This window comes from Talpa europaea, assembly GCF_964194135.1.
Source record: "Talpa europaea genome assembly, chromosome: 3".
NCBI lineage: Eukaryota > Metazoa > Chordata > Mammalia > Eulipotyphla > Talpidae > Talpa > Talpa europaea.
The window spans coordinates 43,385,934-43,458,022 of record NC_140069.1 but is presented as its reverse complement, the minus strand read 5'-3'; positions in this window follow the sequence as shown (position 1 = coordinate 43,458,022).

Sequence of the window (72,089 nt, the reverse complement as noted above, 5' to 3'; positions counted from 1 at the left end):
ATACAATCTTGATTAAGCTAATTCCAAAGGAAAAGAGAACTTCACGTGTAAGATATTTTGAAAAACCAACTCAACATTGTAAATTCAGATAAATGGCTATTCATACATCATTTTGATAACACAAATTATCAGGAACAAGTTTTTTGTGTGCTTTGAAATAGAAGCAACTGCTCTATGTTCTACCTATGGAAAAATACAAAAATCTGAGTTCACTTAATATTTGCCTCATTGCTGACTGAGAGTTCATTCCTGCCCAATCCAAAGGGCCCCAGTTAAGAACTATTCTATCATCTATACATCAGAAAACAAAGTGTCTGTGTCCTGTGTTGATAGTCACTCTAAACAAATATTTATACAGTTGAGATCAGAGATATAAAATGTCAGTTCCAAATCCACCCATGATGGCACATATACCAGACAGATGACAAAATCTGGCTCAGGTTATAAAGGCTTGTGAAATACTTGAATCATATTTTGCAACCCTTGAAAGAATTCAAGTTGGAGATTAGCAGAAACCAGGCTCAGTTCTGTCCATAATCCCCTTTATCTGTCTTCTAGCCAACAAAATGAAAACCATAAAGCCAAACTGACAAATAGAGTGTGAAGGGTCTTCTATTGCATTTAAGAAAAAAAACTGAAACTGCTACACGTAGAAATTTTCATTTTTATTACTGTTATTGTTGCTATTGATTATTATAGACATAATGAAATAAACATCTAAATGATGTTATATGTAACATATTCAATAACTCCTTTCATGTTATATTAGGTATATAAGATGAACACATGTGTGAAGAGTGAAACTCAATCTCTGTAAAGACAAATGTTTCTGTGTCTCAGAAATCAATTGGATCAATTTATGGTATGAACGTGTTTCAGGATAGTTCTCCTAGAAGTAAAACTGTGAGGTGAATATAAAAATTGGAGAGAGGATGCTAGTTAGATGTAAAGTATAGATCACTCTATGCAAATGGACAGGTTGGAATGTTAAAGCTGCAGGTAGGGAAAATAGTACTAGTGAAAAATCCATTAATATTCTCATTGCACAGATACTTCAAGAAAGATGAAGAGTGCATTGACTATAAGACTTAACATTCAAGGGCCTCCCTGGTGGCGCAGCGGTTGAGCGCTGGGTTGCGAAGCTGCCCGCGGCCTCTGTGGCGCCGGTTTGATCCCAGGCTGCTCCCCGGCCACCGGAGTAGGGTCCCACATGGAGCGCAGGCCTCTCCTGCCGCCCGCTGCTCCCCTCAGCAGTGTACTTCGGTCCTTCTGCCTGCTCTGCTCTCCGGTCTGGCTCTGGTGAATACTCTCACCCTCCCGCGCTTCTGACTGTACCCAGTGCATGTATAAACAAAACAAACAAACAAATAAATAAATAAATAAAGCATGCCTCTATTAAAAAAAAAAATTAAAAAAAAAAAGACTTAACATTCAAGTTAATTGTAAAAGAAAAAAGAAAGGATAAGGGAGGACAAAGGGGGAAAAAATAAAGAAAAGAAAAAGGAAAGGATAGGCTGACCTATTGGAACTCCTTCCTCTCAATCTAAACACATAGTCATGGTAACTAAAGGTAACAACATATTAAAAAAAAAAAAAAGTGAGCAAACAATAAATAAGTTTACCAGAAAAAAGAAATGTAGGACAGATCACCAGTTCTAGGATTTAATAGGAAAAATAAATTTAACGTTAGAATAGTGAGGAGCTGAAGCCCAGGAATTCAAGAACAAGAAATATTATGTCCTGCTTTTGAGGTCTGGGTTTATTAATTTATTTTTCATAATTAAATTTATTTACATATTTTCTTATATCATTGCTCATTTTTGTACAGTATTCAATTTCTCCCTGTAGATGTAGTCTCCATAGTTCTCCCACCACCATAATATCTGTGATCTATCGCCTTATTCCCTTGTGCTCTTTCCTCCCCTGTTTTCACCTCTCCTTTCCCCTTCCCTGCTTTATGCCTCAGATTCATGGTCAGCTTGCAAGTAATGCCTTTTTACTGATCTTTTGTTCAGTGTCTCTATAGTCCACATGTAAGTGAAACCATTCAATATTTATCTTTTACCTTCTGACATATTTTGCTTAGCATAATCCCTTCTAGCTCCATCTATGTTGCCGCAAATAGCATGGATTTATCTTTTGGATAGCTGAATAGTATTCCACTCTGTATGTATACCACATCTCTTTAATCCATTTGTCTGCTTTGGGGCATCTAGGTTTTTCTATATCCTAGCTATTGCAAATAGTGCTGACTGGGTTTAAATGTCTGTTGTCTTTTCTAAGAGAAAATAGATGTTGGTAGACAATAGAATATCCTCAAAACATTGAGGACATATAGCTACCCAAATTAAAATTCCATACCTTTAGTTAAAAAAATACACTCAAGAACAAGAAGGAAATAAAAATACAGTCATTTGATAGATGAAGAGAAATTACCATACAAACTCTAACTGAAAAATATGATCAAAGCAGTGGTGGCAGCTATTAAATTATCTGGGAGTATTAAAAATATTCTGATGCTTGATTCCAACAACCCAAGATTTGTTTGCTTAATTTATCAAGGATTGTGCCTGAATTCTTGGATTGTTTAAAGCTATCCACAGGGTTCTCATGTGTTTAATGAAGATTGGAGAGCCTTGTGTAAAGGATGTTCTCTAGTAAGAAAGAAAATAAACGCAAAAATAAGAAGAGTGAAATGATCAAGGATGAGAAAGAAATGAGGAATTTGTGGATGAATTGAAACAACTTTTAAGTATACAAATTAATAATAGTAATAGAGGGTAGGTATAAAGCAGAGCTAAACACTAGATGATATACCAAAGATTACAAATTAGAGTAAATAATTGGAGTGCTCATGAACTATTAGGAAGAAGAAGAGATAATGTTTAAGGATATAAAGTTAAGGATGCATGTTGAAATTATTAGAAATCACTAAAAATGAATACTGCATTTATGAGTCATTAAAAAATAGTCCATGAAAAGAAAATAAAAAATGTGATTAAAGAAGATAATTACATAAAAGGACAAACATGAATAAAGGAAAAATAGGTCAACATATATTAATAACCATAACTCACTTGATTACAGAGAGATTAAGAACATTTAAAAATTTCAATTACAGAAAACATATAAACTATTTTAAGAGAAAATGCCTTATATCAATCAAAACATTAATTATATAGGTGATAAAAATGTTTTTCAAAATCACATATTTGGCATGAGAACATGTAAAAGAATTTTAAACTGTAAGCAATAATGCATTGTTTATGGATCATGTAGCAAAAATATTAAAACATATAAATTCATGCTTCTCTTACCACATGATTCATTGTATTTTACCACTATATTAATAATATTTCACACAATATGGGCATTTGTGCAGGAATTATAATTGTCATGGGTTATACATCAAGCATACCTTACTATTTCCATCCGTATTTCAATTAGAATCTAGAAATTAGAATGGGCTATAATAGTTGAAAAATGAGTCCATTATTTTTACAGAATGTTAGGTATGCAAAGGTTTTCTTTTCCTTAATTATGTTTTAAAATAACAGGCACTTTAAAGACAAAGTCTTTAATTGATGATTATCATATACACAATTGGTTTTAAATTTCTTATTTGTATGTTTTAAATATATTTATCTGAATCAGTAAAATAAGCTTTTTAAAAAATCGTCCAAAAAGAATGTTTTATAACTTTCTACTGAAAATGGCAGTAGTGTTTAGCTTTCCTAAACATGTATAAAACACAAATATTAATAGATTTCTTCCTAATATGAACGTATTCAATATTTGTGAAGTCAATTTTTCCATTAAAATTTAATTCCAAAATAGAATAAAAATAGGAATAGGATTTTGTTTAAAGATTGGAAATTTTAAGGTGCATCCAGGGATACTTATAATCTAGAATCTGAAAATTGAATACAAATCAGCTGTCATTAGTCAGTCCCTTTAATTATTCACCCATTCCATCCTAAGTATGTTGTTCCTAGAGTTTAGGAGGTCCTTTAATACCCCTCTGTTAACTCACAACTCCAGATTTTCCCATTTTATGCCATAACAATGTTTAATTTATTAAACAAATATTTGTTGAGCAATTACTATGGGTAATAGGCATTGGGAATTAAAAATGAATGTGTATTTTTCTTTAAGAGACACAGTCTAGTTGTGAGAGCATGAAATATGCAAAAAGAAACAGTGTTATTTATTCAAAGGAAGAACTCTCCATAAGCAAGCAACCAGGAATATTTCATTGTCCATACATGGATTCATGATTAAGAATAAACATTATCCATCAAAGATTATCACTCATTGTAGTTACAAAGACCTCCTGACACAGCACCTAGGGAGAGACACAACACATGAAATTGTCATATTTGTAGGTAAGAAATTGGGACAATGAAAGCAATCAAGAAAGAAAATAAGCACAATAGCTTATTGAAGATTTACTTTAACTGTTCTTACAATTTTTTATCTACTTTGGGTAAGGAATATGCATTATCTTTAGAACTTTTATCCAGAATTTGGAATCAGACATTAAATATTAATATTACAAAATATTAAAAATAAAATGTATTTACAAGTTGATACAAATGGATTGGCACCATAGGCTTATTCATTGGGAATAATGTAAGTAGAAAAATCAAACTCAATTGTCTTTTGTCAACCAAGGTAGAAAGAAGTTTTATTATGTAGAGGTCAATCCTGGACCAGAGGCTATTAAATATTTTCATCAATACCTTGGGTGATAGAAAAGTCTGCAAACTTAGTAATTTACAGTTCTCTTTAGTTGAAAAGACTGATTAACACTTTGAATGTCAAGATCAAAATTCAACATGACCATAATATAACCTTGACAAATTGGAAAAGTGGTTTAAAACAATGCAATTCAATATGACCACAGGTCATATGCCGACTTTAAGGAATATGGAAGGAAATGGAAATTATAATAAGTAGGTAAAACCTGGCAAGTGGGAATGTCTGTGTGCACATGTGGGCACTCATGTGTGCATGTGCTGTGCACAAAAAGAATATAATAAAAGTTGAGTATGACTTCAGTTAGGGTTGTAGCAATAATTTTTTTCTCTTGTTTTGGAATAGTGCTCACTCATTTAAAATGCTTTCATACATATTATCACAATTTACTCAAGTTAACTCCTGTATCCCTGCTGGAAAAAAATTAAATATATTCTAATGTATATGAGAAAAATAAGGGTATAGAGGTATATATATACACATATATATGATTTAATATTTCAAGAATGACCTTTAAAGTGTATCACACATTACAAATATACTATTTATCATTTCATCTTGCTACTAACACCTTCATTTATGTTTATTCATTACTTATTTAAATAGTTTCTTCTATATTCCAGGTACTGCATTATATGCTGATAACACAAAGATGGGAAAAGAAAGCATTTGCCATATTTGGTTAAGAGTCCAATCTATGAATGATTACTAATTATAGTAAATATGGGCAGGGAACCATGTAAGAGGGAGCCTTGTCCTCATTTGGAAGGGTGAGAAACCTAGTGAAATATCTCCTTAACTCATGTATAAAGAGTCATACTCGCAGGTGACTAAGAACAATTAGGGTGTAAGGAAAGCATGTTTAATGGACTTATGCTTACAAAAATGATTGTTGATAAATAGTTTCAGTGAATACAATTGGATTTCTGTTTGTCAATGCATTGCACAAAAATAGAGGAGTGTATTTCTGCCAAAATTAGGGGATATAGTTAGGATTTAAAATGTCCTCTGTGATATCAGGAGATTTAACATTGCAATGGGAGTGAGAGAAAAGATACAGAATCAAAGAGACTATCCCCTGGAGTAACAGCACTAATGTATATTAAGGTGTCTGATGCAGAGAATATAGCACTATAGATATTGAGATTCTGTTGAATGAGAAACGATGACTTCAAAGATTATTTCCAAATTAAAGTTCAGAAAGACAACTGCTGACATGATTTAAATTTGAGTTGCTACTCAGACAGGCAATTTATAAATACTTGCATCACAATGTACTCAAGTTAATACCTGTATCCCTGCTGATAAAATTAAATGTAATTCCAAGACATATTAGAAAAATGAAGGGTCTAAAAGAGTGTGAGTGTGTGTGTGTGTGTGTGTGTGTGTGTATCAATGATTGAATATTTCAGGATAGGCAATGTATTCTTCAGGGTAAATGGAAGCTAGATTGCTTTCTTAATAATATCATTGATCCACATTACTGTTAAATTGGGTTTAATATTTTTATTTTGTAAATCCCTGATTAAAAAAACTCTAAGGAAGAATAAAGGAAATGATAGGACTATCATATTTAGTTCCATTACCTCAAATATTAAACTCAGATTGAGCTGTGTTGTCTCCACTAATACCTCACTAGAAGCATAAACACTGAGTAATGGTAATGGAGGAAATTGGTTCATTCTAATACCAATTAGTGATTTTGTATTTCCATAATTTGGCTATTGTAAATAGTGCTGCCATGAAATAGGAGTGTATGTGTGTGTATATAAATATATATCCCTTTGAATTAGTAATGTTGTAGTCTTTGGGTAGATATCTAGGAGTTGAATTGCTGGATCATATGGTATATCTATTTTCAATATTTTGAGAATTCTCATATGCTTTTTCATAAGGGAGGAACCAGTCTACATGCCCATCAACAGTGTAGAAGAGTTGTCTTTAAACCACACCCTCACCAAAAATTTTTTTTTTTAAATATGGGTTGTTGGTATCTCATTGTAGCTTTGATTTGCATTTCCATAACAAATGATATTGAACCTTTTTTTTCCCTATGCTTATGGCTACCTGTATGTCTTCTTTGAGAAGAATCTATTTAGCATTTCTGGCCATTTTCATTAGGTTTTTGTTTTCTTTTTGTTGTGTTGTATGAGTTCTTTGTATATCCTGGATATTAGCCCCTTGTCAGATATGATGTCTAAATATTTTCTCCTATTTTATAGGGCTGTCTTTTTTATTTTAGTGATAGTTTCTTTAGCTGTGCAGAAGCTTTTTAGTTTGATGTAGTCCTATTTATATTTTATTTATTTTATGGTTTCCAATCCTGCATCCAAGTTCTTAATCCATTTTGAGTTAATTATTGTGTATGATGTGAGAAAGTTCTCCAATTTTATTTTTCTACATGTGGCTGTCCAGTTTTCCCAGCACCATTTGTTGAAGAGACTTGCCTTTTTCCATTCTATACTCTTGACTCCTTTGGTATAGATTAACTGTCTATATAAATGTGGGTTTACTTCAGGCTCTCAATTCTATTCTACTGGTCTGTGTGTCTATTTTTAATCCAATACCATACTGTTTTGAATACTATAGTTTTGCATTAAGTTTGAAGTACTTATTTTTGAACTTTAAGAATTATTTATTCTATATAAAAATGTTTTGCCAGATACTGCTACTGCAAATATATTTCCAATAGTGTGTCTCACCTATTAATTTTCACGAAGTGGACATTTTTAAATGTGATAAATCCTAATCTATCAATATTTTCTGTTATGCTGCATACTTTTTATGTTTCTGTAAGAATTATTTCATTGTCCTAAAATTATATATTTCCATTTATTTGTCCTAGACATGTCATAACTTGGGTATTTATGCTTCGATCTATGATCTAATCAGAATTATTTTCATGGTAAATTCAGATAAAAGATGTGATAATTATACTCTCTATATATGTCCAATTGTCTAGTTCTGTAATTCCATTAAGGTATTTCTACCCATGAAGTATATTATAAAAACCATATAATTTTTTTATTTTATGGTATTCACAATGAATCCATAAGAATAAAGAGGAAAAATAAGTGTAATTCATGTGACTACATATACATGAAATAGTGTTATTTCAACATATAATCAATATAAAAATATTAGGGAGGTTAAGTAAAAGTTCAATAAAAATATACTCAAGTGGCTTTAAGTAGTACCCCACAAAATACAAATTGTTTGTTAATTATTGGAAATAGCAGTTAAACAAGAAGCAAAAGACAAAGTTATGTATGAGGTGTGGCATTTAAGCCTAGAGAGGATGATAATGGCTTTAGAAAACAAAAATAATGTAAGTTACAATCATAAGTCTTATTAATAAATGCATACCAACCAGAATAGGGTAGGTGGCAGGCTACACAGGACTAGACAACATCTAGAATGCTATCTGTACTTATGGAGTTGAGAACTATAAATACGTGTATGAATTCTGCTCTTAGGGATCACTGTCCTTAGAGGCGTGTTTTTAAATTTCTGAAAACATGATTAATGCATTTTGTTTAGTTTTCTAGTTGCTAAAGAAGGAAGAAGTTTTAAAGCAGTTATTTCTTCATGGACACATTTCAGGTAAAGAATTCCAGATTCAGAGTTTGTTATTGTTGTTTTTAGTACTTTAATGATGCCATTTTATATTATTTTGATTTATATTGCTTCTGATAAGTTTACCATAGCTAAAAATTTTGTTTTATATACACAGTGTGCCATTTCCCTTTGACTGCTGTTAAGATTTTCTCTTTAAAAAATACCGGATGGTCTCACTCATAGCAGGAATCTAGAAAACCTAAATAAGGGACCAGGAAAAAGAATAACTATGAGAAAGTAAAAATCAAAATCAACAAACAACTATCAACCAGAGACACTCTATGGGGGGTAGGGGGCAGGAAGGGGAGGGATTGGGGTCAAAATAAGGGGGTCACAATTGTATGGGGAATATAAAAATAAAATTTATAAAAAAAAAGATTTTCTCTTTATCAGTTTTCAACAATTTGATTATGATGTAGTAGTAGAGGCAGTGATATGTATTTCTTGTGATTCATAGAGATCTATCTGCTGGCTTAATAGTTTGCATCAAATATGACATTTTTTAATCACCAAACAAAATATACAGATAGAAAATAAACACTTAAAAAGATGTTTCAACATTGTATGTCATGGAGAATTACAAATTAAAACAACAAAATATCACTGCACACCTATTAGAATGGCCAAAATTCAGAACACTAACATTAACTTTACTGTACGTGACAAGTTATAAACCATAAAGTGACATTTGAGGATGATTAATAATATTTTTCAGGATAAAATTATAGACACATCTTTGCTATATGTACCACTACTCTACAAGTCATCTCAATTTTTCTCTTATTCCCTACCCAGATTATTTTATATGATTATGGCAGAGTTCTATAGGAAAAAAAAATGTTTCTCCCTTATATAAAAGAAATGTTTAGTTAGGTTCATAAAATCCAGAGTTCATACAAACTGATCTCTAGAAAGCTGTTATTTTCTACAATCACTTCACAGTGATTACTAATATTTCCTTTTTAATATGGCCTTTTCTTAATTTAACCCATGTTTATCTCTCCTTGAAACCTAGCTAACCACTCTTTACAGTGGTCTTTCCAGTTGTTTATGTATACACTATGATCATCCTGAACTCTTTTGGTAAACTAGGATTTTGATGACTTTTTTTTTAAGAAGAAGCAACATTTAGATTGTTTGAAAAATGTATTACTATATATATTAAAAATGTCTGGGAAAGGAAATCGATAAGTTACATCAACATAAGCTGCTGTATAGAGATATATAAATAGATAACCTACCTATAATTTGAAAGTAATTAACAGACTAATTTAAAATTCATTTTTGGAAGGATGATAAAATACAGATTGATAGATAAAAAAGAGTTTGTGTAGAATAAGCATTAAAAGTTTCCTTTACCCTAATAAAAGGTTTCATAATCATTTCCTGGGGTTCTTGCCAATGGAGGTGTTTCTTTAAAAATCCTGTAGATCATGTGCAGAATATACTCTTAAATTAAATGATAAGAGTGGTGTGAATTCTAATTTGCTAAAATACTAAAAGTTGATTCTTGGAAGCAAAAGGTTCATTTATAGAATGGCAGCTGATGAATTCAGAGGGAAACTATGTTGGCTTAAAAACAAAACCCACATATGCCTGAGGAATTATTGTTTTCACTAAGTTCTCTCTTCATGTGTTAATTGTAGGGTAGGATGTGATTCATATATCTCTTTTCCTTTCTCTACTTTTTCTTGCCAAATTCCTTTAAGGTCGTTACAGAGACAGGGGAATTGTTTGCATGGGAAGATAGGGAAAGTGAAAGCAGAACAGTTTAGAGTAATAAAATGTCAAGTGCCAAGAGAAATTATTAAAAATTCTTTATGAGTTTTACATCATAGAATCATGATAAACACTAATGTCAATTGAATTGATAAGAGGATTCTGATAACACCTTTTTTTTTTTCTTTTCAGCAGTGACACCCCCATAGGAGAAATCACTTAAGGATATAACTAGGCTATTAGATTATCTGGATTTAACTATTAGATCATCTGAAATTCAGAAAAAAATGTTTATGTTAACAGTTACTTCCTGTTCTTATGCATTGTAGGTGTGGGATGACATTAAAAAAAACTCCCTGTATGATTAAGAAAATTTTCTATGAAGAATTTTTCACTATTGTATTATTATGAAAGATAATATTTAAAAAGTCACTTTTATACAAGCATATTGATGAATCCTTTAGAAAATTATTACTAGACAAAGATTTTGTAATGATTTTATCAGGTCATTTTACTCCACTAACCCAGCTTTTTCTTTTTTTTTTCCCCCTTTAGGGAGAGAAGATACTTAGTCTCTCCAGTAATTCTCTAGTTATAAATAATGTTTGTAAAAGAAATTAAATTGAGCAAAGTGGATAACATACTTAGTTTCTCAAGTCGATTGAGTTTCTGTTTACAGCACAGAGGAACGTAATAGAAAAAGCAGGAGTTGTGGTAACGAGTCCTTAACTTAAATCACACACTGCCATTTCTAGTTGCTGTGTGGTAACAAGTCAACTAAGTCAGTTTAATCAAATGCAAAATGGAGGTAATACCTTCCTCAGTGACTTCAGGTGAAGATTAAGGGAGATTACCTGAAAATACTTGAAATATATTCTCCATAAATGTAGTTCCTTTATCTATATGGGAACTAATTCATTGTACTTAATTACCATTTCTGCCTTCCCCACCCCTAGGCTATGAAGACTATCAGGACAGTAATAGAATACTGGTTGGGCCTGATCAGACTGACTTGTATTCCTTATTATTGACTAAATTTAACAAGGGATGTAGCTGGGTAGCAAAATAGGTCTAAAGTCTAAAGCAGTGCTGTTGCTGAGCTAATCACAAATTAACAGATGTTCACAGTTAGGCGGGGAGCAGGGAAAAGAAGGAAGTCAAGCTATAGTTTTAAAAGAGAGATCAGGGACCATCTCTTTCCACTCCTTGCAACTGTCTCAGATTGTCTGTATATTCTATCCTACTACTTCCACAAAACTAGTCTTTAGCCAGAGCTCATTGGATTAGGGCTTGTACTAGCTACTCAATCTGTATGTGTCCACTTCCAGACTGATAAGCCTGTCCAAAGCAGATCTGGCCAATTTTATTTTATTGGGTCTTTGGAATCAGGTCACCAAATACTGAGTCAGATTTGGTAAATGTAGACAATATATAGGATCCCCAAAGTGGCAGTCTCAGACAAAAGAAAGTTAAAATTGAGAGGTTAGTGACAGAGGAAAGGCAGTGGCAAAATCAATCTCCTCTTTTTTACTGGCTAAAGTCAAAACTTGAATGTGGGTGTTAAGATTAAAGAAAAAGGTTTCTTCTGTAGATAAATTAATAGTTCATGTGGGTGGAGCACTATTTTTCTCAGTGTGTGATTCAAAAAGGAAACTATTCTGAATTATGCAGACACACAGTAAAATGTGGTGAGGGTTTTTAAAAAGCCCTTATTTTGTGTTGAAATTAAATATAGGCACTGGGAAAGCCCTTACTGTGTACACAGACTGGTGAACAGATGGAACTTATTCTATCTTCTGTAAACCACGAGACTTTCTTTCTGCTCCATCCCTCATGCAGCTAGTCAGCAAAAGAGATATGTGTATGTCACTCCACCTTTCAGCACATCTCCCAGCTTTACACTGAAAATTGACAAAGGCCAACAACATGTCAATGGACATGATATAACCAAAAGAACTCAAGGAAATTTAGGAAGGATAGTTTACAAGAAAAGGATTGTATATGCAATGACTGCTGATGGAACCTACTTGCAGTCCTCCATTGGTCCATCATCAAGAGCCCATGAGACTGGAAACATCACGCACCCTTCATTTCTCATTTGTAGCTTGAGGAGAATGTTTCCCATTACAGTCAGTTCATGAGAGTATCAGTAAAGATACATTTCAGGTTTCTATTTGAGATCTTCTTGGCATTTTGCATAAAAAGTGAGTATATTAACATTTATAAAGTTGAAAGATCTGGATAATAATTCTATATTCTTAGTGAAATAGTAAAAAAAAAATCCTGAAAAATATCAACTTTATAAACAGCATTTATATTACTATGTTTTGTTTGTTTTTCTTTTTTTATCAATAACATTGGTTACCTCAATTTATAGTATAGTATATAGAATTAAAATAAATGTTCTAAAAGTATATTGTCTGCAGAGTTAACTATCTCACAAACATTACCTTTAATTTTCTTTTTAAAGGAAGAAACATAAGTAACTTGGAAGGAATAGTGATACCAGATACAACTTTGATTCCTTAAATTAACATGAAACCAGTAATTACTAAAATGTAGTAGACTCTCCACAGAGCTCAATGCTACTTCCCACCCACAAAGCAGTTTCCTTTTTGACTGATTTAGTAAAAAGGCCAAGAATTGCATAGACAAAATCCCTTTGGGGCAGTATTAAGGTAAATCTTTTCAAAAGACCAGCATGTACTTATAGCCCAAATTCATTCTTACAATAACATTCTGACCTCAAAAGTATAGCCTAGATATGTCAATTCAGCATTATTTACCAAATTCACAAAAGCAGTAGGAGAAAGATGGGGACCTAACTCTGAGTTTACCAAAGACTTAACCAAATATTAATAATAGTTCAGTAAAGTATAGAAGTAGGAATAAAATAGTAAGATTCAAATCTCTGCTATTGCAATGAACTAACTTCAATTTCTTATCTTTATGTGGATGTATGACTTTAGCTAAATTAATTTCTTTGTGTTTTCTTTCTCTGTCCAAGAAATTAATAATCATACTTTTGTGATAATTATATGAGATAAGGTATGCAACATTCCCACGTGCTTAGAATTGCAGTGGGCTATAAATTAGACTCCAGCCACACACATCTTTGTTCACTTGAAATGGGACCAGTATGAATAGAGATAAGCAGCATTACATACACAACACATTCAAAGTCATAATACCAACAAGGATACAAAATATGTCATTATTGTATCATGATATTTTGAAATAATAACTTAAATAAACAAATTAAAATATTACTAAAACTATTTTTTTCTGATTTTCCCTTTATAATATGGATACCACCAATTTTAAAAATTGCATAGCTGTTTCTCATTATAATTCTTTTTGGCAATCCCAGAACGTAGTAAGTGCATAATAAGTAGTAAGTAAATTAAAACATGAGTTATATTTATATATTTTGACTCATACTATGTTTTTCAAAAGTAAGGCAAAATTAAGCTCTGTAGAACAGGAAATGGAAAGTCATTTCTTTTTTTAATCTTAAATATTTAAAACAAACAGGCAAGAAAGAGAGAAAATATTAATTTAAAAGTTATCTGTGGCTTGTGCAAGTTTACATAAGAGAAAAAAACACATTCTATTTTGAGACTTTTCAACTATTTAGGCAAATGCTAAAAGCAAAAATATTAATTGACCTGTTCAGTTTTTAAAAGTATTTTTTTTCTGAGTAATGTCTAACTGAATAGGTTTAAACAAAAAAGAGTCCATTTTGCAGAGCAGTTTAGCAAGGGTAGTGGTGCTTCCCCTGAAGGCAGCAGAGGAACATGGGCAGTGGAGTCAGGAGATGAAGAGTAAGAGTATCTTCTGAGAGAAAGATGAGAAAAGACCTACAGATGGGAATAGTGACAAACCCAGCAGGGAAGAGGAGGGTCAATGATTGTCAATGAGTAGAATAGTAACAAATGATGTTCAATTTTAAGTTTCTACCTAGTGTCTGTTCTGAAATTCCAATACACATCTCCATAAGAAATCTGTTTACAGCAGACTATTGCTTTAAGAGAAGAATTGTGTGTAGGGAGTGTCTTGAGAATGAAGATGTTTACAAATATGACTAGAGATTTAAGAAGTAAGAGAATGAGATATCAAAGATCATGAATTCATCAGAAATAGGAAATTAGAGAAATGCCAAGGATAAATATAATCTCTTGGTGAAACGGGGGTACTAAGTGGTCCATATCATACCAGAAATTAAATCACAATCTGCTTAGTGAGCTATTAAAGGAAAATTGACCTCAGATTAATGGAAAACATGGGGGCTTTCAGAGAACCAGAAATTAAATTATATTTACTGATGCATTTGGACCAGGAATTACAGGAATACTATTAGTTAGCATTTGTATATCGAATACTTTATAGTTTACAAAGGTCTTAGTTTGTTGTTTGATCCTTAGGTAGCTATTGGCAGAAATTATTTTTACCTTTTTAAAAAGAGTGAAACTGAGACTTAAGTAGTTGTTAAGTGACGAGGCCAAGATCATTCATCTATTTAGTAAAAATGGACTTACTAATCTTCAGAAAATAAATCTCATGTTCTTTCACATATAAGTGATTTAAATGTGTGAATATCCTTTTTATTTGCCCTTATTACTATAAACCATTCTTTCTCACAGTTTTACTATATTTTTACTCCACAATTTGATTTAATAGTGGTCATCTGATTAGATAGCAGTGGTGACAATTGTTGATAATGATCATCAGTTTCATCAACATCATCACCATAATCACCATGAAAATCATCAATACAGTCTATTTTAATTAACCAGAAAATTTGAAATTCAATATTCCCATTAAAACAGATATTGCTATTCTCAGTAACAGAAATATTAAATGTATGTATGTCAAAAATAAGGAGCCAATATAGCTTCAAATATTAGCATCACATTGTTGATTTTAAAAGCATACATCAAAATGACAATTTTTTGCAAATTTTACCTATTCCAAAATGTGTATGCTAAGCATAGCATATGTGCTTAACAGCAAGGACAGAGTAAATCTGAAAACGTCACAGTCTTGGATCTTGGAAAATGGAGAAAAAGATCTGAGAGTAATTAAAAGGCAATTGAATATATAATATGAAAATGTTTCTCAGTAAATATAGAGTATCATGGTTCTTACTGTCAGAGAAAATAAGTGGAGGTTATTTTGGGTCCTTAGCCTCTATCAGTATTTATGTGAGTAATAACATCTTCTTTGTCAAAGGATAAGATGTAGCAGCTGATATATTTAATAGGCAAATGTTGTCCAAGTGTTAGGTGATGGTTTTTCCCTCCTTCCCTTACTTTTCTCTTGAAAAGAAACAATCATACAACTCATTAGACATCAAACAGGTTGATTCTATGTGTACATTTGACTTTTTTGAATGGCAATGCAATAGCTAATTTCATTTTATTTTTTGTTGGCTAGCTTATTATTTCCTTTTTTGAATGATCTAAGTGAAAAAAAAATCACAAAGCTATTTGCAAAGATAAGGAATAACAAGGAGTTCCCAAATTCACAACATATATATGGGAGTAATTGCTGTTAGGGAGATTACAGAGCAAAGTGAACAGGGAGAATTTGGAATCAATCAAAGTTAAATTTAAATTCTGCCCTACACTAGGCAAGCTAATTTGTCAAATAACTGAACTTCTAGAGACTGTATGTTTCTGAATAAAAAGTGAAGAAAGCAATAATTTTCTAAATGCTGTACTAAGACCTAAATAAGGCCTTTTTAAAGTACCTACTGGTGCACACTAAACATTATATAATAAGTAACATACAAAATAATATAGCATTAGCATTATTCTTTTTTATCACAGAGCAGGTCCTAACAGCTAGATATTCTCCCTGAAGATGGTCGGGATAGCAAAACACTAAGTGTACTTAAACCAATTCAAAATATAAAAATATCCTAATAATTAGAATAAACACTCTAGAAACGAATTTCTTTGTACCTTCTTGACTCCATCATTCTTCTTTACTTGACAGTGAGATATGATCCTATTTCATTATTTTTGCTTTGTTTTGTTTTGTTTTACTCAATCAAGTACTGTGTGTGTCTCTTCTCCATGTAGGGATAAAAACAGTCTTTCTGCAACATGTGTAATTTGTAAGAATGCAATAAATGCCTCCAAAAAACACAATCTGGACCATCACCACAAAATGAAAGCATTATAGCTAACTATGCACAGAACCCACTAAACTAAAAGCAGCCCTTGCAAAACAAACCATTCTTTTCTTAAGCAATCAGTGCAAATTGCAAAAGCAACAAACATTCTAGCCACAGAAGAAGGAGCCACTGACAATCCGCAAAAGCCTCATGTGAAATTTGCCACATATTATAGAACTAGCAGAAGTCATTCAGTGGTGGTAAGTGGTGATTGCACCAGGAGAATACAAGAGATACTTACGACTCTCAATTGCACGAACTCCACCTATCAGAGACCTCAATTTATTGACAAAATAATGTATTCTCCACAGGAAGGGATGTAGAAGCATCTTTACTTAAATTTGAAACATGATTGAGAAGTTGTGTTATTTTAATAAAATAAGGAAGGCTTATTATAAATAAATATAAAAAATATTTCAAGAAATTGATCACAATGTGGTATTTTAAGATATACTTGAAAATATGTGTTTGAGAATCTGGCATGACAATTTTCCCAGTGGACTCTAAGCAATGACATTATCTCTGTTTTTTAAAATAATGCTGAGTGTTAGAGGATCAAAACCAAATTTGCAGGGTATCGTGTAAAAATTTTAGACATCCATGAAAAACATTTGAAGAAATATACATAAATTGTGATGGAAAAAATATTGCAATTTAGAGCAATGCTATTTTTCTTTTAAAGACAACAAAATATTACAAGATATAAATCCATGAGAAAGCTCAAATTAGTATAATTCAGTAAATATACCATATTCTTGTAATGTCAACAGTTTGAAAAAATTGCATGAGGTTACATTCTGAATCCTACCCTCAGTTTTCAATCCTTGCTATATATGGAATTTTATTTTAATATGAAACAAATGGTTGGGTTTTCTTTGATGCTCATACATTGTCTTCACAGAATTCAGAAGTCCTCTAACAATCATCTAGGTTCAGTAGAATTCTCAGCCTCACTCTGGCTTCCTGGCTTCAAACCAACTATCTTTCATTTTCACAGAGGAGAAGAGAAAGAGACAGACTGAAAGACTTACTAAAGGGCTGCCTGAATTTTAGGTACAAAAAAGTAAGTAATACAGAGCAAGATATGAATGAAAAATATGACTGACAAGCACATTGACAGTGGGATGGATAAAACCTGTCATCCGATATATTCAACTCTTCTGTGGAAATAGAAGTTAAATGAACAAGCACTGTGTTTCAAATTAAGAGATACACCACACACACACACACACACACACACACACTTTTTTTTATATCACACAGATCTTGAAGATATCAAGATGATTAGTATTACTACATATTGGTTTTTTTTTTTTCCTCAGATGTAGCATGTGAAATATATTCTCAACTATGAGCTACGGTTTATAGTGAAATTTTGTCTGAGGGTTGCATCCTTAGGGTATTGAGCCAAAAATATTTTATCAAGCTATTCTCAAAGCATTAAAGATCATGGGACATTCTACATATAGGTATTTATTATGTATATATTGCTATATTTAATATTAAGTTGCTTAATAAAAGAATCGAACATCAGTTTGAATATGAATGAGAGTAGAGCTTCGGTGCTAGACGTGATAAGGCGTATACAAATACCAAGTTATGAATCTGTTCTAGCACTTATGTAGTATTGTAAACCAATAATAAAACATTTAATTCTTTTCAATAAAAGAAACAAGCATCAAGATATCTTACTTTCCCTCTGATCATACCTCTTGAAATTTTTAGAATGCTTAATGTACCCCTATTTAAGCATAACCCTAACCTGAATTAGCAATATATACTAGGCACTAAGAAATGAGAGCTTCAAGAAAAACTTATTTTTTATCCAGAAGTGATTTTATAAACCCACATAGTATTTAGTGCCAGCAAACAGGATTATAAGTGTAAGTATTTCCAACACCCTAGTGTACTGCATGACAAGGATGAGTAAGGAAAGATTGAAGGACTTCTAAACTGGTAAGCAAGGTCTTGTATGCCCATGTCTCAGCCAACTGATGATGCCTCTTTCTATCAACTGATTTTTTCATAGGTGAAGAACTTATGTTCCAGAAGAGAAGTATGTATCATCATGGTCATACCCACACCTTACTACTGAATAACAGAGAATGCAATTGTCATCCAATGAGCTTTAACATTCCCATTTTCTGACCAAAAAAATGGAATATTTTGTTAGATGAGTCGAAGTTCTATAGTCTTTGTGTAAGATACTTGCAGTGTTTATTTAGGTAAGCGGCAAAATGACCAGAAAAAAAGAGATCTTTTATTTTCCCTAAGACTGCATGATCAACTTTATCCCAATTTCCCTAACAGTATGCAACATGAGCAAAATAATAAGGCATGAAAAGGAACAATAAATATGCTCACAATTGACTACAGTGACATCTTCATAACCTGTGTATAACTATGACACAGCTTTCAGTGTTGAAATATAGGAGAGAAAGGAGGAGGAGGAAGAAACAGGAGCAGCAGCAGGCGTAGAAGGCAGTATGTCCCAAATCGCACAAACTAGGACAACAGGCAGGATGCTACATGACTGAGACCCTGCAATCCCCAGAGCATACTTGACAAATTGGAGAACAAATCACCCAAATCATAATGCCCTTTCCAGAAAGAGTACATTCCGACTGCAGTAGGCAATCCCCCTGGACTTGATGGAGTGATGTGAATTAAAGGAAAAATCCCCAAGATTTGAAAATGTCATGCTCGTTCTTGGGCCTGAGTTTTGTGATCACTTGCTTTCTTTTGTTTAATGCTTAGTAATTATTGACTAACTTCACTTGTAATAGATGGTTTGTATTATATTTTTCATTAAGTTAGCATGCTAAGTTTACTCATCTGGGCTGTTCTTAGGGAGACTTCAAAGCTATTCTTAATCTTCACAATGCATACCATTCTAAAATAAGTGTATCAAGGTACGTTTTCCAGTAGAGGTTATATGAATGAATTTGCTTTGAAAATTTTATCATGTTTATTTCTGTTTTGATATCTCCATCTCTCTCTTTCTGTGTCTCACTTTTTCTCTTCCCTAGGAGGCCATGCTGTACATCAGGCATTGAAGTGTTAAGAATACAAGACTCAAATGACTCAAAGATTAGACTCCAATTCCAATTTTGAAGAGATAGGCAAACCCTTCATTTTTAAATGATGATGTTCCACAAAAGGAAGTCTAAACTAATTAAAAATACAGCAGGATCCTAAGAATATCCAAATAATAATAAAAATAAACAATATTCATATAATAGAAAGCTATAAAAAAACCTAAATACAATAAATTGGGCAAAAGTATTAGTATTTCAGAGAAAATCTATAAAAATTATAATAAAAGTATGAAAACTAAATCCTAAATATTAGTTTTTAATTTAGTTTAGAGAAATTAAAATTATGACAGTCTCATACATTTTATAGATAAGGTATAAATGACTACATTGTTTTTGGAAGGGAAATTACCATAGCCGTTTGATACAGAAATTTTTTTCTATGAACTTATATATTCTTATATATTTCCATCATGGAAAAGAATGAATTTTGAAGATTTGTTGCTATTATGAGGTTGTTTATGATATAAATGCACTAGGAGTAATCTAAATGCCCAAACAGGTTAGATAAATTATGGCATACTCATATGGTCAGAGTTAGGAAAATATTAGATTTATGTACTTTTTCTTATGAGCATAGGAATAAAAATAATGTAAGTGAAAATACCACATATTTTGTAGAGTACAAGCAAATTTCTTACTATAAGCCTGAAAGAACACATTAAAATATATGCATATAGAATTGAAGGTTTCATAAATAAATGATACAAGCCAAGTTCTTAGTAGCATTATTTCTAGTAAAATGGAACATTCATATATTTTTATATAAATCCATATATATATTCATGATATAAATTATTTAATTCAGTGGACTATTTAAAGAAGCATTTAGTTAAGAACCTTGTGTACACAGTGTTTTGTATTTTGATATAGAAATTAATTCAAGAAAAAGGAAAGGAAGGAATTTGAGTAAAAATGTGCAAACTGTGCAAAAGAAGCATAATTATGGAAGAGAAAGCAAAGACTAGGATTTGTGACCAGTAATGTAAACTGAACCCAGTTAAAATTTCCCTTCTGGATTATTTATGATATTGGCAGATGTTTCACACAATATGTACCAATACATACTGAAATACACTGAAAATAGTAAAAAATTAGGTTCATTAAGCCTTTCAAAATTAATTTTATCTCTGATTATCTGCCATGGTTTTGTTTTCCTTGAAATACTCCCTCAGGGAATTATGGGCAGGTCTTTCTAGGTTACCTACAGCTGGAAAGCAGAATGAATTCAAAAAGAATGAGCTGAAAGAAAGATATGTACTGCTTAACCTGTTGTTATAGAGCTGTGTAGATTTGAACCTAACATCCTATTAAGAATTTATGTCATCCCTGTCAATTTTCAAATTAAATTATCCAAACCAACTATAAAATTACATATTTTTCAAAACATAATTTTTTGATTAGCATAATTGTGAATGCAGCTTAGGAAAGTTAAAAGGAACAGGGTGGTCACTCAGGAAAACCCAATTATCATAAGGTGGTTATTCAAATATTTCGATTTGTTTATGGAACTGTATCATTTAAAAATAGACAGTGGTTAAGTTTTTTGATCATTAAGTATGAAAGAATAATGAAAAGGGGGATATTTAATAGAATTAGTAACACTTGTAGCCTATCAGTCTGCTCTCCTAAGAAATGCAATTTAGCAAAATGAATGTGGTTGGAAACTCAGGCCAGAATAACAACTACTTTCTTTAGATCCACCCAAGACTTATACATTGGCCATTCCAATTAGCATAATAGCTCGTTCCTTGGGAAGTGAGGTCTTTTGTTTGGGATATTTCCTAATTAAAGACGTCTGTTTGAAGTAGGATCTAATTTTAACTTTGTGATGCCAAAATATGACTTGAAGAGTCTGTTTTTATTTCAAGAAATATTGGCGTTGCCTTTTCAAGTTGAGATAGCTGTCATCAAATGTCCACAAAATTCATACTTAAGGCAAAAAAAAAAATGGAATGGCAGAGTAAGAAGTAACTGGCTTTTAACGCTGGTTTTCTTGGTTGATATTATTGAGTTGATCATTTGTCCTATTAACCCTCTTCCCAGTTATAAATGAAGTGCATGTACAAACAGAAATACCCAAAGTTTTCAAAAAATTATATAAAATCAAGAAAGGGGGGGGATCAAGAATTTACTGACAATAAGTTGTTATTAAAAAGTATCTGAATTTCAAATACTAAAGTGACTTGCTGTTTAAAAATGACTGGCAAGACTACTTAGATGATTTCAAAGTACCATGATAAAGTGCTTTTTGTAAGATGTTATTCATAGTCCCACTCTTTGTATCATAAAATTATTGCCTTTTTTTTTTTATAGATTGTAAGAGACAACTATTTAACAACTCTCTAGGTGAGAGTCAGCAATGGAGTCAAGTCCTCTCATTTCCAGACCACAATAAGAGCCATTCTACTCTAATGTTTTTAGGGAATTCATAGCATATCATGAATAATGGCATAATGAAATCCAATGGGCAAAGTCAGATAGTAAAGACCAGCAAGATTAAGAGGGGACAAAAATGAATTTTATTCCTTTGATTATCAAGAATTTTCTAGATATGTAATTCTGGAAGGAAGGTTCCCATGACCATGTTATGGTATCAATGCTGTCCCTAAAAATATTTTAGTCAATTTATGGACTGAAGCTATTTTAGAAAAAAAATTAAAATTAGGAAGATGTTAAGTTAAAAGGTGTCTGATTTTTAAAATAATTCAAATACAATGACAGACAATATTACCTAATAATATTTTAACAAAATCAATACAATAATAAGCATTTATTAATCACTGCATTAAACATTTTTATTCAGTGAGTGATCATAATTCTAGTAATTTAGGATAAGTGTTGTTGCCATCCTAAAGATGAAGAAATTAAAGATGAAGGATATTGCGTGATTTGCTAAAGTCACCAGGTGGACTCTTATTTGATAAATTTGTTGTTAAAGTGCCACTCCCTAACCACAAACTTATAGCTCCTTTCTAGAGAGTAGGAACCTATAATTAGTACCATCTACATTTCAACTTAGTTTATCATAGATTAAATGCATATTGCTGTTACAACTGTAAGATTAATAGCTACCATGCAAGACACTCTAGTGTCACAAGGGTGACATCAAAATGTCTAAGTTTCTTCAGTTTACTTTGGGAATGATTAGAACAGGAAGGGAAATCAAGTACATGTATTAGCAGTTGGTGAATCAATAACATAGTCAACCACTGTAATTACAAAGTAGAGGGCAATCACAAAGAGAATAGTAAGAAAAGTCTTCTGGTATATTGTTGAATTTGAACTAACATTTTAATGGTTGCAAAAATAAGATTCAAAAAAAGAAATAAATATCACAATATAATTTTTAGTTCCTTAGCAGTAGGATATAAGCTTTATCCAGTGACATAAATCAGGCACTGAAGGTAGATTTTTCATAATTTACCTAATCAAATAATGACCTAAAACTTATGGAAAATATTTGAAACTCTAAAATCAATCTTGGCATTAATGTTGTTCTGGAACAAATATAAAGCAATATTTAAGGCAATGCTGGAAGATACATATATTTGTTAATTAAGTCCAGTCTAGAAATGCTGAAGTTCTACCTGAAGAACAATGCCCTTTTGTAAGTGTTACTTTCAGGGTTTCTAGTGAAATTCTCTGAGTTTGAAGATTATAGTCCAAATCCAGAAGAAACCTTTTGGAATGACTGAATGACTGAGGACAGAATATAAACCAAATTGATCCTGTGTGTTAGGAATCTTCAGTTAACAAGGACAGACTTACCCTTCATGGCTTAAGAAATGGTTAAAATCAAACAGCGACCTCTATCATCATTAAAACTACCGAAGCTACCAGCACTCCTTTCTTAGACTGGGTTCTCAGGGAAAAACACTCTGTAACAGAGATTTGTGTTTGGAAACTTTATTAATGAGTGCTATTTGCAGCTACAATGGTTAAGAAATGAGAAAGGCAAGAACAGAGAGGGGGAAGAAGCTGACATTCCTCATAGTACAGTAAAGGACTCAGTGGATCATTTGGAGAATTTGAACGGCTCTTCTGAATTATCTCAAATTGAGCAACGTGCTTCTATAGTCCTTCATCAACCAGGCAAGTGGCATAATGTTAAGCAATATTGTTCTCAGCTTCCCAGGGCAATGATAGGGAAGGATGTACTGAGAGATGACAGCTAAATTTACCCAGTATCTAGTGGAAAGTTGGATAAACCTTTGAAGAGGCCCTGTATATATACACACTCTCTCTCTGAGAACTGATGGTAAATTGAAGAGAAATTTAAAAAAAGGAAAAAGAAATAAAATGGGAAAAAAAATAAGATGCGAGAATTGTGTTCCAGCAGCTGCTTAGTTCTGTAGCTACCAAAAACATTGCCTTGCTCAGAGCTATAGAAACACTGAGCTTAATAATGCATCAAGATTTCACTTTAACTTATTGCAATTCTAACCCCAAATTTGCCCATCCTAGTCTTCCCTTAATTAAGGCAAAATCTTACTTTGCAGGGGCCTCCCTGGTGGCACAAGGGGTTAAATCTCAGCACTATGAAACTATCAGCAGCAGCCATTGCAGCACAAGTTCTATCCCTAGCCAGGAAGCTAACCCACATGGCATAGTGGACCTCTCCTGTCTCACCCACTGTTTCGCTCAACAGTGTATTTCAGTAGATCTACCTGTTCTGCTCCTCACTCTGTCTATGGTGAATCCTTTCCCCCCTGCACCTCTGGTCTACATCCTAGCTCTTGTATGCATAAATAAATCTTTTAAAAAAATCTTACTTTAGACTACAAATACAAGAAGTGCCTGGAGTTTTAAAGTTTTAAAGGTGAAGTGTATAGTGAGAATAACAACAACAAAAATTAATAGCTACATCCATATCCATCTCTGCACATATATATGGCTATTATTTATGAAGTTTTTTCATATTTCTTTTATGCCAGAATAATTGAGTGGCTAAGTATGTGTTTTTGGAAAAATAGCAAGAAGAGATCAATGACATCCAAAGAAATGCATGCACAAAATAATGGAAAAATTTCTAGATTATGCCTTTTTTTTCTTTTTAGGAAAGCTCCAGAAAAATATTTCTTAGATTGATTCTTCTAATAATCATGGTAACAGCAAAAGTAATCTGCATTAATTTTAATGTCTATGATGTAATTTGACATTCAATATAAACCTGTAAAATCTCCTAATTCCATTTTATCTGACTGATGTTTAGGGAAATACACTAGTTTTATATGATCAAACAACTAGATAATGTTGAACATTGATTTAATTCCAAGTCCTGCTATCAAAGAAACCATCTGCCTTACTAATTCTTTGTTATATATAGAATTATGAAAACTTCACAAAAGTGGTGAAGATATTCAACAAGTCAATATTAGGGAGTACAGTATATATTAAATACTAAAAATTAATTTTAAAAAGTATTGCATGAAAAAAACCTGAGACAAAAAAAAAATCAAATTTTGGCCTCATTTAATCCTCCTTCCAAAGTACTCATTTTAATTAGATTTTTGGTCCATCCTTCCACTATTTTCCTATAGTAAAAGATATGCAGACAACATTTCCGCATAATTTGACAACAAAATAAAAACATGGTCCCACCTGTTTATGCCTTGCTATTTTTTAATATTCCAAGATTTTTTGAAATTAATATGTAAGTTTTTCATGTATTGTTTTCTTCATAACTGCATATCATTCAGTTAAATGAGTATACTGTAATGTAGCCAACCAACTCTTATTAATGGACTGTGGGTTGTTTTCAGTCATGTCCAGTTACAAATCATGCTCGTGTGCGTGTGTGTGTGTGTGTGTGTATATATATATATATATATATATATATATATATCTTATCTTGTATGCAAGGAAATCTGGATCATGAATTTATAATTGTGGCATTAAAATGTTAATCATTTAAGATCATTTATCTGTTAAGTAAGTACAAAAGCAAATAAGGCCTAGAAGAATTATTTTTACAGTCTATTTTTGTATTGGACTTTTGACATTCACTAATCTTAAAAGATAATCTCTTTTGAGGTCTATAATCATTTAATCTACACAAGGAATGCTTTAGGACCCGATGTTCAATAGTTCAGGTGGTAATAAAATACACCTTACCATATTTAATTTCCTGTATCTATAGTCCTAAGGACAGTGATCCAGATTCAGAACAGAATAGTTCTGTAATTTGACCAAATACCGTTAGTAAATGCATCTTAAAAGTAACTCTTTTCATTGTTTTTTAAAGAGCAAAGTAAACGTCTGCTTGAAAAAAAAACGAATTGTTGGTCATACATATCCTTTTTGACTGTCAACATGTTTATTTCCATTCATGAATTATTGCAATTGCATAAATCTATAAGGAAGTGTGGTTGGAACATAAGCAATAAACTATCTTCTGATCCACCAATTGAATATTTTCAAAATACTTGAAATTTTTCTCATCACAATTCAACTAATTGAATTACCATTGTAATTCATTTTCCAGTGCATTTTATTTTCTAGTTATCTAGGTAACCAAAACAGGGCAAAGTAAATTTTGTCACCCAGTAATGTCTCAATCTATTCTTTTCTCGAGGTCATTCAGAGAGCAAACTAAATTTAGTATGTCATTTTTTGGAAAGTAAAGTGATACTTTCCTTTCCTGAAAATAGTATGAAACATATATATTTAGAAAGTATTTGTTCAATCATTCAAATTAGTAGTACAAGTGAAAATAGGCAATCAGAAATTAACACATCCAAATATTGAGTAGATAATATTTATGTTATCCCTGCTGTATTTCTCAAAGGAAAATAAGCCATTTTAATATTTATATTTACACGATTCATACATGACAGAATCGAGTCAAGCATAAAACCAAGGTTTTCCCCTTTGGGACCAGTGCTATGAGTAATTGCCAACTTTCAATGTGATGGAAGAGTGTTGATCGACGTAGGGATAAGATCCAATCAAAAGGAATTCTGTCTTATCTGGATTCAATTTTAGAAAATGTTTGGCGATTTCCCACAGTAAGTCAGCCAGCCAAATAAACAGATTCACTAAAAAGAACTTGTGTAATATTGCAAATGATCAGCTTGCCATCTACACATACATAGCTGAGCAGTGTGTCTTCCAAAGCTGTGTGCGTGTTAACATCTACCTCTCTAAAGCGTTTGAACTAACCCTGAAGGCACCCTATTATGCAAGTTCTATAATCTCTTGACAAGTCCTGGCTGAAGGAACCTGGAATAAAATAAGAAACAAAACCAACAAACAATGCCAGATAGACCTCTGTGGAACTCAAAACACATTTTAAACAATTTCTTGTTGGAAGGTAACAGCTGCCCAGCCAGAAGGCCTAGGCACAGCAGCTCTACAAAGAGTCTGAGAATGTCAGTGAAGCAGTCAGAACATTTCTAACTTTAAGAAGGGCAATTTAAGTGCTATGAAAGGACCAAAATCCTGACTGAAATTCATTCTAGATCTGATGACAGTTAAGATATTCCTAGAGCTAATCGGGCTCAACTTTCTTCCACTGCTCTTAGTTAAATTAAAAAATAAGGTGATATAAGTTAGTCATATTGTCCTTTGTGGGCAAATTTTTTTTAAGAAAAGGTGTTACAATTGCAGATTTTAAACATGATGGCAATTTACCAGAAGTCAGAGATTAACTAGAAGGGTTAAACTGAACCAAGAAAACTGAGAACAGCCTTTCACCAGTGAGGAAGGCCAAGGATTAGGGACTGGACGTGGTTGGCTAAAGCTTCAGGATAATATCATTTAAATCCTCAACAGAAAGCAAATTAAACTGAGAGAAATCTTGATTGCCAGATTTATATGGACTAAAGGATACAGAGTAAATTCAAAACTACGAAGAATTCCTATGTGTTCAGAATCAAAAAGTGACATCAGAGTAAATATTAAAATCTCTCAGAATAAGCAATTTCAGAGACTTTAGGGTGACAGATCCAAAACTAATTGAAAGAATTCCAGAAAAGAGGATCAGGCGATCTTAGGATCCAGGGAGACAAGCAAAGCTGCAAAGGATATAACATTTAAAGGGACAACATCACATTTAACATAATAGCATGTATTTTTTCTCACAGCTTACAATAAATTTTACATTCAGATGAAGGGGTTCTCAATTTTCTCTATCCCTTTACATTTGAAACAAAAGACATTTCATCTACTGTTCTATATTTTTCACCTGCACTTCTGAAGAGAAAACACAATAGCTCTGTTTACTTTCATTTGTTTTTGTTCTCCCCATAAATTTCTGGCATCATATATCTATACCATCCAACATTTTGGCACAGCTCAGTTCCACCAGACTACAAAATATCTTAAGGATTGCAAATAATGGTCATTATTTTAAGGCATAGAATTATTAGTGACAGAAAACTGTTTTTTTTTTAAAGGATATCTAGAATATAAGATCTAATCATCACATCTGACATTTATAGGTAGGATATATTTGGTGACCAAAATACTTGACAGATTTTCTTTTAAGTGTGAAATAAAAGCCTGGTGTTCAAAAGAGCCATGAGGACTAATGGAAATCTGACTGATTTTTTTAGACTGGAACAAAAGAGATCTGTGAGGCTGTCACCTTTACCAGCACTTCAAGGGACACAGAAAAGCCAGAACACTCTTAGGACAAGCTTCAGGACAAGCTAAACATATCACCTCAGGTTATCTGAATTTCAGTCAATGCTACAAGTCCCCTTGAAGTTAGGGAGGAAAGTTGTCTTGCCATCCTATGCAGAAATCAAGAGCACTGGCCAACAGGGCAGTGCACACCTGGCTCTAATTAATTAGGACACGGTAACCAGGATAGGCACGTCCATTATCACACACTTACAGAAAAGATGTGGGGATGGAGATTAAAACATCCAAATGGTTTGAACTTACTGCTGCCATCATTCACTTAATGAGGGACCTGGAAAATGCTGGAAGGCAAGGATATGGTGTTGGCCAGGGGACGGCAAAATGACCTCAAGAACTTCTGATTTGAGATTTCTCTGAAAGTGTACAACTTAGCTTAAGGTGATCTGATATAAAACTATTAGTGCACAAATGAGTCTATAAGAGGTTCGTGGCTGCAAGAAATTCGCTTTTTTGTAACATTTACATTTTAAGCTGAAGCCATGTCCGAGGGACTGAGGAATTGTATAGGTGCTACAAAAATTGCCTCATGGAGCAAAACACCAGAACACACATGGGTGTGTGCAAATGCATGTGCACAGAAACACACTCATAACAATCAGATCTGTGCATTTAATATGGACAAAAGAAAAATGAACGTTGTTAAAATACCAATTCCTTTCATCCTGTGAAAAGAACAAGAAGTAAAACAGAATATCTGGCAACTATCCTGCTGCTCCCCTTCTCTCCACCAACACCACTGTCACTCATAGTTTCTAAAATAGTAACAACAGGAATAGTACACAAACCCCCCTCACCCTCCCTCCCAACACACAATATCTAGTCCATATTCAGTTTAAATAACAGATCCCACAGTGAGTCATAGCCCAGGCTAGGGTTAAATAACAATCCCAGCTACCTCCCAAGGGAACACCAACCTCAATGATTCCCGCAAGGGAATCGAAAAGCAGGAGGGTTACAAGTCCTAACACTGTCATACTCCAAAACTATGATCTTCAGAGCCTTGTTATATACATCCGTTCATCATATTGGCAAGGACTTATCAATGATAAAATTGAAACCCAAATTATCTAGAGTTTCTGTCATCTCCCACAGATTTTTGCCACTCATATGCTCTCTGTTTTACTTTCATTGTGTCCTTTAATGTTATTAGTATCTGTTCTCCCTGCCCCTGGGGTATTTCTGTTGATTGTGGTGACATCTACTGGTAGAAACATAGACCTTCCCAAGAAGGCTGCAAGAATCAAACCCAAATTTGATACTGACAAGGAAGTCCTCCCTTATTTTTACTTCTCAGATAATACATAGTACCACATTGGAAGTGACTCATAAGATTTCTTTATAAAGATCCAAGAATTGGTTAATTTTGCACTATTTCTCCTTGTCATTATCATTTTTGCCACAAGAATGGTTACATTCTGAGAAATGTTCTGTCCTCAGTGAAGTCATTGTCATATGAATGAGCTATCATCCGATCCTAATGCCTGAAATGTTTTATTCTTACTTCCATGACATTTGTATTACAGTGACAAAGGCTAAAGCAAGAAAAGGAAATGATACAAATTCCATTCAGGCTTTATCATTTTAAATTCTCATTTTGTGCTTCTTTCATGCCTGCTACTCAAAACCAGTTTTCTTTTTTAAAGAATAAAGAATGGGCAGGGAAGGAAAAGAAAAGGAAAAATAACGAGTTTATGAAACCAAACCTCTGGTGTGCACCTCTTTTAATAGTTTACCTTCACATTTAACACACCAGGATAAATTGCTATGAGAGACGTCAAACCAAGAAAGTGAGTCAGAGTCGTTTTCCCTCTCAAATCTATAGTGGGAACAATGCTTTATTAAAGTTGGGTGAGATGAAGGGCTTAAGTGGCACACCACCACAGAATGTAATACTGAATAAAGCACACCTTGTATCAAATACAATGAGAAAGCCACAAATGGCTCCTATTATAACCATCTCTGACCTACCCCATTTCTATTTCCTCAATATTATTCAATGTAAGACAATATTTCAAATCATTGAAAATTCCAGATGTTCAATTATATTGTCATTATTTTTCACTTCCCAAAAACATTTTTGTAATTCTGGTAAGGTGGAAATAGGCTGAAGCTAAAAAAGAAAAGCCTTAAAATATATGCTCTTTTTTTTAAGCTGAAATGTGTTCAAAGAAAAATTTTAAATAAAATTTAAAGTGATAAAATACTTGTTGCAGATGTATCACACTCATTTGTCAACTTAGATGTGTTATAAATTTGCACTTGTTCTTACAAAAGAAATATTTCACAAAAATTCATAAATGTTTTTACATTAGAACTACATTCCCTTGAGTATTTGCATTATGATATGGCTAACATTTGGAATACACACTTTATTTTAGTTTCTGTGAATTTAAAAAAACATCCTTTGGAGACAGAGAAATACCGAATGAATTAATATGGAGTATAAATACAGTAATCTTTCTTAGGAGTAGAAAATCTAACTATTGGGCTGTTAGTTTGTGAAAATAAAAATCTACAATAAGAGATGTTTGGATAAATTTACATAAATAGGATTTATTAACCGTTAAACTTCCTGCTCAGCATTCTCTTATTAATAACTATTCCATGTAAGTATAACTATTTCCTAAACTTATACAGAAAAATAAAAATTTACAGAATTTCAGAACAAAGGTCACATGATCAATATTATCTGCACTTGAAAGGTTTGCTAGCTTCAGTAATTAAATGAACAGTACGAGATCACTAAATTGCAAAAGTTAGCTTTCTTAAAATGACTTCTCAGAAATTCAAACATGATACTGTAGTGTCAAATTAAGCTGAATGCAATAATGTGAATTCTAATGAAATAAACCAGGATAGATTAACAAAGTCAAAAATTTAAAAAAAAAAAACAAATTAAAGCAGATGTATTTTCCTGTATCTTTAGTGTTTGTGCACAATGTGGGATTTGCTCATACAATGAATTACTGCCCATACGTATCCATAAAATTGTGTATCTCCATCTCAATTCAGTTTGAGCTTAACTTGCAGTTTCTTTTGGCTCTGGAAAACATAACATTTAAGAAGGCAATTTTGTGGGTTTTTGCAGTACACACATCAAGGGGTAAATTATCATAGCATCTCAAATAAAACATTCATATTTTCAGTGTTGTATTTTGATGACTTTTCATTGCTTTTTCTTCCAAAACTATGGTTATGAAATAATTGTTCTTCAATAATCAATCATACTTCTCAAATAACTGTCAAATGTTACCCAGTGAGCCAAAGGTAGAGCAAAAATAACAAGAGATTTTAAGTATATTTAGAAAAATGAAAACAATTTTAAGTACTTGTCCTACTCTATGTTTATTCAACAAAGAAAGTTCTTTTACTTTGCTTCTCTATCATCTATGAAGAGAATTTTATTTTTTATCCTTTTGTGGGTGAATGGACATCAGCATTTTGCATAAATGCAGATTTTACTTTTAAACAAAGTTCTCTTTTTCATATGTAAAGATTTCTCACATCACTTTTTTTATTTTCAGATATCCTAGAGCTCTAATATCAACATATTATCTCTGACAGTAATACTCATTTCCCTAGACCATCATCTTTGATAGAATACACAGTTATTATTTTTTTAATTTTCAAAACCCTGTTGTTGTTCAAATACATGTTTTCTTTTAAGCATTGCTCAGTGCCCTTAATCCATAATCTTGTCCCAGTGTGTGTATATGTTTGTGTGTGTGCACACACGTGAATTTCCTAATGTCAAAACAGCTTTCCATTACACAAACTATATAAATACAGATAGGGAGATAGATCCAGAGATTGATACAAATATAAACTTTTAAGGATAATTACATATGTTAAATTCTCACTAAAAATGACCTAATAGTTGATTTCCATTTTTCACAATTACAAATTAAAAATAAAAAATTCCATGCAAAATGGAACTAATTTGCATTTTTAATTTCTCTCTTTTCATCCCTATGGTTTTCCTTTCTTGGTGACAGGAAAAGGAGATCCCTCTTATTTATGTATACCAACATTTACATATTCACTTATCTCTTTATTGGTTTATTTGATAACTTACTTTAACATGAAAGCAAGCTAGAGGGAGACCAGTGATTACAATAGCACAATGTGCTTCATCATTCAGGGCATCTGCCTCCTCCTAAGCATTATTAACAATCCTAAAGACTGCAAGCCAGAATTTCTGTCATGAGCTTGCAGAAGTTGTGCCCATACTTCCTCAACTGTTGCATGACATTCATCCATACAGTATTTTCAGTACTTGTGGCCTCACAAGACAAGAGCTAACCATTAAAGCTGTGGTAAAGACACTATTGTGTATTGTGCCATCATGCAGTGTAAAATGCGTGGCTTGTTAGTGAAAGCAGGAACAAAGATACACAATAATGTTGCATATTTTTCATAAGCAAGTTTCCTAGGTAATGTTTCTCTGACAGGCATCAAGTATCATTTCATGCTGGAATAAGTTTAGTAAATGTTCTTTAATGAGGGGTTTTTGTATCTTTGTTTCCCTCACACATCCTGAGAAATTCAGAGCACCCATCAATAAAGGTTTCTGGTGTGCACACACAAAACATGTAGACTGGGTTAGGATTTCCCTGAACGACATAGAGAAAAGCAAAAAAAGAAAAAAAAAAGTAAATCAATTCCAATTCCATCAAAGAACAGTCTGAATTTTGTTTCTGAACTTTGTCACTAATAGCATTTCTATCTTCTAAGAGTTTAGTTTCTCAAGTAGTTATAGAAAGATGAAGAGGATACACACTGCTTGTTATAATTTCAAAACAATTGCACAAATCGTGCATTTCTCAAAAACTAAAAAGAATACTTCCAATGCATCGATTGAAGTTCATCAGATAAAAACAATACAATAAAAAATGATGGCTTTCATGCTATTCTCAGTGAAATGATACTTGAAATTATTTTATTATTGCATTGTTGCTATGACTTACTAACTGGATGATAAGATATATAGGGAGAAAATGAGAAAAAAATTGAAAAATCAGGATGGCAAATGTGTAGCACATCAGTGGAATCATAGAGGGAATTAAAAAGTGAAAATGGGGAAGCTGAGAAAGGACCAAATAGGGAGCCAGAAAAGTTTCTGTGTGTGTAGATATATTCCATAAGAGGAAATGCACATAAGAAGCAAAGGAGACAGAGAAGCAACAGAGGAATAAGAAATAATAATTCAAGTAAGAAAAGACCCTGGTGAAGAAAGTCAAGAACTGAGAAGCAAATACCAAAAACAAAAGAGTAGGCATATTAAACTGCTAGGGGAGAAAAGAGCAGAGTCCAGAGTGGCATCGGCCTGGGGGATGCCTAGAGAAAAAGAAACAAAAAAGTATAGTGATAGGGAGAAAACATAGAGACACAAATAAAAGGCAGAGAACAGAAGACAGGGAGATGGTTAAGAATAAATGAGAGCAAAAAAAAAAAAAATAGAACAAAGCAAAGGTTAAGGAGGAAAAAAATCCACAAATTCTACTTACAGCTCATTTGTATGTTCCTGTTTTCTGTGCATAACAGCAAAAGTCCTGAATCCTGTACAACTATATGGAAATCTGTTCTGAGTTCAGATTTGTGATATAAAAGTATAAAACTTCTAAGTTTTTTTGATATTGGTTATATACAGTTCAATAGGAAAGGCTCTTTCTTATTAAAACAGCAGCTTCATAATTCATCAAATGCCATATTTTGTGAATTATAATTTGGAGGAAAATGGAGGTGATATTTTGGTTGTGTCTGCATTTGACTCTATTGTCTTTCCCATGGTAAAATAAGATTATTCAGAACTTAGAATTTTAATGAAATATAAATAAGTGAGCAAGTTCTATATTTCAGATTTGGCAAGCTCTTCAAGGATTAAACAAGTGAAAAGTATACTACAGGAGATAGTTTTCCTTTAATTGAAAGTTGAATCATTTCAAAATGGAAGGTAACATATTGTATATGCATTTATAATGTATATGTGTGTGTGTACACACATAAAGGTATATTATAAATAATTTTTCATTTAAAAATATTTTAAGGGGCCTCCCTGGTGGCACAGGCGGTTAAGAGCCGCACTGTGAAGCTGTCCGCAGCCTCTGCAGCATGGGTTCAATCCCTGCCAGATGGCAAGAATCCCACAAGGCACAGCAGACCTCTCCCGTCTCACCCGCTGCTCCTCTCAGCAGTGTATTTCTTCAGTCTGCCTGTTCTGTTCCCTGCTTTGTCTCTGGTGAATCCTCTCACCCTCCAGCACATCTGGCCTGTACCCCGGTTCTTATATAAATCTTAAAAAAAAATAAAAATATTTTAAGGTTATTTGTTGTCTATATAATCATTCAAATCTTTAATTTCCACTGGAAATTAAAGTTTCTTTTCATGAAATTATAAAGAAATGAATACTTGAACCAGGAATAACTGTACAATTCTGTTATATCTTAACAGAGAAAAATGAAGAGGATGATAATAACTTGGATGGATTTCTAGCTGTATCAAACAATAGGCCCTGATGGATAGGTGGCAATCAGCCTAGAATTGTGTTTCTGCTTCCAGCAGGGAGATGTTACAGCAGAGTACAAAAATGAAATCTCTGGTACATTCATTTTGTATGTACAAATGCAGAAAAGATAATTAACACAACCAGTACTTTAGTTCAGGCTTTCATCATTTCTTATCCAAATTAAAACTATACACTTTTAAAAGGTTTCTCAATCACAAATTCACTCTGTACTCTAAGCTGTGAAAAACATTCTTAAAATCCTTCTAAGTTCACTCACTCCTATAACCTAAAATCCTTCTAAGTTCACTCACTCCTATAGGTCAATATGAACTGTTTAATTTTTAATATTGTCATTAAAATTATCATACTTTATCAACCGCTGGAGTCATCCACCTTTCAATCTCATTTCCTCTAGAACAAGAGACATGTACCCTAAACCATATACATTCTAAACTTCATTTCGTACCTTTGTCCAAGCTCCATCCTCTGCCCATCATGCTCCTACTCTTCCTCAACTTCACACCATCATACTTTTAAGCTGACCACCTTGCACGTTTCACTCATTGTTTACTTTAAGCCTTCACAAAGTCTGAGGCTTGGTGATGTAATATGAATAACTCTGAAAATTACTTATCTTTTTCTGGATCCCTCTTCTTATTTGCATGTGAGTTCCACATGGTGAGACTATGTATTAATTTTCTTTGCAATCTCTATATCCGAAGGTTTACCTGGCATTGGTTGACACATAGTGGGTATTTATATAATATAAAATAGATAGATACAATACTGAAAATAGAATACATGTAAGATATTCTTTAATAGTTAAGTGCACTCATAAAGAATGGGAGAGAAGAGTCTTCAGAAAAATCCATACTAAAAACACTTAAAATCATCAGTTGACAATCAGTTCAAATGGTATCAGAAGAGTAGTTTTGTTTTCAAAATATGACTCTATTCTAAGGTAACCATTATAAATACCCAATGACCAGGATAAGTGATACTTTGTTTTACATTGTACCATTCAGACAACTTCTAAAATATTGAGTTGAGTTATTGACATCACATGGACATGGACAAATTTAAAGCCCCATTTAATACAAGTTATCTGTGATTAACAAATGATTTGCCATATACTTTGAAGAATGCTTGAAAAAAAGGGGATGTTTAAAAGATAAAGGTCTTAAAATATGTTTTATATATCTATAAAAGAGTTTATTCAAAGGGTATAACTAGGACAAATGAATAGTTGCTATAGTTAAAATTCACCAAACAATTTAAAGAAGGAAAAATAACTCATTCAGTGACATACCAGGAAATTTTCACCCACTTGATATCATTTTATCTTCAAACTGCCCTGCAAGTAAATTATTACATTTTTTTTTAGAAAAAGGAGATTTGAACAGATTATCTTTAAAGGCAGTATTTATTTTGTTGTACTATATGTTATAAGGAATTTCAGATTGAAAGCCTAGGAGGATCTATAAAGGGAAAGTAAAAGATTTCTGCAGTACACAGAAAAGAAAAAGCATTGGTTTCTTTTATTTTTTTTTAATGCAAGGGGGTTGTTCAATGAATATATAGCTCCATCATTTTCAATATTAAATAAAAATAACACAAAAATGGGCCTCCCCTGGTGGCACAGCAGTTGAGCACTGGGCTGCGAAGCTGCCCGCAGCCTCTGCAGCGCAGGTTTGTTCCCCCGCCACCAGTGAGGGTCCCACATGGTGCGCAGACCTCTCCTGCCGACCGCTCAGCAGTGTTTAAAAAAAAACACAAAAATACAATTTCCAAAATTAAGAATGGAAATTTAAATGTATGTATGCTTTCATTCAAAAGTTGAAAACAAGAGTCTAAGGAACCTGGGGGGAAGTGGGGAGAAGGAGGGAGAGAGAGAGAGGGAAAGACCAAGAGCAAGATTGGAGACCAGTAAGCTTTATGAATAGAGAGCTGATTTTCTTGTGCACTATGTTGGTTCCAAACTTATGAGTTGTCACATATTTTAGAAACTCAATCAGTATTTGTTAAATAGGTATTGAAAAAGAGGTTGGATAACTACTTGTTAAAGGAAATCAAGCATTATTGGGAGCACTGGAAAAGCTGAAAATGTTACTTAAGATCTTAAAGTTCTTTAGAATACAGCCCCTTTCATTTGAAAAACAAAATTTAAAAAATGATAAATCACTAAATCTGCAAAATAAATAGTTGCAAAATTAAAGTATGTGTGTGCATTTCAAACTGCCTATAAGACGATGTATCAAAGTTTTGGAAGAAATACCAATACATTTTCAAGACACTATTTCTTTTCTGTAATATTTCAGAAAGGCAATGTAGGGATGAACAAAGGTGTTAATTTTCAGGTAGTACAAAAGCATTTAAAGCTGGTTCCTGAGCCACGTTGATTTCACATGTATCATTGTTACCTGTTTTACTTACAAGTCCTCAAAACAGAATAAAATGAAGACAAATCACACATAAATATTTTGAGAATTGAATTTTCTTGAAAAACTCAGCAACTATAAAACATGAAATTTGTCAAAGAAAGTGACTCAACAAAATATGCATAAGCATAATGTTATCTCTTATAAACTCATGCTTTTAAAAAAAAAAAAAAACTTTTTTTTTTTTTTTTTTTACGATTTATATATACAAGCAATGGGTAGTCAGAAGTGTGGGAGGGTGAGAGAATTCACCAGAGCCAGAGCCAGAGCGCAGGGAACACAACAGGCAGACCAACAAAACACACTGCTGAGGGGAGCAGTGGGCACAGCAGGAGAGGTCTGCCCACCATGTGGGACCCTTGCCAGTGGCCGGTGATTGAACTCGCAACCCAGCACTCAACTGCTGCACCACCAGGGGAGGCCCTATTCATGCTTCTTATAAATTCAAATTTTCTATCAAATGAATACCATCACAAAAAAAAAAAAGAGAGAGAGATGATCATATCACAACTGGGTAATTTCTACTGTCAGATTTTAAAAATGAAAGCACACTGAATCATCACCAAGTTCTTACAAAAGACTGGATATAATCCATTGGAGGAAACAATATTTAATTGATTTCTGAAACTACAGTCACCATCTACTAAAACCCCACTAGTTACATTTGAACAATAACAAGAAAAAATCTTGAATATAAAACTTTAGTTTTCACTTTCCTAGCAAATTTATCAAAACTATCCCTATCAATCAGTAGCAAGTAGCAAAATAGAAAAGCAGGTTCCTGTTAATTTCTGTGTTTGAGGTAATATGGTCTCCTGTGAGCAAAGAACATGAATTTCATGTGAAATTATTTTGACCTAAAATTTTTAAGCAGAAACAGGCCTGAAATGCTTTAAAGTGGAAAGGAATTCAAAATGGCAACTCAAAAATAAGTATTGATATTCACGTGTCCTCTAAAATAGTCCCTCTAGGCTATCTCTGTATTACATTAAAATCTAATAAGGCTTTAGTTTTCTACCTTTTAGTGTGAATCAACCTTTTTTTCCTTCAAAATGGGGAGAATAGTTGGAAGTGATTCCTGTTGCCTACTTATTAATTAAGATACATTTACATTTAAATATCCTAATTTAATCCTAATTACCAGCACCATGCAAACACAAACAAGTCTGCCACAAGAGAAACCCAGTATTATAAAAGGCCATAAGATTAGGAGATTTTTTTCAGATGTTCATAGAAGATAAAACCTGTAAGACTCACTTTAAAGGGTTCTGAAAAATGGGGCTCAACATTTGCATAAATGGAATATAAGAAATCATTCTGAGACACACACAGGACCCCTGTAAAGTGATTATCCTTTTTCAAGTTTTATAACAAGTAAACCAATAGTGTGATTCTGCCTCTGCGCTATCAAAACCAAAGTATTCCTAGTTACTTGTTCATCATTATGCTCAGACTCATGAATTAGAAACTAGAGTTGACATGGAGTTAAAAAATTAAATTTTTGTCTATGAAAATATTCTGAATGATTGTCCTGTTTTGGTAGGATTCATTTTTATATCCTAAAAAAGAATAACTTAGAAGATAAACTGATTTGAATAATTGAATTTTAAAAGTAGAGGGATTTTTGATACCTGGAACCCTGTTTTCCCAGTTTAAAGACAGGAAGGAGCAATATTTTATATTTTAGTGACGATTACTGTTGTATGCTTTGGTCATAAATGGAGTTATTTTTCAAGGACCAACTTCTTCCCAGTCTTAGTGTTTTCCTCTGGTTTAAAAAGTGAATTCAGAAAGACCTATTAGCATAAACAGTTGGTTACCACTATCATGAACTAAATCATATTTTTCTACAGCAAAGTCATCCTAATTACATTTCAACATTCTCTTACAAAGGAACTTATTGACTGACCCTAATTGTTTTTTTATGTTACCACAGATTCAACTTCTTTATTTGTTGCTTGTATTCATTCACTCAGTATATTTTTAATGCCCATTGCACAAGAGCCCAAAGATGAAACACAAGTCAAACAATAAACAAAGTATAAACCATAGTCTCAACCCAACACAGCTAATAGTCTAGAATTTTGCAATGGTAGTTATTACCAGATGTGGCTATTTGAATTTAAATTATTTAAAATTAAACAACATTTCAAATTAAGTTCCTCAGTTAATTAGTCATACTTTAGGTGCTCAGTAGTTATAAGTGGATGGCCCTTATCTTATTGGTACAGATTATAGAACTTCATAATCATTGCAGAAAATTGTATTGGACAGTCCTGGTTTAGAAAAGAAGGTAGGTGTGCAAGTAAATAATGAAGGTGAATTCTAATAAATGTCATCTTAGAAACATATTAAAGTGTTACAGTTAACAAAACAGGTCCCAAAAATTTCACTACATGATTTCTGATTTAAACCACATAAGGAATGAAGAATATAAGAAATCCTAGATTGTTATGTTGCATATCATATCATTTTAAGTTAGTATGAACATGTGGAGGATGATTCCTAGCTACATTATAGAAACTTGAATGGTAATGGCAAAAATTAAAAGAGAAAAAGGATGATCTCGACAACATTTATGCCTTTCTGTCTATATGTGGATAAAGTACATGGAAAAAGGAACTAGAATTCTTGAGATCATGATTTTAAAATCTGCTTTACATTTCTTTACTCAAACATCATACATTATGTGAGAATACGGTGAATGCATATGACTGACTGTATGAGAATTTAGATAAGGTAACATAATGGTAAATAGATAAGTATGGGTATAAGAGCTAAACAGGCCTGGATTTCAATGCAATTTTCCTCATTTATTAGATTATAAATTCCTCATTTCTTTTTTATAACAAATCTAGATGATTCATCCTTCCCCTCTTGAATTTGATCACATCAGTTGTAAGCTAGTTGTCATAAAGTCAAATACCTACACAAGTCAAGCAGATGACAAACGAGTGAAATGTTGCCAGTGTGGAGTCTGTGAAAGTACAGATGCGATAATAAGCAGCATTGACACTGGAATACAATGGTGGGGTGCTGGACATGGAAGATATGGTGGCCTGGAGAGAGCCTGCTGTTTGTAAAGAACAGCCATCTTTGAGGTCCAGCTGATGGTTGCTCCGTAGGGAAGCAGGGTTATATTTTGTGAGAGCTCCATTTTCAAAATAAGCTGGAAATCTGGTTTTCCACATACATCTAATTTTATATGTAGGCAAATATTTCAATATTTTAAATAATATCCTTAGGACAACTCTGAAGGTGTGCTTCCAGCAGAGATTTAATTCTCAACCTTCCAATTTGTAAACTCACATCAAGAGTTTCAGGTTATTCTTTACCTGGACAACCTCTATAGAGTTAGGACAAATTTTGATTAAAAGAAAAAGTTAAAATATCAGTTCCTTTTCTGAAATTTACCCAATTTCCTATTCTAGGAAAAAAAAATAAATTTTACTGAAAGTAGGATTAATGATGTTAGGGATGATATCACGTACAAAATGTGCCTAAGTTTTCTCCTGGGAAATGAAAACATGAGACCGTAATATGAAGGGACTATAGATTAAGATTATAGATGACGGGACTATAGATTATGCAATATTTTCTGTACAGGGTATAAGGCAACTACAAAGGCCTATCTTTATCCCAAATTTCTAAGGATCCTTGGATTTCCAGTCTGTACCAAGGGCACATTATGCATTGTTGCTAATATTGTTCCCTCTGATGTAAATAATAGCATGTAACAAAGTATATTACATACAAATACCTCTTATTTAGACAGACTTAATTAGTTCCTCAAAGATTTTAATGTTTGCATTTAAGGATGTTAAATGAGTACGAGTCATACTAATTTTTCATTTTTAACAAATACATCTGAACTTTTTTGAAATTAGAGAAAATCAGTTAAAAATGTGACTGAAAATTACATCATGTCATTCCCCACATTTCTTATCATCTGAAGATTGAAACATTTGATTTTATAAACAATGAGCATGCCATTTTTAACATGCTATTTAATATTTTAGTCATATTTTATTTCCCTGTGGTCTTGGTGTAAGAGCAATACAGCATTTCATGCTGAAAAATCCTATTTCTATTTTCTGTTGCTATTATTTGTCTCCTATTGTTAATATTTATCATTTTTATAGTTGTGATTTCCTTAATAAAAAGGACCACATAAAGTTGATGCCACAGCTATTTGGCCCCTCAGGAAACACAGGAAAGGAGAGTTTTAAATGATTTAATTTTCTCAGAATCCCAGGAAAGGTAGCCTGATAGGTTTTTATGTTTATGGCAGGGAGGTGTTACAGGAAAAGCGATAACTGAAATACTTTTAGTCGTAACTTCGTATGCAGAATATGCACAAGACTTTATACACAGACTCTCACCCCTGGAAATCTAATGAGAAACCTCGGTCATATAGCAAGGTTAGAGAAGAAATGGAACTGAAATGTGCTGGCCTAATGATGAGTATGTGATAGAGTCACAGGTTAAATTTGTTCACTAGTGTAATAAAGAAAGTGAGGGAAGAAGAGTGTGTATGAAGAGAGAGAGAGAGCAGGGGAAAAAAGAGAGTTCCCTGAGCTAATTTTCTAGCCATCAGTCGGCTTATTGTTCCTAGTAAAAGAGATTGAAAGAGAGAAAGTGAGAGTGAGAGTTATTATAATAAATATAAAGTAGCTTTAGCCACGGGAAATTACACTTGGAAGGTCAAGGAAGAGAATCAGGGAGAGGGATGGGGAAGGGGAAGGGTGAGGAGAAAGATACAGGGTCAGAATTTGAAGGAAGACTGAACATCACCCATGTCAACAACTGTAACAAGTGTGTTACATGGTACATTAAAATAGACACTTTCTAAAGAATAATTTGATACGTATTTTAATTTTGACTTCACATTCCAAATAGATATGTAGATATGCATGTTAACGTGTGTCTAGATCTACTGACAATAGATTAACAGTAGCTAATAGGCTTCAAAAGGACAATTTTCCTTCAAAAAAATTATTCCTTTGGAAATGTACCAAGTTTATATGGAAGAGCAGAAAGTTACTATTACTAGATTTGTTCACTATGTATCTTTGCCTGCCACAATTCCTTGACATGGCTATTGGGCAAGAACATACAAGTGAATTATATTTGCCAAAGTCATTGTTTTTATACTTCATATTGATTGCCTACAGAGCATGCAACATCTTGGAACAGAAGCACGACTCTCTTTTGATTTACTAATCTTGTTCATCCAATGAACAAGATTTCAGCAGAAATTATAACCTGGCAGATTAAGTTAGCAAATTAAAAATCAAATAGAATATTAACTAAATAAGCAGGTGCTTAGTGATGTTGACTGGGGAAGACAGAATACATATAGACATTTTAGAAAAAGAAAATATTTCCATAAAAAGATAAAATCTGAAAAAATGTCCTTATAAAATGAAAAGAATTTGAAAACATAAGAATTAGGTAAGCTATCGTTCAATTTATCCAATTTATCTTTTTTTCCTTTGTCATTTTTTTTAATTCCTGGAGCTCTAAAACTTCCCCAAACTTTGGTACAAATCATATTTAACTAAACTTCTGCATTTATTTAAAATCAATTTTTCTTTTTATGGATTTTGCATTGTCCATTTGCAAAAGCATTAAAATCAATAAAAACAATACAATGCAGCAGGTGAAATCATTACCCAACTTTATAAAAAAACACATTATTAGTGTATATTTCCCTAAAATCTACTCCTCATTCTGTTTTGAAATCAACTGCACTAGTTGATTCATCCCTCCTTGGATAGAATATGATCCTTATTATAAGCATTTTCTCAGTGTATATTTTTTAAAAATAGATGTGATTTTAAGTCTATGACAAATAATAAACAATTTAACAGATATTTATTCCATAGTTCCCAACACATCTACATGCAATTTTTAAAATATAATTGCTATACCTGCCATGCATCTTTTTATAAGACTGATGTAGAATCCATACCCTTATTTTTAGATGTCTTCCTTTTCTATCCAAATGCCCAAATTTAATAGTTCCATCATCTTCTACAAGTCTGGTATTTACAACCACTGTGCATTTAGTAGATGTCTAAATTAAATCAATCCTTCAGATTCCAGAAAAATTACCAATCCTTCTATTTTAAAAGAAAATAACATTGATAGATTTGCATACACAAATATCAGTTCTGGATATAATACATATAATTCTGCAAATAAATGTTTTAATAAAATTTTACTCGATTGAGAAGCAATGAATTAAATTAGTAACATAAAATAACAGGTGCGACAAGAAAACTATATTAGTCAGGAAATATTTATTTCATATTAATATGTTTGCATTTATTTGACAATGTAAGGTATAAATTGGTCTGTGAGGACTCCACTAAATTTTAATCACACAAGTGTTTAGTGATCTTGAACTATGTTCTAGGCCCTGTGGTAGGTATTTTTAAGAGTGATAATCATCATACAACTATACAAAAGTTATATAATCAGATATGATTCTAAATGTGTAAGTAACAAATGGCTACCCAGGAAGCATTTTATTCTGTTAAAAAACTAAAGGACAATTTGAAATTAGTCCCTTTATGTTCAATTTCAGAAATCCATCCAATACAGCACCTCTTAAATCTTTCTACCTAGGAATCTTCAGTATGACAATTTCTGAAAATTCATTTTAATACAATATTAGTGTATCACCACTTATTTACATAATGGTATAATTTGGGGAGTAAAACTTCAAATCTCAATGTGCACACACTTCCCTCACCAGCACCTGTACACTATCACATTGTTCCCACCAAACCCTCTACCCTTCACTCTTCTCTGGGAATCCCCTTATTTTTCAAAGGGTCTAAGAGTTATTTTTACTGTATTTTACTGATTTCTTTTCTTTGATCATTTGCATCCCACAAATGAGTGAAACCATTCACTAATTGTTCTTCACTTTCTGATTTATTTACCCCAGCATAATCATCTCAAGAACCACTTTGTCTTGAAAAGCACTATTTCTTCTTTTTTAATAATTGAGTAGTAATCCATTGAGTTTCTTAATTTTTTTAAAGATTTATTTATTTATGCATCCAAGAACTGGGGTACAGGCCAGAGGTATGGGGGGGTGAGAGGATTCACCAGAGACAGAGCGGGGAACAGAACAGGCAGAGTAGCTGAAATACACTGCTGAGGGGAGCAGCGGGAGAGTCAGGAGAGGTCTGCCATGCCATGTGGGTTGCTCCCTGGCTGGGGATCAAACTCGTGCTGCCGCAGTTGCAGTCAGCTTCATAGGTTGCATCTTAACCCCTTTGAGCCACCAGGGAGGTTCTTATCCAGTCATTTGTCAAAGGACATTTAGGTTGATTTCATGTCCTCACTATTGTGAATAGTGCTGCTATGAACATAGGGGTACATGTATTTTTTTGTATTAGTGGTTTATATTCTTCATGGAAATACCTGAAGTAGCATTGCTAGATCATATGGTATTTCCAGTTTTAGTATTTTAAAGATTCTCTATTCCATTTTCCATAGAGTCTGCATCAATTCACATTGCTACCAACAATGAATGGAGTGTTCCTTTTTCTCCACACCCTCACCAACATTTGTTATTTTCCATTCTTTTTTATATGGGCCATTTTCATAAGGTGGTATCTCACTGTGGTTTTAACTTGCATTTCCTTTATAAGTGGTGTTGAGCATTTTTTCATATGCCTATACGCCATTTTTATGTCTTTGTTGAAGTGATTATTTAGGTCATTTGCCCCTCTTTTTTTTAACATCCATTTTTCCCCCACAATATAGAATTTCTCCCCTCAGGTATGATCACCACAGTTATCCCACCACTGAAGTGCCCACAGTCCTCTACCACACTCCTCCCCCTCTCTCCGTCTTCTTCCCCAACCCTCCAGAGTGTCTCAGATCTACCGTCTGCTTTCAAGGCTCAGTCTTACATTTTGTTTTTGTCTGATCCTTTGTTTAGAGCTTCATTAGATTCCACATATAAGTGAAACCATCCAGTATTTATCTTTCTCTTTCTGGCTCACTTCTCTTAGAATAATTACTTCCAGTTCCACCCATGTTACCTCAAATGGCATAAATTTATCTTTTTTGATCACTGAGTAGTATTCTATTGTGTATATATACATCTTCTTGATCCACTAATCTGTTATGGTGCATTTAGGTTGTTTCCATATCTTGGCTATTGTAAATAGTGCTGCGATAAACATAGGAGTTCAGGTTTCCTTTCCAATTAGTGTTTTGTGTTCTTTGGATAAATACCTAGGCGTGGAATTGCTGGTAAATACATATGTAGCTTTTTGAGAAATCTCCCCACTTCATTCCATAGAGGCTGGACTAGTCTACATTCCCACCAAGTATAACAGGGTTCTCCTTTTTCTCTATACCCTTGCCAGCCCTTGTTTGCCCATTTTTTGATTGGGTTCTTTCTTTTTGTTGTTGAGTTGTATGAGTTCATCATATATTTTGGAAATTCACCCCTTATTAGATGTGTGTTGTGTAAATATCTTCTTTCAGTCCATAGATAGTCTGTTTTTGTGGTGCTTTCTTCCACTGATCAGTTGAATTTCAACTTTTCATCTTACTGTCTGTCAAAGGTCTTAAACTGTCAAAACCTAACTATGTTCCTCATGCCTCAGATTAGAATCATGACTTCCTTAGGACCTGAGCCACAGTTTAATGTTCCCCTTCTGTATTCTCTTTGATCTCAACCCACACGCCTTAATTTCTATCTGCTTTCAGTGTTTTGTATCTAAGTTTAATGCTTTTTACTTTAATGACTTGACAGTGTTTAATTGATAGACTCTAGATAGCTACCGAATGAATCGGTGTACCCTAAATTCATTGTTAATAAATTGTTCTTGAACAATGATTATATTTTCTCTGAATTTAAGGGGATTTGATAATATATCATATGATACAGTATCTAATTTCTTAGTGCTTTCATATTTGTTCTATCTGTACATTTTGTTTCTCTCCCCAACTTCCTCAAAGTTAATAAATTTGCTTTTTAGTTTCTGTAACATCACTAGAGAATTAGTGCCCAATAAATATAAATTTATTGGCTTATTGAGTTTGGATTCATCAAAAAATTTAAGTGAAAAATATTAATTTGCCAGAATAGTAGTAACAAATATATTTGAGTTCAAATACTGCATCTATTTTTTTTCACAAACTTTTTCACAAACTTTAACCATTGTAAATCCCACTTCGTAATATGTAATATTAGAAATAATACACATTTCAACACATTGGTAATATGAGTCATGTGATATAATGCTTACAAAAAGTTACTAGCATGAATGTCATAAAATAAATGCTCAATAAACGGTAACTAAGCAATGCATTTATTTTTCCATTCAACATTTTTTGAATGTTCATATTTCAAATCTATTAAGTGTTGAATACCAGAAATTCAAAGGGAGCCTAAAGATATTGGCATATTAATAAGAATAAAAAAAGCTAAAAGGAATATAACAATTATTAGGTACACAAATAATATTCATTTGCATTTCTCTGGATCACAGTTGGAAAGGCAGTAGATCTTTGTCTAATATAATATTAGACCATTGTTTGAGGAGAACTGTAAAGTTTTATTTCCTTGAAAGGTATTAAATTTGAACTCAATCTATGTATCAGCAATGAATGGAGGTAAAGGCTCACTTGAAGGTAGTTACTCAGGAAAAGTAGGCTCCAGGAGAACATTTCAAGCATACAAATTCCATAAGCCTTTATTCCAAAAAATAAGATACCTGATTTTTCATAAACATGCCATTTTCTATAATGCATACTATACACAGATTAATACAATTACATATATTTGCACAATTCTTGAGATTTGCTTTTCTCTTCTGTTCCTTGAACCAAAAATTGATCAGATCATCCTTGTCACATTCCTACCAGAGTAGACACTAAACAGGTAGGTTAAAGTTGTTAGTGAAACATTCAAAACCTTGAAGCAGGGCAATTACCAAATGTGAGACTGATATCAAGCCAACTGAAATAAACAGTTCCAGACTCAGGTCTTTTTGATGACCTATTCCCCTCGAAAGTTTTGTGGTGGTGGTAGCAAATAGCTCTGGTCTTCATTACCATTGTCTCAGCTTACTGCCCTGAAAAGATGAGGGATACAAGAGGTGCTAATCCATGAAGCAAAAATTCCCAATGACTTACACCAGAACTAAAGGAATAGCTTCCCCCACACCCGCCTCCTTCCTACTAGATTCTCTGTTAGTAATTTCCTTGATAAAGTACAGTCCAGATGTAGACTGTGAAATATGCTAGGTAGATCTAGGCAGTCCTACAAATTTTCTCTTAGTATAGTTGGGTAATATTAATGAAGAAAAAGAAAATCTGCTTCTATTTATTTGTTCATTTGTTCACATAGAGATTAGTGTTTGAATGATGCCATGGAAGGCAGGTATGTGAATAAATGATACCGCCATTATTACATAACCCAAATATCATTAATAGGAAAGTTAATCTTCATGGAATTTTACATGTAAACAATCCTTGATTTCAAAGAGAAAGTTAGAAGAAAAAGTTATACCACTCCCTAGTAATATCCACAATCACCGAAATATTAAATAGGACTTTATATCCTAATTTGAAAAGTGTTGACCAACAAACATTCTTTCTCAACCACCTTAACTGTCATTCACACCCTTCCCCTCATGACAAAAAATGACAATTTGGAATCTTTTGTCTACTTTGATGAAAATGACGCAAAATCTGGGATGGTGTCTCTGGGAAACAGTGAAACAGTGTAATAGTGAAAACAGTGTAACAGTGTTGATAGGTTCCTTGCAGTTGCTGTTTCGCACACATTTTGTTTTTCTGTACAACAGTGCAACCTAGTGGATGAAAATAAGAGTCCTGTCCTACTTGGCCAATTAAGGCAGGGAAGGAGATTTCTTTGACACACTTTGTTAATTGAAAGTCAGTTTCAAATTCTTCTGGTGCTTTTCATTTCTTAAGGTGGTGAAAAAGAGATAAAACAAAAATAAGTTGCCATTTTCTATGTGTTAACATGGGAATACAACTGATTCCATGAACTATTTAGGAAAATGTTTTTAAGGTTAGTAACTGGTATATTCAAATTGTATACTTTGGAAGTATACTCTCCGAGATCTTTAAAATATTGAATAAACTATTCATAAAATAAAAATAAGTACAATTTATATATCATTTACTTAATTACATTTATATTAAGCAGTCTATTTTAGTTTAGTAGTTACTGTATGAGAGTATATTTGTGGGTATATGTGTCCAGTACATTCTATCTTCCCTAAACACAGTGTAAATATAAATGTATGTATATTTCCACATATACATTCACTGCTACATTAGCTAGATCAATTGATATTACCATCTCTTTTTATTTCCATATCTATATCTACAAATAAAGGGAGAAATAGATGTTATATATATATAACACATATATACAGATACAATATTGTAATTCATTAATTAAGTGGCAATTGAGAGCAGATAGCTTATCTTAGTGCCTACACATGTTAAAATAATTGTCCCTGAATAAAAAGTCAGTTTTCATGGAGCTTACTTACTTTAAACATTCAGTATTTCATTTCAGGATAATTCCTAAAAGCTAAATACTTTTGCGTTGATTTGCTTACTTTTATTGCTTCTGTTAAACCTTTATATAAGCTCTTTTTATCACTACAGTTTTTTTAATCCACTAAGTTTTAAGTGGGCTTTAAAATACATATTTAAAATTAAAACATGTAAGTGTGGCGGTCTGAACTATATAGAGAAAGGGAAAATTACCTTCTGAGAAGCGGTGCATAAAAATTTAACAATTTTCCTTTGAAAGAACATGGTGGAGGAAACATCATTCACTCCTCTTGTTTATAGGATATGCTAGGGTAAGAGTTAAATGTAATTTAGTGAGACAATAAAATCTTCTCAACTACTGTGCTGTTGTGTTAGAGATAGATTTGGGGATGATTAAATGAGTAAATCACACAGATCTGAAACATTTTTTCTCCTTTCTTTCCTTCCTTTTTTTTACACCTCCTTAGATGGCATCTTGATCTTGCATGCACTGTGAACACAAAAGGCCTATAGGTCAGACCTGAAATTATAGCTAAACCTCAACTCCTGAGGTACACAGGCTGTTTATATCGATGAAAATTTATGATCTCTATACCCTAAATCCCCGGCCTCTCTTTTACATTGACTTCTTTACTATTTGCTGCTTTATTTTATGGTGATCCCTTGCCCTCTATAAATATATCACGGTTACTTAACCCCAGATCCCACCCCCAGTCTTCAGGACTTCAGAAAGGATCTATTTGTTACTTATTCTGCTACTGGGTGTTTCATAATCCTTCATATTAGCAGCTATTATTTTATAGCAGTTAACATTTTCCAAATTTTCATCATCTTTTGACCGTTAGTCCTCTAACTGCTTAATAGCAACCCATTTTAGAACTGTTGTTTAGAGATTATGTGGAAGTAGAATTATTTTCCTTAAGCTCAGACAATGATTGAAGTATTTTCTATTAAATATTTATCTGTAGAAAAGTGAATAAATTTAACTGTAAAAAAACACATTTAGGCAAGTTTAATTGCCTGTTACTTTATATGAAATTTATAAAAACCTGACCTAATCTTAAAAACATGCCACTGAGCAATTAAAGTTTTCTTTGGGTTAGATTCTAATAATTATCTTGTTTTGACTAAACTCCTTATTAGAGTCCAAAAAATAAAGCTAGAAAATAATAAGGGATTATAAATTTGCCAAAGCTATTGTCTGATGTTAAAATTGTTAAGAAAATATGAGTCAGTATTATGCAAATTCTGACCTAATCCCAGCAGCATTCTGGTAGGTAATTGTATTTTTTCTTTAAAGGAGGACAGACCCTACAATAATTATGCCTTGTTAGTGTCCACATTGCTACATTTTTGATTTATGTATTTTTCTGGGAGCTGACAGATAAGCAAGAAAAATTGACATATTATAAACTAATAAAAATAAATAATATCAGAATCTGCCTAGCAGCAGTCTACATTGGAAAGTTAAATCAATGCATTAATCAAACACATTTTTGAGCAAAACATAGTTTGTACAAAGAAATTTTAAAGACATATCAAATAGAAATAAATATTTAAATTGCTATGTATGTGTGTGTGTGATTTCTAAGGTAAACCATTATACACACTATATCAGAGTCATTTCATTTCCTCCTCTGATACTCTTAAGAAGTCAAGACATTTGTAATGTCTCCCTACAATTGCAATATGCAATATTCCTGTGAGACTTAGCATTTCTAGTTTTTCTCCAAAGAATACTCTTTAATGGAAAATTTGATAGGTATAATATTTTCAGTATTTTGTTAAAATTCTTATAACTTAAAATGCTGCCATTTCATACTTTATGTTGTCTCCTATTAAAAACTAGCAATTGGGGCACTAGTGCTGAGAGTTAGGCACTACTGTGTTAGCTAGACATATTCACTAAAGATATATTGCACTCATGAGCCTGTAGTTTGGTACAATCTAACAATGGACACAGTATAGCACAAATGGTAGATACTAATGAATTGTGGATGTTTTTTCCTTCAAGTTTATACTTTTTATTATCTTATGTTTTGCTGGCATACCCACTTTCCTTTCTATATAACCTGAGTTGGAAAACAAATGCTTTAGGAACAATCAATCTAATAGCATTTGTTGGTTAATTGATTATTGCTGTTTCTTTGCTATTCTAATTAACCATTCTTGATTTGATGTTAAACTTCAATATTTTTCTACTGCAGAATTCAGCGAGGTTCATAATCAAGGTAGGTAATCACTTCTGAGAAATATAGTTAAGGGAGGTCAACTTAGCTATCATTTATATGGATATGAGTAATATAATGGCAGAAAACAATACTTCTTTCAATAGGGGATGGAAAAGATTCATTCACTATTCCTCAGCAACATGTTTATCAACCAGGAAAAATGAATCCCCTCAAAAATGTATAAATCAGCCAAACTTGTGTTTAACAGACTCTGTAAACAAGTATAGTTGATTAGGGCCTTATAGATTTCTGTCCTCTTAAAAATTTTATACAGTCATGGCTGATGCAACAGCTACCCATGTTAGACCTTCATCTCAATGGGGTATATACATATGATTGACTTATCCTCAAAAAATTAGCTTTTTATACTTTAAGTGTGTAATCAAATCTTTTCTGAAACATGAAAGAAATAATCAACAGAATAAGCAAAGCAAGGTAGACCATTTAAACATTAATTATGTTTTTTTTAAGAATCACATGGTAATTTAGCACCAGGGTTATAGTAACCTGATTCAGAGACTTACACTGGAACCTCAGAAAGTCTGCCACTCATCTTGTATCTAACCTAAAGTCTATGCCAAACCAAGTAAAAGGAATGACTAAGGAATCCACTACAAACTTTTAAACACACAAAGCTGTGCCAATGTTGCAAACAACTCCTTCCAGAAACTTCTAAAGAAGAACTGCATACATATATGTTTGTGTGCATATAGATACAGCTGTAGATATAGATATGTATGAAGGATAGGTGAAATGTACATGCATACACATACATATATATTTTGTGATAGGTGTGACTATAGAAAACTTACAATAAGTATATAATAAGTTTCGTGTGTGTGTTTTAATATATTACATATACATATATAATCTACCATAGGGTCATAAATATTGTTTTTATTATGAACAGCTAGTTCTGGCTGAAGAAATTTTTGTTCATGTATACCCAAGCCTGTGATTCTAGTATTTGATTGAGAAAAGAGGTACATTATATACTAACCTTGGAACACCCTCCCTCCAGTGCTACAGAATTGTATATGATTATGGATTTGAGAGTATAGGTGCTTGTGTATGCATGTATATAATGATGTAAGAAATGAACACACTGAAATTTAGCATTAGGTGATAATTTATATATGTATAATTACCATATCTGAACCTCTGCTCTGAATCAAGCACTTTATATCATTATTTAATTTGATAGTTCCAACTTTCAAATAGGTGTTAATATCCCCATTTCATCTGGGACAAAAACTGATTATCAAGAAATTAAATAAAAATAACTTCCTTATAAATGAAGTATTTCAATCCATTTCTATTAACTTAAATAGTATATCAATTTGGGTTCTTTAGATTAAAAAGCCCCTAGATAGTGTCTCTGTTAAAATGAGCCAAAGGTGGTTTTAAAAAAGAAAGAAAATGCTCTTATAATTAACAAACCTAGTCACATCAGGAAAAAGAGCTTTGGAAACAAGAACTGACACAGCCATATAGATGGAACAGGAGAGTTCATGTGCCACTGCTCAGAAGGAGCCCTAGCTTTCAGTTTCTAATTCTTTCTGATCAACTTTCAAGTTCCAAGAAGGAAATATCCAATTGATTAACCCTATCTTTCCTATCTATACCTTATGATGCCCATAATTATAGAATGACCACAAGATGTTGAAATGGAAAAAAACTAGTTGCAATAATAGGAAATGGACTGACAGAATAAAAATGGAATAGAATGGAAATGAGCATGAGCTATGAAGGACTGAAATGGAAAATAAAAACAGTAACCAATACAAGAAAAGACAAAGGAAAGAAATATCTATAATCTATGAAAACAGACTTGTCTCGGGAAGATGGCCCCATTTTCTGCAATCCAAGAATGCAGTCACATGCTGGTTACAAGTGATTTCAAACTAACATCAGAAGGCATTCCACTCAAAATAAAACAGACAAATGATAATTTCCATCATTTTTTCATTTGTTTTAAAATATTTGTTGAATGAATAATGAGTAGGAGCAACAACCAAGAAGAAAGTATGAAAAAAGAATGTGGGAGGGCTTCCCCAGTGGTGCAGCAGGTTGACTGCAGTGGTGTCAAGCTGTCTGCAGTCTCTGCAGTGCGGGTTCAATTCCCGGACGGCCAGGGAGATACCCACTTGGCGCGGCAGACCTCTCCTGTCTTGCCCGCTGCTCCCTTCAGCAGTGCTTTTGGTCCATCTGCCTGTTCTGATCCCCACTCTGTCTGTGGTGAATCCTCTCGCCCTCCCATGCCTCTGGCCTGTACCCCTGCTCTTGTATAAATAAAATAAATCTTTAAAAAAAAAAAAAAGAATGTGGGATATAGAGGTAAAATATAGGGAGATGTGCCTCTGGATTATAATTTTAAAAAATAACAAAGAACAGATCTAACACATTAAAGAGTTTATTTACCTGAAGACAGCAGAATTAAGGAGGCTGGGTCATTTGCATATTTGGTTTATGTATATGTATATGTTTGTAAGTACATACATATATATTTAAAAAGAAATGGTTCATTTTGTTACTTGAGTAGATTCTCTCCTGTTTACTTGTCCCTCCAGGTCCACTCTCTACCATCTCCAACTTTCTCTCTGGTTCCCAAATACATCCCATCAGAGTTTTATTTCATCTTATTTAAAATCCTGAAATACTCTATTTAAAATTAGCAACTTTTATTTTATATGGGATTTATTTTCCATGAAGACTCAGTAGTAGCTGTATTTCACATTCTATATTAAGCTCCAGAAACAGAAATGTCTACTTCTGAATACATTCTTCTATTTGTTGCAAGTTTGTTATGGCGTAAGCCTTTTAGAAATGTACTAACTTTTTGCTTAAATGCAATTTTATAAGAGAATCCACAATATCACAAAGACTTTCTTGGGTTGACATTCATTGTTGACAATGAAATCCTCTTAATACACCTGCTCAAATATCCCATGCTGAATACTAGTCCCTTTCTCTTATTAGATTTTTACTACGAAGTGAAAATGAATTTTCACAATATTTCATCATCAGGATTTGTCTCTTCACTTAAAGATGAGAAGAACCATATAAATAAGAAATTTCAACTACCATGAAAATACTGAAAACAACGAAATCAAGCAGAGCCTAAGTGGACAAAATTTTGCATTATAAGAAAAATCACAAATCTTAAAAAAAAAAGAACATGAGTAGACAGACTTTCATCTTTAATAGAGCCTCAGAAAAGTTTCCACAGTCAAAGGATTAATTTCAATTATCTGCTATGTGGGCTTTAAAATGCAACAAATCAGTAGTTAATAAAAGCTATGGAATAGGAAAGTATTTTCAGTTTTGCCTATTTTGTGAATGAAACTAACTTTTAAAAATCCTGTTTTAATAGAAAAATTGTAGAAAAAGCACAGTTTAGCTTAAAAAATATTTACCTGACTGTCCAAATGTCAATTCCTAACTTCATTTTAAAATCACAGTAATAAAAGATATGGTTGGATTAAATTACGATGGATTTCAAGTTTCCTTTTCATCACTTAATTGACTATGTGAAGTCACACTTCCTAAATCATAATCTTCTCATTTGCAAGAGGAGATTAATGATAGTGACCTCACAGGATGGTTGTGAAAGTTAAATAACTTAACTGAAAATACCAGACCAGCACTATGCACCAGAGTAAACACTAACCACGTGAGCTGTTGAGCACTTGAAATATGGCTGGTCTGAACTGAAATGTGCTGTCAGTATAAAATACTGAAATACATTGGATTTCAAAAACAGTTAAAAAATGTGAAATATCTCATTAATAAACAGATGCTAAAATAATATATTAGAAATATATTATTAAAATTAAGTTTGCTCTAAATTTATACATAGATCACATTATAGTTGTAATGGACAGTACCAATCGAAGTCAGTGGCAGGAACATATTAAATGTTTAAAAGAGTTTAATTTTAGCAGTTGTGATACATCCTTTTAACATTCTGAGTTCTTTCATATCTTCTGAAATCCAGTGAGGATGTACCATAGATTGGCACTAAAATCTGCATCTCAGCAAAAGAACTCTATTTTGAAAATTTGTAGGGATTAAAAAAAGAAAAAAATAAAATTAAGATGTAAGTTATCTACTAAATTTTAAAATCAACGACTTATCTGAAGTTAACATGTAATTTTTATTTTGTAGATTTACTAGAATAATGAATGAGGGCCTGCCCGGTGGTACAGCGGTTGAGCACTGGGCTGCAAAGCTGCCAGCAGCCTCTGCAGCGCCGATTCGATCCTCAGCCACTGGCGGGGTCCCACATGGTGCGCAGACCTTGCCTGCTGCGCCTGCTGCTCCCCTCAGCAGTGTACTTCGTCAGTCTGTCTGTTCTGCTCCCTGCTCTGTCTCTGGTGAATTCTCTCACCCTCCTGCGCTTCTGACTGCACCCAGTACTTGTATGAATAAATATTTAAAAATAATAATAATGAATGAGAAAACTGGTGATCACTAAGTTATTTTGAAATATAACAACCCTTATGGAGTATACCCTTGTATATTCTAAAAAAAGGGGAAAAAATGATTTGAGTAGTTAAAAGATCTATAGTATTGGCTAATAATAAAATGGGTAAATGTGGCTCAAAATTCAAGTCGCGAGTATTGATGGATTACGAATCAAACACAAAAGACCTTCATGTGTCTTTAAGGTAAATATACCACACTGTTTTTTTGTTTTTATAATTTATTATTTCCTACAGAATTGATTGAACAATTTATTTATTCATGGTTAACATCCTTTGCTGGGATAGCCTGGCATTTTAGTAAGATACACTCAGATTACACCCGTGACTCTAAACTCTTTCAGATAAGGACTGTTGTTCATGGCCTCTTGTATCTGCTATTTAACTTAGTAACAGAACCCTAGGAACTACAAATATTCACAAACACAAAAACAATGTTACATATGTTCATGAATTATGTTTATGCCAATATAAAATAATTTTTCCTCCTCAAGATTCTATTATTAATAATCCCAGGTTGGAAAACTTATAATAAAATTCTAAGTTATATTGATCAAGATTTATCAATATCGACCAAATATAAAATTCCAAAAAGGACTAGTTAACTTGATGGTAGAATCAACAAAAAGTATAATTACTATTCAAGCTCAAATTATGCTTTGTTTTGTTTCCTTTTCCATTCCCTCACCTCTCAAAGAAGTTGACCTTTGCATCATTTAGAATTGTAAGGTCTTTTTCTATTATAACTCAACTGAGCTTTCCATTTCCAGGACATCCTTACATATTGCCTAGTCCTCCAAAGAGATTTCATTAGGTTATATTTTTGATGTGCATTGTGCAAGCACAGTATTTGTACGGTAGTCTTCATTTTAAAATACATATTCACGTGACAGCCCATAATATCCTTGAAACAGCCATTACAGTCTGTCAAATAAATAATGCGCATTTTAAAGATGGTCTTTATGTGAGATGACTCTCCTGCATTTTCATGAGGCAGATTTTTCTTTTATTCTTTAAGAAAGAAAAGCTCACAAAGGAAATGAACATGCAGGAAAATATGTTAAGGTAAAAGTGACACAAACCAGAAAATTCAAGCATCCTTTAGTCTTGCTCTTTCCACTGCTCCACCATTTCTACCATAACATTTTACAGAAAGAAGAAAAAAAGACTTACAGAGATTGCATCACCTTCTGCAATCTTCTGCTTATGGACATGTGGAAATAAATATGTCTAATTTTTTGTATTTTATAATATGAATTGTATTTTTGACTTAAAGGACTATTGTATTCCTTCAACATCATAATTTACTTGGCATATGTCCCTATTCAAAGAACTGATATGTCAGAGTTAGTAAGTTGTATTCTTATTTATAAAAGGTAGATTACTGTGGCCAGTACAATGAATGTACAATGATTTTCCAAGGACATTACCTCAGTTCACAGAGAAAAAAATATTTAACCTTCTTTCATTTTTTGATCTATTACTGGTAGAAATAATGGATTATGGGAAAAAGAAAAGTGGTAAAAAAATATTAAAGGCATGAGGTTATAATTTTTTATATATTCTCCTATTTAATTTTCAATAGCTTTCAGCTAAGTGGGTATAATTGTTACGAACATATGGGAAAATAAATAATAACTTTTTTTAAGATTTCTTTCTTTATGCATACAAGAGCTGAGTCACAGGCCCGAGATGCGGGGTGTGAGAGGATCCACCAGAGACAGAGTGGGGAACGGAACAGGCAGACTGCCTGAAATACAATGCTGAGGGGAGCAGCGGGCAAGACAGAAGTCTGCCTCACCATGCGGGTTTCTGCCTGGTCGGCCGGGGATCGAACTCATGCTGCAGAGGCTGTGGAATGCTTCATAGTGCGGTGCTTAACCCCTTGTGCCACCAGGGAGGCCTTAATAATTACTTTTGAAAAGGAAAAAGTGGAAGTTTGACTCCATAGTCCAAATTCTGTTGAAACAAATCAAGAATACCATGCTTACTACTGCTAACTGGTGTCAATTGCATTTGTTATGACTTTTGCATATAAGGTGAAGCATTATTTCCATTTATATAATTTATAACACTTTAGAATATCATTATTTTCTCATAAATTATTTTTACTTTATCATATTACAATTATCCTTTGCTATTCAAAATTCCCTATTGATATTGTTATTCATTATTATGTAAGAAAATAGTTGATGAAAGCAGGAAATATTGACTTAGGTCTGTATATGACACTTAAAGACCTTTAAAATTGATGAGTTAGCTTCCTTCCTATAATCCAACATCTCCCAAATCAATACCAAAAAAAATACAAAGAATTATCAATTAATGGCTGAAGTTTCACACTGAATTTTATAATATCAAAGATTTATATTTGGAAAGAAATTTATTGTGTAAAACCTCCAGTCTTTATGAGAGAGGTAGAATAGTGGAATGCTTTGTAAAAGCCACTTCTCCTCTATGTCTCACCACCAAAAAAAGCTGAAAGATTTAGACTAAAATCAAGATTGTTCACAATCAGAACATTATGACAACTGTAAGTTCTAATAACTGACCCACAGTCTATTAGAAATCATTAACTTTCCTTTACAATTAAAATGGCTGTGTCCAAAATGGTGCCCATTTGTCACATACCGCCACTTGTATTTAAATTAGAATAAAAAATAAATAAATCTGGGCCTCTCCTGGTGGTGCAAGAGGTTGAGCACTGCACTATGAGTCAATCCACAGCCTCTGTAGCATGAGTTCAATCCCCAGCCGGCCAGAGAGCAGCCCACACGATGCAGCAGACCTCTCCTGACTCACCCACTGCTCCCCTCATCAGTGTGTTTCAGTCTGCTGGTTCTGTTCCCCACTCTGTCTCTGGTGAATCCTCTCACCCCCACCCCCACATCTCTGACTTGTACCCCAGCTCTTGTATGCATAAATAAATAAATCTTTAAAAAAAATTAAGTAAATCTTATAAATCTGTTCCTCAGCCACACTGGCCATATTGAAAGTATTCAAGATTCATATATGGCTATGGGACAGTACAAGTTATTGACATTTCCATCATCATAGAAACTTCTATTGAAATGGTGTTCTAGTTCATTAACAAAGCCAATGATAAATCCTTTAGGTTTCCATTAGCATAGTCCATGAGCTTTTGTTTTTGTTTTTGTTTTAAAGATTGATTGATTGATTGATTGATTTATACATACTAGCACTGGGTACAGTCAGAAGCACAGGAGGGTGAGAGAATTCACCAGAGCCAGAGCAGGGAGCAGAGCAGGCAGAAGGACCAAAGTACACTGCTGAGGGGAGCAGCGGGTGGCAGGAGAGGTCTGCGCGCCATGTGGGACCCTCCTCCCATGGCCGGGGAGCAGCCGGGGATCGAACCAGCGCTGCAGAGGCTGCGGGCAGCTTTGCAACCCAGCGCTCAACCGCTGCACCACTGAGAGGCCCCAGCATAGTCCATGAGTTTTATTACAGTGATGCACTTTCTTTAAAAGCATGTATTAGGTTTTTACTTCATAAAAGGAACGAACTACTCGAAATTTGACAACTTATTTTAAAATTTGAATTTGGGAATATGTACACAATTGCACCAATAACAACCCTCTAATATTTTTATCCGATATGATCCTCGTGATTAATAATGTTAAAGAAGAAATTTTAATGATTTTTTTTTCAATTCAAATTTGGTTATATCTTTGGTCAGTTGTTTATGTTTCCCATGTGAAATACTGCATATTTATATGTAATGGCTGAATAGAAATAAAAGAATCAGATTAAAGAATATCAACCAATAAAAATTTAATAAGCTGTCTTTCTGCATATTATTTTCTTAAGTTTTTGTTAACATTTGTAAGATTGAAAAACTCTGATATTCACCTAAGGCAGATAATATTATTTCCTATCCCAGTTTCAGTGGAAGCAGCTGGAGCCAGTAATCTTTTAGAAGAGATTAAGATAGTAGCTTTAATAAAGAAATGTGATATTCATAATATAGCTAGAAAAATAGTAATTGCAGATTTATTAGATAGGAATTTACCTGAGGCAAGATACTATAGTAATTCATTGATTAACTCATTTATCCATCCATTTATTTAAGTCAAAAATTTTTGAGTACCAAAGATGTACCTGCCATGGCTATGCTAGGCAGTGTAAATAGAGCAATAAAGAAAGTACAATGCCTTTATGTAAAAGACCTCATATCTCAGTAGAAAGCAAAGATAATAAGCAAAAAATAATGCCAGAAATTGGTAAGTGTCACAAGATAGAGTGGGCAGGGAAGGTGATATTAGAAGCAATAATTAGATAATTACTCCTTCAGGAGAAGAAATTTGAGCAGATACCAGAGGATAAGGGTCAGTGGAATAAGTGTGATCCTACAGAGGGAAATAACAAGTAAAAAGGCCATGACAGAAAAGACCAAGGAAGAAACGGACTTGACAAATTTGAAAAAATGAGGTCAACGTTAACAGTAGTATGGAAACAAAAGAGTAGTGGTAAGTGGTATTTTCTTATCTTTTTTTATTTGTAAAGCCTAAAACAGTGCAAATCAAGGAACTGAACCACCAGTGTGCATTTTGATGTTGTGTAAATATACACAAATACATAAGCCCTCTAAAAATTTAAGATTTTCATTTTAAAATAAAGTATGATCTAAGAGTTATATCAGAATGATGAATATCTTAAGGCTTTTTATGCTATATAAAACTAAAGAGGAAGAGGAAGAAATGAGTATTCCCAATATATTTAAAATCTATTTTAAAATGAACTCCCTTTCTTTTCCAGTATCTGATTGGGCGGTGCTGACTAGGAACTACTGAAAGATATTAGTCCTGTGAACAATGGTTCAACAACGTCAGACAAAGGTTAAAATGGTATCCTTATCTTTTCATCATAGGATATTCTGATGAGGAATGAATGCTCCCATAAAATGAAAGCATGCATTGTTTTATTATGTACTTGGTTACATTAACCAGAATCATTATTTTAATGACATAGTGGAATAAAATTAATAGATACTCTAATAACACATTTGCAAAAGGTTGACTACTGGATTAATGGACTTCCTGTATAAATCTTTCATGTCTTCATGACAAAATGGAAATATTAGAATTGACTTGCTAAAACATATAAAGATCCTAACTAGGTCTACTTAATACCCATCATTGTCTTCTACAAGCCACTGGTTCATAATTTACTTTTAATATGAAAGTCATATGCAACATACAGGATCACCCCATTTTTATGCAGCAGTGGTAAAACTAGCAAGCATCAATACTAATGCTATTTGTTGGAGGGAAGATATTATGTGCAATATTAAGGCACACACATTTAGATCTTATTCATCTTGTATTTTTTTTAGAAAATTAATAGCAATGTAGGTTTTGTGTTATAAAAGCTTAGAATTAGAAAGTGGTAAAATGTTAGAAAGCTGAAAACTATGACTTTAAATCAATTGGGAAAGTAAGTTTTTTAGGTGTTGGGGAAATGTATGCCAATTTTTAGAAAATATTACCTAAAGCTATTTCCTTATATAATTTTTAAATGTGCAAAACCAAAAGGTAGACAAAATGCATGGAGAAATCCTAAACAGTGTTTATCTACAGTCACCTCTATCTAAAAGCTATCAAAATTTATAATCCATGGCTTCAGTTTGAGAGGATATTTTCATATATCTATAAAAGGGCTCTCACTTAAAATGTGTTATCATATAATTATATTAAATTAGTTCAGAAAAGAAAGCATGATACTCTCTGTAAACAAGAAATCAGAAATTGAGATCCATGATCAGGAGGATGCTTCTTTATACAACATTGAAATGCTAACTGCCTTGTTATGTCATATGAATGTCTTTTGCAATTCATAGTCTGGCTCCTGTTAAGTTTATAGCAGCCCAAAAGGAGTTAACCAGTAAATTAATATAATAGAATTATGTGTGGTCAGAAGTTTGCTCTGCATGTGTGTGACTGGCATCATTTTTCTCAGAATAGATTTTAATTCTAAAAAGTGATGCATTGTTTTGGCCCTAAGACTTTATTTTCTGGACAGGAAAAAAAGGATTTTTTTAAATTCAACTACTACAATTGATTTTAAATTAATAGTGACTTTCTCAAGCATCTCCAAGAGATAAACATGATACACTATTAAGTAATAATCAATTTGGTAATAAATAAAAAAATCTCTTATTAAATTAACCTATTAAATTAACCTATAGCAGCATTTAAATGATATAATAAAATAAGCTCTTCAAATTAGTTTATCTTTCATACATGACTAATATGTTTCCAATTCTGCAACTAATTATTACATGTATAATGTATAACATGAGATTTTAATGACCAAATATCATATTTTATTAAGATCAATAGTATTTACTGATGAGTAAGCAAACAATATTATATGTCAGTGGATTAAACATTTACACTCCAACAAATATAGTCTGGGTTTGGATTCTAGATATTTACTTTGAAAATATACTGTCAATAAATGTTTTTCTTTGTAAAGAATATTGAACTTGAATCAGGAATCCTTGGTTGTAATTTTTGGCTCTGTCACTAGTAACTCTGAGCTTGAGGAATTAAGTTCAATTCAATTCAATATAACTTCATTAAATATTTATGGAACAACCTCTTTTGTGCAAGGATAGGGAGACCAAAACATATTTGAAGGCAGAGGGAAAGAATCCAGTAGAGAACAAAAGACTAAAGATACTAGCAAGGAGAATAATTGATGCAATAAGAGTCTGCAACAGGGAAGATAAGATAAAGAGCACAAATCTAGGGGTTAGCCTCTGTAAAGAAAAGGAACAGGTCTTCCTAAGAGATAAGAACTAAAAAGGAAATGTAAACTAAAGATAAAGAGAGATTTTCAAGGTAGAGAGAAGGCAAAGTAAGGAATCTCACATCTGATTGATTTTTGTCTCAGTAAAGAAGGTGCTGATGTCATCTGCTGAGGTCAAATGCCATTGGGGATATTGAGGTAGTAAAGGAGGTTTAGGTTGGTTATAGTACAGAATGTAACGAGGGAAATAAAGTATCAAAAATTACCAAGAAGCATTATGTTGTGTTCAACATTAATTAAGTAATATGATTTTGACTTGGTCACAATCAATAGTGGCTTCATGGCTTCTCCATCAAAGCTAAAGTCAAAACCGGTGTGCAAAGCTTGGGACATTCAGAAATTCCCATTTCTAAATACTGAAGGTAAAAAATGAGAAAAGGTCAAAAGAATACATGACTATTGTTGGTTAGGTAGTAAGTTGTAGATACTTCAATTAGTAGTGGAGTCATTTAAATGACAAATTATGACATTAAAGATACAGAAAAGGACAAATTTGAACTGGAAAATGGACTGAAAGAATAAGAATTATGGAAGTATGTTTTCTTAAAAAAAATAAAATAAAACAGTAGATGAGAGTCAGTACAAGTTCAAAATCCAGAGTTTGATCACAATAAAATCCAAAATGAAGTTTTATGAACAGAAGTATTTGATCTAGAACAATGGTTCTTAAACTTAATGCCCAAATCATTTCTCCAGCTTCACAAAAAATTGATTCCTTGACCCTACCACAAATTTATTAAGTCAGAATTACTGGCAGAAATTGAACATCCTTGTGGTTAAAGATGACACAAGAAGTTCTGATGCATCACCAAATTGAATATTGCTGATCTAGATGAATTCTAGTTCTAGAATTCTTTAAGTTTATAGTTTAATAAAAAGGAAAAGCACCCTACCTTTCACAGTGTTACAGTGAATAGGAACTAAAATTGGTCAAACCACATTCTGGAGGACTCACTTAAGTTGAAATCTGAACTAGGCATGATTGAAAGTCAGGAAGTTTAAAAATGGTGGTTCAGTTTTCCTTTTCCATACAACTTCTCATTAACAATGCCACCAGCCTCAATTTATTTACTCAACTTATATCCAGGACTTTTTATTTGTGTTACAATTAACAGAAGTTAATAGTATCTGTATTTGATTAATGTCTAGAATAAAATGTAGTTGAAAGTTGGCGAAAAAAGGCAGGACAAGAATGCACTCCAATTCTCATATGAACTCTATTTAGTGTGTTCTGTGTTTATATTTCTTTTTATACATCAACTTTATCTGTTGCCCAGTCAATGGGAAGATACATGGTTGCTAAGAGCTCCTAACTTATATGTTACAGGTTCAGCTATTTGGAGAAAATAGCCAAATTTTTAAAAATAAGCTTTAACTTTTAGAGTAGTTTTAGATTATAGCAAAACTGAGAGCAGGTTCATATCTTCTGTATATCCCCAGAATAACCAATATTTTATGATTCTTAATTACAGATGTCTTCCCAAGTTTAGCCATTTATGCTTTGCTGGTTTCATGGGAAGATCACATACAAAACGAACACCAGATACTCTATTTTGAATAACAGTAGTTTGGGATTGCTAACATGCTTTGGGCAGTGTCCCATAAAGAGTCTTTGACAGAATTAAAGGTACTACAGACAGCTCTACAATATGATAAACAAATATAATTATAGTCTAATTGAAGAGCTAGTCCTGTGATATTTGTACCTCGGCACATTATTTCCGTGTAGTTTTATGTGTACTATCAGTTATATCAAAAATAATATATGTATTCATACTTATACTATTTTACTTAGTATTAACTGTGTAAAACATACACCAATCAGAGGTCAGGAAGCAGTTGAAAGAAAAAAGTAGCAGTCACAAAGATAACACATTACCTTGTATATTAAAAGAAAATGATCCCTTGGCTTAATTACTTTTAATTTATTTTTCTTTTAGATACAATTCTAATAGAGTCTCCCAACTCAGAGCAGAATTAGTTATCGGGTTTGATTTTGCCTACCACAACCAGAACCATAGCAATAGTAAGACACAACAGAGGTTGATAGAAGGATAAAGAAGCAATACTGAATATAAACAAAAGATTTCCCAATTTTCAATAGTACCCAAGTATATCACAGCTACAGCAGAATATAATTAGACATCATGTACTATGTCTGGTATGTATTCTAAACATTTTAATTGTATTAGCCCAAGTAATCCTACTTTATATTGTAGGCACTAACATTAGTTCTACCTTAGAGTTAATAAAAACAGAGAGAGTCTAAGTTATACCTAACAAAGTTTGCGTCAAGGTGGGAACCCACAAGATTAGAAACCTGAATTTACCCTGAACTTTTTGACAACTACGTTAAAGATATTTATACTGATGATCTGAATTTATCAAAAATATATTATGTTTATAAAAATAGATTTAAATGTAAAATTCAAAACTAACACTATTATAGAATAATATACAAGAATATCTAGGAGACCTTGGATTTGGCAATGACTTTTTAGATATAACACAAAGCCAAACTAAGAAAGATAGGCTTATTAAGTTGAACTTCATTAAATAAAATATTTCTTCTATGTTAAAAAAATTATTGAAAGGATAAAAATACAAATCACAAACTGGGAAAAGAATTTTGCAAAATTCTAATCAGATAAGGCATAAAATATAAAGAACTGTTAAAACCTAAAAATAAGAAAACAACTTAGTAAAAAGTGGACCTAAGATACAAACCACTCAATATCTTAAACTGACAAAATCAAAGACTGATGAGAATATGTAGCAAAGAATTTTCATTCATTACTGGTCAGCATGCAAATGAAGTGCCACTATGGAAACTGTGACAATTTCTTACAAAGCTAAGTATATCCATACCATGAAATCCAGCAGTTGTTTACCTTGGCATTACCCAAATAAGTTGAAAACTTTCATCTACTCAAAATCCTGCCCATGAATGTTGATAGCAGCTTTGTTCATAATTTCTAAAATATGAAAGTAACTATGATATCTTTCAATTCTAAGTAAAAGGAATAGATGTGGCCACTCTTTAGTAGAATAGTATATAGCAACAGAAAAAAATGAGCTGTCAAATCATGTAGTATCTTAAATTCATATTACAATGTAAAGTTAATCAGGAAAGGCTACATACTGATTCCAGCCATGTGACATTCTGGAAAAGGCAAAACCATGGAGACAGCAAAAAGATTAGTAGTTTCTCCAGATTTGGAGGAAGAGGATGTAGGATGAACAGGTAGAGAACAGGGAGTTTTTATGGAAAATGAAACTATTACCTGTGATATTGGTATGGTGTGTATATGACATTATATGTTGTCATATACAAATGTATGGGATTTTCCAAAAGTGTGAAGCTTAATATAAACCATGATTAGTTCATCAGTTCTAACTGAGGCATCTCACCAATGCAAGGGTGGACATGAAAAGGACCTACCTGTACTTCTACTCAAATTCCTATAAACCCAATCCTGTTCTAAAAGACTGTTTTTTAAAAAAAAAAATCTATTTGGTATTCTCATTGGTTAAGTTGCTACCTACAATGTAGGTTTGGGAATCAATATAGTAGTTAATAATGTTCTAAATTCTAAAATCAAGCCTACAATTTTATAACAGAGTAGGTTGACAGGAAGTTATTTTAAAATATCTTTGATACTCTAATCTGTGTAATGGAAATAACAGCACCTCTCATGTCTAATTCACTGCTTTTTGTGAGATTTGAATACTAATAACTCTCTATTTAAATATATTACATACATGCATATACACGTACATATATGCAAATATATACATGCATATACATACATGAGAAACTACTTTGAAAATCAACTTGTGGTAAGTGTATATAACAACTTTAAAGTAGAAATGCTTGTATTTATTTTACTTATATGCATATATATTAGTATTATTTACATAATTTGTATAGTGTTAAAACTGAAAAAGGAGCAAACTATAATTATAGGCTTGAAACTCAACCTCAATTACACAGTGAGAGTTGAGAAGGGCCTTTTTTGTTAAAAAAAAAAAAAGTACCATTCCATATTTTAAAAGGCTGTCCAGAAAAAAAAGGAGTTCAAAAGCTGATCATCTTTTAGCTGAAAAGAGCATTCACAAAAGAAATATTTGCTTTTTCATCCTGTGACATATGGAAGGTTCACCTTTTGAGCAGATGTCACTATCAAACTAAATAGTCTGGATGTCCTTACTGAATTTGATGAACTTTGTGTTACATATTCTTCTGCCATAGCAGGTGGGATTGGCATCAGATAGGAGTTGTTAACAGGGATCTGTACTAAGCCATCAAGATGGAGCAGAGGGCAGGGCAGGAGGGATCACTACACTGATCAGGGTCAAATGCACAGTGTTGAACTTGAAATGACTTTGAAGAACAGACTAGGGAATGGGCAGGAATGAGAGGTGAGGTGGGTTTGGATGAAAGGCTGTTGATACCCTGGAGGGGTACTTGGTTGAACATTGCCATCATTAACTTTTGGCCTCAGACTATTAAAGTCTTCCACAAGAACAGTCTCAGATTCCCTCTAGCTGCTCTATCTCCTGATAAAAACATGAATATAAGAGGTTAACATCTAAAAGCAGCTCCTTCTCACCTCCTCCCAGTCCTCCTTTTCTCCCCTACTTCCTCCTTGTCAACTCTCTCTTTCTTCCCTCTTCCTTCTTTCTTCATTCCTCTTTTCTGTCATTCTTCCTTTTTTATTTAAAACTAAGTCATTCATTGAATGTTTACATTGTGACAGTGCTACTACGTACTGAGTACTGAGATTTAAGCAGACACACAAAGAAACACTAGTGGTAACCAATAAATATATAGAGAGAGACAGAGAGATTATGGAGCACATGGCCATATATATTTATATATGTAAGATATAATATAAACATATAAAAGTATATATTTATATAAATATATAAAAGTACATATTTATATAAGTATATATTTATATAGTTAAATATCTAGTTATTTATTTTTTTTTTTTTTTTTTTTAATATCTAGTTATTTATAAATATTTATGCATGCATATATACATTTATAAATAAATGTATGTATTTTTATATAAATATATATTTATACATTACAGTTTTTTTTCACTTAAATACCAAATAAATATATTTGCATCCATTTCAATGATTGCTAATTATGTAAACAGTCAACAATGGAAAGTTAAAGAAAAAACAGAGTGAGGACTTAAACATTTATAAAGCATAGGTGCACTGGGATTAAAATCAGTACAGGGCCTCCCTGGTGGCGTAAGGGGTTAAGCACGGCACTGTGAGGCAATCTGCAGCCTCTGCAGTGTGAGTTCGATCCCCGGCCAGCCAGGGAGCAACCCACAGGGCGCAGCAGACCTCTCCTGACTCATCCACTGCTCCCCTCAGCAGTGTATTTAAGTCAGTCTGCCTGTTCTGTTCCCCGCTCTGTCTCTGGTGAGTCTTCTCACACACATACCCCCACCCCCCCGCCACATCTCTGGCCTGTACCACAGCTCTTGTATGCATAAATAAATAAATCTAAAAAAAAAAATCAATACAACAGATTTTAAAATGACCTAAAGATTTATAAAGCATATGTATAGGTACCTTAATGATAACAATTGTTAGTTTCCCACACATTGGATTATAAGGATTTCTTCTGCATTTTCACTGGTTTGTAGATCCTTCGACTATATTATAAATACTCTATTTCATGTAATCACCTTACATGTTAGAGATAAACTTGCTGATTCCTAATTCATTGTAGTCACTATCTACTCATATTTCCTTTACCTCTGAACCCTCTTTCTTATAGTTTCAACCCAAGATTTATATAACTTCTACTAAACCATTTCTGTTTCTGTTCACCTTATTAAGCAGAAATCTCTGGATTAAAGTGGCAGTCAAAATCACACATACAGTGAAAATAGATTCTTTTTTCTGCTTTATACATCACTCTCTCTTGAATTGAGCCCCATCTATGGAACATCAAGTTTTTGTTCATTCTCAAGTAAATGTTATTTCTGTAGTTTTAAATAAATATGTGTGTCACATAACAATGTCATATATGTGTATTATATATATATATTTTTTAAAACACTGGGTACAGTCAGAAGCACAAGAGAGTGAGAGAATTCACCAGAGCCAGAGTGGGGAGCAGAGCAGGTAGACTGACAAAGTACACTGCTGAGGGGAGCAGCGAGTGCAGCAGGAGAGGTCTGGGACCCTCGCCCGGCGGCCAGGGATCAAACCGGCACTGCAGAGGCTGCGGGCAGCTTTTCAGCCCAGCGCTCAACCACTGCGGCACCAGTGGAGGCCCGCATATATGTATATTTTTAAGTGAGATAATGTTTCTTTATATCATTGCTATTTTATCATGTATTTTGAGAGTACAGGAACCCCCTCATCAAGTATTATTGCCATAGTGTACCCACCACCAAAGCACCTGTGGTTTGCCAATTTGTTCATTGTCCTCCCTCTTACACAATGCCATATATTAACATAAGGTATACAGTGTGCCATAGCAGGTGGGATTGGCATCAGATAGGAGCTGTTAACAGGGATCTGTACTAAGCCATTAAGATTGAGCAGAGGGCAGGGCAGGAGGGATCACTACTCTGATCAGGGTCAAATGCACAGTGTTGAACTTGAAATGACTTTGAAGAACAGACTTTCAACAAACACCCCAATGGTGTTTATGAACCATTTTCACAATATTAGTGAATTGACAGCCAACAAAGGCCCCGCTTCCTTAATACCATTATATTAGGAGTCAGGATTTCAACATATGAATTTTGGGGGAACACAGATATTCAGTTCATTGCAGTTATTATTTCATTGTATTACTACAATTTGAGTTTCTGTCTTGATGTGTTGATTTTACATTTGGATATCACCTTCTATGGAAAGTGTGCTGATTTATAATCACAGTATGCTAGCTAATGCAATTCCTTCACCTTCTCTAAACATTATCAATAATTTTAATTATTAATGGCATTGTAGATTAAAACATTTATTATTGATTTATTTTTCATTCTTTGACTGACAAGTAATAAGTATTTTCCATATGTCTTTGGGACATTATTTCTTTCAGTAGAGTTCTCTTTCTGTATTCTGCCTACCTTCTGTTAGGACACTGAACACACTTTATATTACGTGTAGTATTTACATAACATTCATTCTATTTTTACTATATAGCAATTTATTATTCAGTGTTGCTCATTAGCTAAGATGACAATTTTTTTTTATTAATAGGAAAATCTATCAATTTTTATTCTCAGCCTTCCTGTCTTAGTTAAAGGGGTTTTTAATGAACTTGGATAATAAATCAGCTAAGTTCTTTCTATTTTCAAGTTGTTGTCTCCAGTACACCGGTTTAAATTGCCATTATATCATTTCCCTTGCAACTCTAATTTTTCTCATGTGGTTCTAACATTTCAATTGTTTCCCATTAAAATATCTGACAATATGGAATATGTTTAGTCAATAAATGTTGCAAGAACTGACATAAAATAGACTTTTATTCTAAGAATAAAACAATATCTCACTAAGTGACTGCTATTTATTAGTAACTCATATAATATATATGAATAGATGAGTGATAAGTGAATTTCTTCATATGCACAATAAAGAGGGCAATGATACAGGAGTTTTGTGCCCTGTTACATCCTTCAGGCTACCTTGGATTTCACTGCATGTTGTGGTGAACTGTTACCATGTGTTCTGGAAATATCTTAGTAGAAGACAGTGCTGCTTTTCTATACTTTTCCATCTCGGTGCTTTTGCTGAAACTCTAGACATTCACTCAGTCCAGACACAGCTGTCAAGTATTAGTTTCCGAAGGCTGTATTAGTTTCCTATTGCTCTCTAAAAAATTACCATAAGCTTCTTGCTATAAAACCACACAAATTTGTTGTTTTACAGCTTTTGGAATCAGCAGTCTGAAAAGTGTCTCACTACTAAAATCAAGATGATGACAGGACTGCATTCTTTCTGGAAAGTATAGAGGAGAATCTATTTCTTGGCTTCTTCTATTCTAGTTTTTAAAGACTGCCAGCATTTCTTCACTCCTGGCCCCCTTCCATCTTCAAAACCAACAAAACTGCCAGTCTAATCTCTCTTGCAACACTCACCCTGACCTTCCACTTCATTCTTCTGCTTTTAAGGATCGTTGTAATTACATTGGACCTACCTAAGTAATCCAGAATAATCTTTTTTAAGGTCTGCTCATCTGCAACTTTAATTTTAGTTGTGATGTTAATTCCCTTTGCAATGTAACGTACTATATTTACAATTTCTAAACATTAGGATATGACCATCTGGGGGTCATTATTATTTGTACGACAAACCCTCAAACAATGGGTAATAAGACAATAAATGAACACACAGGCTCTTGTACTACTGAGAGACAATTTGCAGAGTATTTTACATAGTTCTTCACAGAATCTCTGATGGAAATAAGCCTCAGTTGCATATAGTAGTAATCACGTCAGTAGTATATGTTTTATTAGCTTTGAGTTATTTCCTATGCAACACTCCTCCCTCTCTCCTTCCTGTGAATCGACTCCCAAATAAATTACTTCCATGTCCTTGTCTCAGGCTTTTTTTTTTTTTTAAACCCAAACTGAAATATATGTTACCAGATGTGTTTCAAGACAACTGTGCTTTCTAGTCCTCTATCTCAAAATATTACCTGCAGAGTTAATGACTTACTTAATAATCTACGGAATGCCATTTCTGGTTTAAGCTATGGATACATACCATCACTGCAATTTTCCCTAATATGTAGGTATCAGAAAGTATCCTAAATGTCCCTGCAAGAAGTAATTTTACTGGTGTTTAGAAGGTAAAACCCCAATGATTCAAGACCTATTATTTGAATTAAGGTTTTGGAGGAGGCACACTGGATACTTACACACATGCAAATACATGGTCATGCTGATCTATCTAAGGTAAATGACTAGTCTCGAACACTCAACCAGTAAGAAAGGACACAGTGCTCAGATAGGCTTCTCTTAAAAATGACTCAGAAGCTACCAATTCCAAGGAAGTATCTAAACAAAATCTGTGAATCAAGTCCAGGCTGAGTGGGAACTTTACCAACTTCTTCAAACATGAAACCAGATAGCTTCAACATTGTTAGATATTTCACTATTAGCAAAGGATATTAGAATCTCTGGAAGATCCAAATAACAGAAATTCAGCAAGAGTCCACAGTTCTCAAACAAGATGTGCTTTCTGAGGCAATAAAATATTACATTTAAAAAGCAGCTTTTAAAGTCTTATGGAGTCCTTGATGAAGGATACCAATCATTGATCATTAAGTGGCTATGGGATGAGTTACCTATTATGTTCTGGGTACACTGCAGTGCTTTGTCAGCACAAATTACCAAGAATATATCAAATAATTTTTAAAAAGCTAAAAATAGATGACAGCAATAGAAATAAAGAGATGGATATAGAAGAGACAATGGGAGAGAAAATAGTGGGGGAACAGAACGAAGAAAGATGAAGAAAAGAGTAAGAAAAGAAAATCAGACCAAGTAGGAAAAATTAGGTATAAGAGCATTACTGTTTTTTCTTTCTTTACATCTAGCCCAAGAATGCTTCAGTATCATGCAGTTACTGATTCTATTTTTATTAAAACTTTACTATTGTGCAAACAGTCATAAAGACATGCACCCTAATCTAATGTATGAAAATATTGTCATTGTTTTTTCAATTCATCCTGATTGGTCTATCTTAACTCAAATAACACCTCTAAAAGCTCCCCAATATGGTCAGGAATATACCATCATTACAAGATCATTTATATTTTTGCATTAATTCATTCCTTCATATATTAATTCACAAACTCAATAGCTCATTCATTTAACTTTTATTCTTGAACTCCTACAAGCCTACAGCAATGAAACAAAATAAATATCAAATCATTCAAAACCTGATACTCCAGTGTAGACAGATTGCAATTAGACATACAATGTGACAAGTGGTGATGAGTACTGCTTAGATAAAT